We start from the raw sequence: 72,089 nt of genomic DNA, 5'->3' as shown, positions 1-72,089 counted from the left end.
GAATTCTGTTCTTTTTCATGGGAGGGACTTTATCTTTCAGAAACAGATTTCTTGCTTCTCTGAAAGTTCATTGAGATCTTATGATTCTAGAATTTCTATTGACTTTACCTTTTTTTCTTTGATGAAACACTAGTAGTCTAGAGGTCTTGACAAAAGTGTTCTTTCCTTTTGTGGTCAGCCGGGAGGAGCAGTTCACAAAACTCTACTGTCCCTCCTCACCCTTCACAACTACAGAGAGCGGCGTTATCAGAAGCCTGTTGCAGATCAGAATGCCTCGATGCTGAAATTACTTTCTTCCTTTCAAAGATCACCTTCTGTTTCCACCATGGTTGAGAGGGCTAAATAAGATGATTATTCTTTAGATGATTTATTAACCCTTGCTTGTTGGTAAGGTTTTAAAGAAACTAACAAAAATCTCCCAGATGCCAACATCCACCATTCAAAAAGCCACCAATTCACTGTGTCATCTTAGATGCCACTCTCTCTTCCTAGTTTGGATTTCTCTCCTCGGTCCTGATCAAGGTATCAGAACAGAGATTTTTCCATTATAGACAGTGTCCTAAAGGGATTCCAACTCAAATATCGGAATTTTTAAACCTAATGAAAACTCCAAAGGTGATTTCATTGCTGGGCATATTTTAACACACTTAAGGGGAAAGGTAAATCTTTAAACAAAACAGAAACACTAAACTACAGTTTAAAAAGAAAAAAAGAAGGAAAGAAAGTATTTCAGTTTCAAAATTACTTTGCATTTTAATTTAATTTTCCTATCAGCAACTTATTTACAAAAACTGTGTGACAAATGAGGAGAAATCTTCCAAGGAAAGCAACTGTATAATAACTAAAGTGGTTTTACTCATACATTTTAGGATTGGTTAACTTGTATCTTTTCCATAAGTTCTTGGTGATGTTTAATAGGGTTAGTGCGACTGGACTGGCGTATATGTGAGTTTCATTTGGTCCTGTGGTCCTTCATTCAGTAAATATTTTGCTAGTAGTTTTAATGTAGACTTGGATGATTAATTGACCTTTAAGTATCACCCATCGTGATTTCTAAGAGGAGTCCTACTAAAAACTATCTGTCCAAAATTGACCTGTTTTAGAAGCTAGTGGGAAACAGCTTCGGAAACAAGAAATAGTCCATTTTCTCTTGCTTTTTGAAATAGCTATCTTAAGTAAGACTCCAGTATTTCCACTTACTACCAACAGAGGGAGCATTAGTTAATTAACCATGGCCTAGAATTTTGATATTTTGAAAAACAAGTCATTCAACCCATGATGTAAAACAGAAGAAATTGACATTAAAAAAATATCTTTTTAATCTAGAGGAAAATGACATGAAATCACTCAGCATATGTTACAAATGGAAGAAGGCCAAAAGCCACTTTAAAGTATTTTGAATTATTGGACAGTAGCTCGTTTAGAATAGTGGCCTTACACAAACCTTAGCAAAGTAGGCAGATGTTATAGGACCTCCAGAAACGTGATCTTGGGTGGCGGTATGGGCCACATTTAGCTATCTGCTTGTCAAATCTGAGGGACACTCATTTGCCTTCGTGCTGATTTGCCATGTAAAAAACTAAGCAATTGGGTTAAAATTTACCTTTTGTTATAGAACACGTGGGGAAAAAAATACCAGTTGGGTTTAAACCCTAATAGTCATCCTTTCCCTTCAAATGAAGTATCTCTTTTTTGTAAATGTTAGAGGACTCCCAAAGAATTCCTGGTGAGGTGATGTAATCATTATAACAATATGGACTATCTAGGTTTGCATAGCAGTAGACTTTTTCTTACTGTGTGTCTGTTCCTCCCAAACATCTCATAGTCCAAAATAGTTGACAGACTGTTCTCTGGAGAAAGGAAGCAGGTAGATTGGAGTGGAAGATCTAAGCTGGGGAGCAGTGAACTTGCTGTGGGACCTTACTCCATGTTCTGGCCTCTGAAAGGGCTGCTTCCAAACTGACCTACATTTTAGGAAATAAACTAGTCCGTGCCTATTTCAAAAGGATAGAGTTGCTTTTAGTTTGTCAATCCTTCTTTTCAAATTAAATAATCACCAACATCTTAGGAAAGGGGAAACATTTTGCTTCAAGAATAGAAGATGAGCATAGATTCTTTTATTCTTTTAGTTTCAAATCCAACAATCTTCTTACATCTGGAACTTTATGCCAGAATGCTATGAGTGCTTAAAAAAAAAAAAAAAAAAACTTCAGTAGCCAGGAAAAAAAAAAAATAGATGAAATGGAAACAAGTGTTCCAGATTTAAGACCTCTTAGGATGAGTACAGGGAACAAGAACTGGTATGGAAAAGTACTCTTTTTTTTTTTTTTTTTTAGCAATTTATGACTTAAAACTGGATTAGCTGGACAAAGGAAAGGAAAAAGTCAAAGGGGAACGTTTATCTCTAGACAGTTAGATACAGTTTATGAAAAATAAAATTTTCTAGCACTAAAACATCAGTAGCATCTTAGCAGAGTGGGCAAGTTTTCCCCTATTGATATAATAAATGCCAAAATTTGTACCCCCCCCCAAAGCCCCAAATGTGTAAAATAGAGCCCAAAAGAAGGAAGGAATTGAGACATATGGGTCTGATACAAATCTACACATGGGAAAAGATTGAGAAGCCAGGCCAAAAAGACTCTGAAACGAAAGTCTCTATATCAAAATATTTCTTATTATACAGTTTGAGTTGTAAACTTTAGCTTCTAATAACAGTTTTATAGACTTTTTCTTCCCCAAATTCCTAATGCTCTGAATCTGTTTGTGCCATGAGTAAGTGTAGTGAATACTTTCCTGCTGTTGTTCAGGCTGAAGCCCATTCCTTCTTCCTAGGCATCTCGGGGGTCACAGTAGCTCCTGGCCTTAGAAGGAAAGACTTGAATTTGCTGTGTTTAAAAGTCACAGGGATTTTATTTTGTATCAGCTCAACATTCTGTAAGGACCAAGAAAACTTCTTCCAACTCATGAACAGTTAGAATTTGTGCATTGTGATATGAAAAGAGAAAAGGTTTCCTCTGGGTGTGTTAAGTTTCATGTTAGTCCTAAAGCCTTCACCTACCTGTACCCCATCATACAAGCACACCAACAGTATGTGCCCAGCCCAGGCCCCTAATCAGTGTTTTCCCTCAGCACGGAAGTTGAAAGTGAGGTGTGCTTCGTATAAAATCCCTCAGAGCCCCGAGAGAACATAATAAGGGTCACGTCGCATCCTCGGTGTGGCTCCCCAGAATGTTCCCAATACCTGCTGCCCTGAGGACAGGGGGCAGTGAGGTATATCTGGCCAGGATTCCCACTAGCTATGCCCATTTTGGAGCCTTCCTCTATTGTTCTAGAAGATGTCATTTAATCAGTCGGGGCTGGGAGCAGAGTATGTGTGACTGCAGCAAAGGTATCAGATAACCACATCAGGTCTGCATCTGCTACAGCCAGTGCGCTGCCGCAGCAAAAAAGAGGCAAAACGAAGGCGCAAGGGAGGAGTAGGCACCACCTGAGATGCCCCTGGGATTTAGGAGAAGGGAGAGTGCCCTTTCTGTTGTGACCTGACTCTTAAAAGAAATCTTCTGAAAGAATAATATAGTCATGAGTTGAAGTCCAGGGTAGTGGGAGCCCTGGCGAAGGGAACAGGACTGCGAAACGTATTCAGCACCAATAATGCGAAGCCAGAAAGCATCCAATCGCAACACTAGGAGGTTTGGCAAGAGGCATTTGGAGAAAGCTTTGGGTTTTTCCGTGGGTAGGGTGGACAGACTTTTCAGTGATTTCTGGCTCTGAGAAACCTCTTTACTAACTATAAAAGAACTTTATTTAAATGGCCAATTTTGTCCCCCAGAGAAAGAAATTTTATAAAGAGAAAAATAGGACACTAAAGACAGAACCATGGGACTTGGTGTCGAACAAAAGGAAGGGTGCACTAGAATTTCAATCGACTCCCTGATTCCACAGAAGTGCCGGGCAACCCAGTGCCCCATGGTGTGCGGTGTGCGAGGAGGGTGCCTGAGCTGGGCCGGGCTCCCCGAGGCTAGACGCGCCCTCACGGTGGTCCGGCAGCAGCTGCTTTCACTTCTGTGTTCTCGTGAAAAAAGGGGCTGTTCTCTTAGGTGCCCGGGAAATAGATGACATGGGGCAAACTTTCAAAAGCAATCTCTACCCTGGGGCTCAGGCCACATATGGAGACAGAAAAGGGGCACAGAGGGGCTCTTGCTCCAGAGAGAATATTTTCAGATTCGCAACAGCTGTTTGTGTAGGGTTGCCATTTCTCATACTGCTTAAACCTCCCCAAGTAGGAAAGCTGTGGTGACTCAGTGTTCCTGTAAACGCAGAGCCTGGAAATTACTAACCCAAAGCATCATTTCTAACACTAGGTGCTAAGATGATTAGCCTGACCAAAACACCCCAGAGAACTTGGTAAGTCTCTGAATATTTTTTCTCCTGGGACACCAAATCCATGGTGGTCAGTGGTGCGCGTTAACAGATCCCAGAAAATGGCATGGAACACTAGGGTTCCTCTGGATTCTTTTTAGGGTGAAGAGGTAGAAGATGAGGACTGCACAGTGTGCGTTCTTTTTCAGAACTATGTATTTCACTGAACGAAGGGTAGAAATGCCCTGGGTTGAAACAAGAAACATCATTTTCCACACCGCTGACCAAAAATGCTTGGTTTCCGGGGGTTCTTCAGGCCCAGCCCTTTGCTCCAAAAACTGAATAATTTCAGACTAAATCTTATCTGAAGCGACCTCAGTTAAGGTATTTTCACAGGAAGCCACTTATAGTAAAGAGTTACTGCCTTAAGTCAGAAAGCCCAGGGAAGAGAACAGAAGATAGATGGGACGGGTGTGAAGACGTGGACACTTCTTGCTTTTTTATGGTTGCATTATTACAAAAATGAGCCTTATTCATGACTGAAGACTATGGAAACAGTGACTTTAGGGGGAGGCACCAAACTTGTCAGGAACTGGCTGCCCTCAGGAAGTGGCTGCTATTTCCTATCCTATTTCAGTGACATAGGTCTGGGCTGGACGTAAAATAGACATCCTATTAGCTAAAGAGCGAGTCCCATAAGACACGATCACAGGTGCCTAAACTGCTAGGTTGAATCATTTCCTTAACAGGGAGAACAATCTCAACAAAAAGCTTCCTTTTCCTGTACAGTGTGTATCTCTAAACTTTTTTTTTCTCAATTCCAGTGAGCATCTGGGTTATCTGGTGGTTCTTTGTTTAAATGCAAACTCACAACTTTCAAGTCTTCAATGATGGAGCACGATCTGCAGATCATAGGGAAAATCTAGCCGCAGTTATTGGAGTCCTGGCTTTTGAGATACCTAATTAGGGTGTAAAAAGTCCCTAACTAGCCCTCTTTCAAATTCAGAGGTTTCCTTGATTCAAAATGCTTCAATGAGGTTCTAACCCAAGGCAGGAAAAAATAAAAAAAAAAATTAACCCCATAGGAGACATCTGTTTCTACTGCCGTTGCAACAGAAGTTTGTTGTTGCCCAGCAGAATCATTGCAATTTATATGTAGATTCTAGTAATGAAAGGGACTTAACCCATCTAGTATGTCACAGCTGCTGTCCAAAATGTCTGTAAATGAGTATACATTATGCATGTACACACGCAGTGTGAGGTGCTCTCAGTACAAAACTGTTCCACATTCGTATTCCCTAGTGGCAACAAGATAAAGTCTGGAATTTATAGTTAGTCAAAGGTCTCAGATATCTCATGTATCTGCTTCTGCTCTGTTGCCTTAGTTGGGTGCATTAGTGCTGTCCACTATCTGTGATGAGGCTTTAGGGCATTCTGAAGGAGCCCAACCATCAGTAATTTCTATGTACCCCTTTCATGAGAAACTTGAATATGCTTGTGTGGAGTAGAGTGCACTTAACGAACTGCACTTCTATTGGATTTACTGACGTGTGTGTGGACATGCGTGTTTGCATGTGTACTTGCTGTGGTCTGGGAGTATGTGTGCATCTCAAACAAAGCACACACAGGCATAGGTCCTGGTGCGTAGATACTGTTGCCTCTTCCCGCCATTGTGCTCAAGACTGGTGGCTCCCTTCCCAGGAAGCAGTCACCTGCCCACTCTGTTGCTTTTTGTAGCATTTCAGAGTTGGGAGACACAAAGGCAGCTTGTTGGATCCACAGCAAACCCACAGTGACAGGCTGCTTTCCTCCAGAAGAAGGTAAAACAGATGTACTCAACTGGCAAGTAGGTAAGAGGGAGCAGCAATGTGGGGCACCCCCTCTACCCAGGTTTCCTGTGCAGGAGCGGGCGCCGAGGCCTGGCAGGCAAGGCCCATGCAGACTTTTGCCTGAGCCCTTCCATGGCTTAAAAGCCTCCATTCCTTTCCTCTATGCAACCCAGTGTGTGCACACAAACACCCACCCACTTGTAAGTTTGACTCCCAAACTAAAGCTTCCTAATCCTGCCTGCATCTGCAGGGAATCATCATCAATCACAAGCTGTGTCTCCTGAAACCAATGTGGCCTTTGCTGAAGTCTTTCCAGGAGTGGGTTGTTTACCATGTCTAGCAAACCAATAGACTCTCAGAAGAATCGTTTTTGGTAATCTCTAAGAACTGATGGCTCTTGCCCATCTCGAGCATTAAAGTAGAATGCGCTCTAGTGGACTGTTCTGAACAAACGGACCTGGCTCTCATAGCTGACTTTGAAGGGTGGCCTGGAAACAGTCGGATTCAGTTTTCTCACTCCCACGCCCTTCTTTTACTAGACGTTTTCTTATTTTTTATGACATGTGGATTATTTCTGCTCACTTACAGAATTCAGAGGACATTTTCTTTCCTCTTCTATTTTGGTGACTTTTCCCCTCCCCAATTAAGTAAGGCTACTTACAGTTGCAATCTTTTTGTTGTTACTATTGTTTTAAATGTATATTGTCTTTCTATATCCAAAAGAAGTCTGTGACTGTAACCATAGGTATTTCTTTTTACTGGAAAAAAATGAGTTTTTTTTTTTTTTTTTTTAGTTAACAGTACTAGTGACTTTGTGGAAGAATATGAGTTACTATTTAGGTATGCTTACTTAAGTACAGTACACTACATTGCAGTATTTCTGAAAGTTAGAACATACACATTATATATAACAACTCTATATTGAAATATATATTACATTATATTCATTTTAACTTTTGAATCTGCCTATGATCATGAGTTGATTGAAATACTATTTCTTTGCATTTATCACCCATCACCAACCTGCTGCAGTTAATCTGGTGCATTTAATAATAATCATTACTGCTCTAGTTTGCTTTCTATATTATCAGCTTCAGTATTGTCTTTACAGGATTTTAGAATTTTTTTTAAGCTCAGACTTAGCAAATATAGGAAAGTGAAAACTTTTTTTAAGAAAACATTTTATTTTTGGTGTGGCCGACACAAAGAGGTTCATAGTCAAAGTGATCTTGTTTAGCTGACCCTCTCAATATCTGAAGAACAAAAGAAGTGCATATGAATGTATCTGTGATTTTCCCCTCTAGGACTGTCACTGTCTATATTTGCTTTTAAAAATATGACCAAGGGGCCTCTTAACCTCCGTATGATCTGACCAACAATTACAGGCTGCATTTCAAAGGGCTGCTCATCTGAGAAGCAGAAGGCAGTTAAAGGCCTAGTTGTCCCAACTGTATTTTCAAATATTGATTTTTAATACTAGTTCTTTACTGACTACTTTCTGTTTTCAGTATGCTTACAGTTATTTTAACTAGTCTTCAGTGCTTCCCTGGAGGCAGCTTAGCAATATAATGTTCATTTTCCTAGGAGATTCTTTTTAATAAAATCAGAATTTAGGAACTTTTTCATGACAGAGGCTGATAGAACTAGAACTCAGAAAATTATAGTTCATTTTTTAGTCTGCAGAATCCATAAAATAGTGGTTCTTGGGTATCTAGCCCTCAATATCTACATTTGTCTGTTAAGGTGGGAACTTGGTGCCTTTCTTCTCTACCCAGGCCATCACGGAAACGTCAGAAATCAGGCATCCTGTCTTCCTCTCAAGAAATTTTTTCAAATAGTATTTTTAGATAAAGAGCTCCTTCAGCTTCCCTCAGCTACTCAACCCAATGCCTGGAAAACCCCGCTGATGGATAAACTTTACATTCGTCCTGGGTGCCTGGACCAGTTCTACATTCAGGACGGGATGAAAACAGCTGTTCATCATACTCAGCGTGAGAACCCTTCCCACACTGAACCGCCATTAAGGCTTCTCAGTGTGAATAACACCAATTCCTTCCTTTCATCTTTTCCAGTCGATTTTTGTTTTCAAATCCCACGCCATTCTGCTGTGCCCCTCCAACAAGCCCTCCCCCCTCCCTTTATCCAACTCCCCTCATCCAACTCCCCTCCTTGCCCTCTACTTGCGGTACTCATTAAGGAACTACCTGCTCTAATCTGCATGGAAGGGGCTAGTATTGAGTCTAAAAGCAAAAATATCCATCTGTTTCTCCAAAGTTTTCAACTAAATATATTTCTACTAGACCAACACCATAGTGAATTGAGGGTGAGGTGAGCTGTTCCTTTTCCAGTGATCACTTAATACCCAAATTGTATCAACTTCACTATTTTCCTCTTTCCTTCTCCTCATCCATTCTCTATTTCTTGTTTCTCTCTAAGACTTTAAATTACCTCTTCCTCTCCTCACTGCCTTAAGAACTCTAATCAGCATGGCACCTGAGGGCTCATTTCCCTCTCTTCCCCCCAACCCCGTTGTGAATGTCCTTCTTTGAGCTTATGTGTTGAAAGAGCACTGACATGAGTGAGTTCATCAGCATGAGACCCGTAGGCAGAGTGAAGCATGTCTTCACTGTACCTTCAGGTTTTAAAAGTTATCAATATTCTTTTGAGAGTGGGAGGACCTGAGTCACAGTTTTAAATGTCAGCCGTACTAGCTGAGGTCACAAATTCTTTTCACCTTCACATTTGGCCAAAGACAAAGGGAAAAATATTTTCTGTTTTTTTTTTTCTCTCTTTTTTTAAATACCACAGTGTTCAAATTCCTGATATGAGTAGACTATTTCTGAGGGAGAAAAAAAATCATCAGTGATGACTCAACTCCTACTAATGTTTAGCCAAATGACATACAGGTACTTGACTTAGAGAAATTTAATGAAAGGAGTAACATTTCAGAATAATTTTGATACCTGCTCAAGCCCTAGTGAGCTCTTCTGAAACAGGTAAATCCACTTCTACTCAAAGGCATCACAGGAGATAATTAGGAAGAATTTTTTTCACGTCATGTTTTTGAAAAACAAGTAATTGTTGATTGGTTTAGAACTTTAAGCAGTAATTTACTAACGGATGAAAAGATCCATAAAGTTTCTAAAGTGTCTATTTTGCAACCACATATTTTTAAACATAAACTTAATATGTGCTTAAATAAAATAATAATAGGGCAGAACAGATATTTGAAGAGCCCAGTAAGTAAGCATTCACCATGTAATTTGGTCATCATGCTAGATCTCAGTTCAGTGAGTTACAACTGTCTGGTTGCCAGAGCATTGTCCAAAAGACTCATACATTTCTGGGTCTCCCCCTTTACAGGATGCTTATGACGCAATCTGAACAACTCTGTAACACAGTCTTTCCTGACTCCCAGTCCAGCACTCTTACTGTGATACTGCTTTGGCTCTCGGCTCTTGGGTGGACCATTCTGTGGCATCTAGAGCACTACCTGATTTTGAGCACACAGGGGTATGCTTTCATTTCTTGCTTTACCCATTGACAAACAGAAGGAACATTAATGTCAGAAATGTAGTCTTAATTTGATTTGAGGCTTGACGCAGGTTTTACCGTAATCAAACCAATTTTTAACATCTGACGCCATAGAGAGCAATGAAATAAAGAAGAGGTTCAGAAACCTCCCTGAGTCCCACATCTAGTAGGAAACCAACACTTCTTAAAGTCAGTGTGTATGTTGCTTAGGACTGTCATCTTCACTTAGCATGTTCTCCCCATCATTCTTATCTCCTTCTCTTTCTTTGTCCATTCTGACTCCCTCTATCTTTTTTTTTTTTTAAAGTACTCTTCATCTAAAGTATTCCTCTCCTCAGGCATTGCCTTCTGAAAGAACAAAAGACTCTCTTTTAAATCCTAAATGCCATCATTTAAAGTATAATGTGGAGGAGGAGTGGATCTGGTTCTGGAAGGTCCCATTTGGTCCAGTTTATCACAAAGATTCCTCCAGGATGCCTTCTTGACCTCGTTCCTTCTAGTGCTCCAAGAAGAGCTCCAACCCTGAGACCCCAGATTTCTCACCACAGCCTCTGCATTAGTCTAGATTAATGTTGAAATCCTGTTTAATATTCTGGAGAGTCCGGGATGTGAATTTCTTGTTACTTTCGAGCCCCCTGCTTTTCTAAGCTAACATCGGTAGCCCTAACGGTAAGTAATGCAGCAATATAACGGTCAGAAACATCACAGTATACATTTGGGAGGACAGGAAGGGATTTCTTTCTTTGCCTCCATAAAAAGCTTGCTTCCTACCCCGGCCCCACCCCCACAATGCATTTCAGAAGCTCTGCATCTCATTTTACAGATATATAGTTTTAGGATTTGCAGATAGAGCTTAGGAAATATTCTGAGATTGAGGCTGGTAGCAAACCAGGTTATTTTCTGCACTGGACTTTAGGACAAGTGTGCACGGATACAATTCCTTCAAAGAAAGTGAAACTAACATAGTAAAGCAAAGGGATAATACTTTTACACATTAAAACAGTTGTTTGCTATCTGTAAACCTTGATTTAAGCATAATTATTACTTTTTAGAAACCTGAAGCTGGAGGAATGTGTATTTTAGTGAAGTTTGTTTGTTGGTTTGTTTGTTTCCCTTTATCTCTTTCTTCTCAAGGCAGTAAAAAATTTTGATTCTTTAATTTGATACTGTCCATGGCCATAGGCGTCAGTCAAATCACTGCCCACCCTTACCTTACTCCTTTCCCTCTTGGAATGAAAAGCCTTCCATTCTATCTATCTTATCTATCTTATCTATCTTATCTTATCTATCTTATCTTATCTATCTATCTTATCTATCTTATCTTCCTTTTCGAGTAGAATGTGAGAGCTTTGAGGAGAAAGAGTCTCTCTGCACTTTGAGGGTAGAGTAGTTAAAATAAAAGCTATTCCTTGAAAAAGAAACCCCATTTACCTAAACTTTACAGGTATGAGGCCTAAGGATGGGAATTGACTGCAGATGAAGTTCATGAAATTTCACAGTACAAATCCTTATTGTCTCCTCAAATTTTTGAAATAAGGCTGAGGATAGACTAATGTAATGAAAATCCTCTTTGGATGTTTCTTATTGATATAGGACAGAATCACCAGAAAAGAAAAAGAAAGGATACTACTAAAATGCCAGAATCAGTTGATCTGTGGATTGCTATAATTGTTCAGACTTCTGTTCTCTTCATTTCAAAACTGCATGTGTTCATGAGGTCTTAAATGGTGAAACACCGCTCCTCCCTTGCCTGTCATCTCCCCAACCTGGCACTGGAGGTGACAGTCACAGAGGGAGATTGGCATTGCCAGTACTTCACCCATCCGTACTCTCACCACCACAAAAGAAAGAAAAACCAAATTAGAAACTTTTAAAAAAAGAGGAAATTGTAGTGCTTCATTTGAAAGCATACTGTTTTCAACTCAATTCAATTTACAGATAGCCTGACAACCTTTTTATAACCTGTTTTTTATGCTATAATTTGCATTCTTAGCTGAATCTTTAAAATAACTGTAATTTCAATTAAGTGAACAGAGGAAAAGCAAAGAGGGGAAACAGGACAATGTGATGGGACTAAATTTGATACAGTTCTGGATTCCTAAAGCCAGTTCTCAGGGTTAGCAGGAAAAGTCAGCACCACTCGCCCTTTGCCATTTTTGCCCATTCTCACTATTATAGGCCTAAGAATTAGTAAAATAACCTCACTTCTTTGTGATTTAAGACTTCTCTTTTTTTTATTTATTTATTTTTTGGCTGTGTTGGGTCTTCGTTTCTGTGCGAGGGCTTTCTCTAGTTGTGGCAAGCGGGGGCCACTCTTCATCACGGTGCGCGGGCCTCTCACTATCGTGGCCTCTCTTGTTGCGGAGCACAGGCTCCAGACGCGCAGGCTCAGTAGTTGTGGCTCACGGGCCTAGTTGCTCCGCGGCGTGTGGGATCTTCCCAGACCAGGGCTCGAACCTGTGTCCCCTGCATTGGCAGGCAGACCCTCAACCACTGCGCCACCAGGGAAGCCCAAGACTTCTCTTAATGCTATCAAAACCATATAGAGAAATTATAGAAACCCTTGACTGCTCCCATTACTAACCTGCTCTCCGGGGCCTATGCAGAGAGATAACGGACAATAAAATAATGGTTCAAATATAATACAAGCTTTAGACATAGACTAAAGTGATTAGTGTATGTTCACTTCCAGAGGGTTCTTTGAAAAATAAGGTGAGTTACTCTGCTTCTGCTCTCCTGGGCACAGACTTTGATTTGGAACCATCTATATGTAGATTTGTAAGAGAGGATTATCAAAAGCATTGTCAGCAATTAAACTCCTTCTTTGGTCCCAGTGATTACGTTTTCCCGAGGGGCCTACTGAGATATAAAGTAAGGGTAACTTTCATATATCTAAATTTGGTTGTTTGCACTATCGTTAAAAGAACTGTGGTTTTCAGAGTAAATGAAAGCAGAGTCTCTTGGTAATCTTCATCGTGGCAAACAAAGGCAAGAAGTTGATAGAATCGAGAAACTCTGTGATGACGTAGTGTTCCAAAGGAATTTGAGTGTGCTGACCCCACGAATGTTTCTGTAATCTATTCTAAACTACATATTGATCCTCCTGAGACTTCCAGCATGCATGTGGTATGTGCATACAAGCAGATTTACACTTGGAGGGTGGGGACCCGGGCAAACTGGAGAGAATGATTCTGGAGGATGATCAAATGCAAGGCATCTCTCCAAAATCACTCAGTACTGCCGTATCCCAAACTAAGTCCAGATTAATCTTAAGCAAAAAGTAAGCTCCATGAGACATCCTGCTATGAATGTTTTTTCTTACAGAATAATACAAGAAGAGGTACAATGCAGACCCTTAATTTTGGTGTAATAATTCACTTTTATATTTAATAATTGTACTTTGTGTGTGTGTGTCATTGAGCTATTTGTACCAATTTTCAATCTATCATCCTGAGAGGGGCCTTGAGAATTTCTGTGTATGTGTATGTGGATCTGTATTTATGTGTAGTCAGAAAAAATGGATAGGAGAGGAATGAGGCAAGAGAGAAGGTCAGTGTGAAAAAGGGAGTGCTCTTAGTGTCCCTATTTATGTTAGGTAAGGTGGCTGCTGCCCAAAGCCCTCGAGGAATAGCTGATTGCACTATTCAAAACTAAGAACCCAGCACTGTTAAATTTAGGACCGTGTTCTGGGAAACAGGAAAGCTTTATCTTTTTCTGTACCCATTCCCTTTAGCATCGGAGCCATTTGACATGATGAAAAGCATTCAGTAAAAACCACTACTGATCTTTGCATTAAATAGCTATTTTCCTCTTCTAAATACTACCCTTGGTTTCAAGTCAACTCCTTCCCTTTATTTTCTGCCTATTGGCTTAACATTCTACAGAATAATGCCTAGGCGTATGCTAGCTGTTTCCTTCCTTTGAGCTGAACCAAACAGGGACAACGAAAGAGATGACTCACAGAAGTGTGAGGTAAGGACTGAATTTCCCACTTTTGTGGCACTGGTAACTTTTAGTAAGAGCTGTTTAGGGTTGAGCTTGGGGCTGTAATAGGGCTTTTTTTTTTTTTTTTTTTTTTTTTTTTTGCACTAAATAAATATGACTGCACTGCATTGCACTACTGAAATGTATTTACTTGTGCCGGGAGAGAGTGTGTGAGGTATGGGAAAGAAAGAGGCAAGTTTTGAAACTAGAAGCACCACAAAAATGGAGGGTTATTTCCGTCATGCTTGGTCTTAGCAGAGTTGGTAAAAAATCTGTGGAATCTTCCAACTCTTGATCAGGCCTAGAAACTGCCATGCTGATAGGATCTGTTTTCTTATTATAAAGAAGCTGAGTTAGTACTGTAAATTGAAGACGTTTAAGGAGAAGTTTGCCCAATGTTGTCTCCAACTAAGCTTTCAGTAAGAGTTGCGATGGTGAGGAAGCCAACCGAGGTGACCGGAAAGTCTTCGCCTTGGCCCGAGCTAGGGCCTCCTTTCAGAAAAACCTCACCTTGTCCGTATTGGAGGTATCCTTTCAGCCTGAGCATGCTTTTTCATCGCTGGGTGAAACCTAGATCAGGCTAACCAAAGAGGAAGGCCATGCATGTGGTAAAATCCTTTAAGATGACAGTAAGGGAACAGTGCAATAAACATTGAAAACCAGTGAGGTGAAAGGTTTATCTGAAACAAGCTAGGCCAACTTTGAAATTGGAGGAAGTGTCGGAGGATTAATCAGAACCTACTTACTAGCTGCTCCATCAGAGACTATCCTTTATAAAGCAGAAGACCTTAACAGTGCCTAAAAGCCTAGTTTTGAAGTTGTTGCTTTTTCTTTCAATTTTTCTTTATTGGATTTATTTTTATTGCCTTTTTAAATCTTAGAAGTAATTAGAATTTGACAGCTCTTTAGTGAGTATTAATAAAAGAATCTGTCACCACAGGAAAAGCAATAGATCGTGTAGGGAATAATAACAGGAGAGTGAATATGCCGAAGGACTCGTCCAGAATCCAAGGTGACAGCTTTGAAGATTCTGGTTCAGTAAGAAAGGGTCACAACCCATATCAATGGGTAATGTGGAATTTCTCTGATCACTATCACATGTTGGGGCATCAATTTGGAGAACTCTCGGTTGCGGCCTTTCTTAAGATTACATTGATACCTATCTCTTTCTCTCTCCTTAGCATCCATCCAAGTCTACTTTTCCAAGTTAAAAAATGTGTAAGGAAGCTGTCAGCCTTGCTAGGCAGAAAAACTCCATTTAGAGCTTTCAGAACTAATGTAAGCAGTCCCTCAAGCACTCAAAGTATTATCTCCCTTTCAAATAAGAAACTCTAAATTCAGAGCTCTTTACAGGTACTTAGAGATGTGTATTGGGTAAGCACTGAGAAGATACCGACTGCACCAAACCAAAGTTACAGAAAGAAATAATTGACCTTTTAAAATATCTTCACATTAACTGCCCTAGGATACTTCTCTTGAGGCTTTTGGAAAATAACTTCTTCCTTGAAACTTGCATACCCACTCCAGTTCTGTCACCAAAGATTTTCCTTTCCAGAGCCCCACCTCTTCTCTTGCAGACAAAAGTAATACAACAGGCTCAAGGGATATGCTTTGGTGGTCAAGGGATGATACTTTGGCTTTCATTCTGTTCACAGTGATATTTACAGGAGACTTCTTGTTAAAGGAGCTACTGAATTGTCTTTATGACTTAGGGTTTGGTTAGAGGTTTAAAAAACTAGGAAAAAATAGATAAGCGCTAGTACTTGACACTGTAAACTGTCTTTATAATAGAGTCATGACCTGGAGACTGATGGAGAGAAAGAAACTTCCATGGAAGAGAGTGAGCTAAATCATTTAGAACCAAACAAGGATCACTGGTGAAATGTGGGGCAGCATGGACACAGAGCCGGTCAGTGCTCTCTGCACGGCCGGAGCCAACGGCAATGGCCAGTGGGAGAGTCAGATAACTGGCCAGTGAGTTCAAGTACTGGAAAAGCCACAGTCTGGGTTTCATTGTAGTTGCTGGAGTGGTTAAAACATCCATGCCCACAGCAAGGAAGATGCTGAGGCTGATCTCTTGTGATAGTGCCTTTCTTGTTGTAGCGAGTACTAGGTTAATAATCTGTTCAGTTAATGCTTTTCTGGATCATTGCCCCCAGTCTTCTGAGGAGGTCTGAAGGGATAGTATTCACCTAGGATGAAGGGATAGTGTATTGCTCCTGGAATGCTGTGATGTGATGATATTTGCACTAGATTCTAAACTTTAAACTGGAGCAACTGAATGAGAGAAAAACCAAGGATAGTTCAAAGAAACCAAAAGCAGTATTTCCTGACTGATGTCATTTCTTTGTCTTCTTCGTCTTTTTTTTTTTTTTTCTTTCCTGAAAGAAAACTTCACACTTGTTGATTACCAAGCTCAACTTTGACCAATTCTTTTCCTTCTTATTTTTTTTCCCACACTGGACCATCGGTGTGAATTAACCATCAGGCAGGAATGGTTAATGGAAAGGGCCTCTGTCATTACAACTTCACACCCCTTCTCTGCTTCATCAAGGGCATGGGGTGGGGGGTGGGGGGGCAGGAAGCCTCCAGAGCCATCGAGCCCTTAGGAAAGCCAGTAAGCATAGACGTCATGTCAAGAACTGTGTTGACACATATTTGCTCAGAGGACATTGGGGCCCAGAGCGAATCCTAAAGGATGCTCAGAAAGAAGGAAACCAATGTGCTGAAGAAAACAAAGGGAGGTGGTGCCCAAAGTTTGCCTATTTCTCCTCTCTCTTCTCTTTCCCACCTCACTCTCATATCCCCTCTATCGGAATTATATTTCATCTCATATATTATATGGTACCAGAAGAATTATTTGGTTCCTTGGTTTCTCTCTTTATCAGTGGGCTGGAAACTCCTCCAATATTAAAAACAAATACCATCAGTGGCTCCCCTGTGGCCTCCCAGTTTCTCAAATGCTGTCCAGCTGGTCTTGACCAGTCAACTAAGATAACTTGGAAGCTCTGGCTGGCTCAACCACCTGTCCACTTTATTTTCATTTTGTTTCCATTTCCATTTGAATTTTGAGTGATCCTATGGAAAGGTGGAAATCACAGGAAAGGTTTGGAGGCTGTAATTCTAGGGCATAGCTTGTCAGGAGTTTGTATTACCCAAAATATATCTTTTTCCACCTGTTTTCAGTTGAATCTGTTAACCCTGATTATAATTTCTATCGTATTTGTGGTTATTTTTATAAGAATAGAGTCCATTTGCAATGTCTCTTTGAGTGCTTTTTTTCTATTTTCCCCACATAGATGCAGTACCAACCTGTTAATGAAATACCTTTTTATTATATTATTAATATGTAATTCTACTGTAGACCAAAAATATAAAAAAATTTTGTTCATTTTAAAGATATAAAGAACTAGTGAGTGAAAGATTAAGAGTTGAAGGAAAAGACAGAAGAGCAGTGGTTAACTATGTTGAGTTAGAAATCTAAGAGTAGCCTTACCTATTTTTTAACCAGTGCTTGCCAATCATACCATAGTTGGGATTATAGTCTTGGCTCCTTCATGCTTATGTTTTATAAGTCTTGTTTGTCTGTTTGTTTTTCTTTGATGTAATTGAGGTTGCACATCACGCTATTTTTGGCAATGCCTGATTTTATTATATTGTACTTTTGTGGGTCATTTCCTTTAGAAGGATGGGGGAAAAGTTTTATTTCTTCTTTTAATTTAAAATTTGTTTAATGCACTGGAAATAAAATTGGACATATTTCACTGTTTAAAAAATCAGAAACAAAACAGAACAAAAACCACAAAGAAAAAACCAGCAACCAAATAAGCAACAGGGAAAAAAAACTTGGGGAAAAAACAAAATCTGTTTGTACTGGATACACATACATACTACATCCCACTCAAAAGAGGAATACCATCAAATAAGAAAAATATATGTTTCAGCTGCAATACTGAAATGGAGAAGATACCTGGGTTCAATGAGGATGGGGAAAACAGGACATTGCTTTGAGATTTGAGATCTCGTTATTGTTCCAATTAGTGCCCAAACTGGTTAAATGTGGGCGTGGTGACTACAGAGGAAATAGCCCCAGCCTTCCGCATACCACTGGAGCTCTCCGTTACCGTTGATCCGACGCTTGAGCTCCACTGTAAGGGGGAAGAAAAATGTGCTATGATGGAGAAACTGGCTTGTATAGAGGTATTTGTACAGTACACACGTGGACACAGTTTAGTCCTCTGCTCATCCTCATGTTTCTTTTCTCCCTGAGGATTTGCAGCAGATAAACCCACAACATGGGAGACTGTAAATGACTCCTCAGAACATCAGCTAATGCTAAAGTACCTCTTGACTCCAAACTGATCTCCCTTCTTGAGCATTCCCAGATACCAACAGAGCCAGTAACCCATACAAAGGCACAGTGGAAGGAAAGAGAGAGATTTTTTCTAGTCAACCAGCTGTATCTTTTGTTTAATGTTTGCTGGGTTTTTCTGGTTTTGTTTTGTTTTAGAGTTGGGGTGGGAGTGGACATAACTTCACAAACCTAATACAGTAATTGTTTTGCATCTTCCATGTTTTATGCAAAAGCAGACATTTAAATCAATAAATAATCGTGCCCTAGACTGAAAGTTAATGTTTAGGAGAGGAAAAAAATTGTTGGAATTTTTTCTACATTTTTTTGTGAAGAATCTTTTTTGGAAAGGAAGGATACATATTTTTGTTGTGTAATATTTTCTATTTTTGAATGCATTTTATTGGTACAAGACTGTTTTTTTGGTGAAGACATTATTTAAAAAAAAAAAAAGAAAAAAACTAATCGAAAAGTTTGCCCTTAAGGATATGCTGCAGTTTTGAGGTTAAAAAAAAAATAACTGATTCAAGATGCGTGTTAAAAGTTGGGATTATATTGTTGTTTTTTGTAATTGTTACAAGAAGAAGTTTGTACCCACTGCTGTTTATTTTGTTTCAGATGAGTAAGTAAAGGGATTGTTCTTGTTTTATTCTTTTTTTAGAGAAAAAAAAAAGCTATTTATGAAATGTCAAAAACACTGGACTGTGAGCTTAAGTGTGGAAGCATTTTACCACCCTGTGTCTTCGACCAATTATGGGAAACCCCTTTTCTCTTCCCCCCACCCCCTGCCTTAGCCTTGCCAAATGAGAAAAAATGTAACAGCTGTCAGATGATCGAAGCCACTGAAGACCTGCTTTAATTTTTACGGTTTGAAAAAGTTGGAAAACCAAAGTTAAATTTCTTTCTGAAATCCCACTGTCCGTAGCCCTTTTTTTTTGTATGACACAGCCGGTTGACTCTGCCTCTCTGTCTTGGATCACTGCCTTCTTAAGGACTGGGGGCCAGCTCTGATGCAACAGAGGCATAAAGGTGGTGAGCCTGAGAGTTGAGGTCTCATGAAGTCCATGTGAGCGGGGCTTCAACTTCTCAGCGGGCAGCCACGCTTCCCATCCTGAGGGGAGGCTGCCGAGAGAGCAGTGCTGACCTGCTTGAGCAGAGATGCCCCCTCATCACCTCCATCCTCGGCTTCTAAGACCTCCCTGTTACCATCGCTCTCTAGACTGGCTTTGCTTCTCTCGGCAGCCCACCTTCCGTGGATGGGGTGGGGGGAGGAAGGATCCAATTGAAAGAAACGGCTGTGGGTGCTGTGAAGGCACCCCCAGCCCTGGGGAAGGTGGGGCAAGGGACCCTCTAGCACAAGGGAGCTTGCCTGCCTCATCTCTGGCTGTGTGGATTATCCATCCATCTACTCACTGTGAAGATGGAGAGGCAGAGTGCCCTAAGGCTGTTCAATAGCTTTTCCATATTTTTTCAAGATTGAAAAAATAATTTTTAAAACTGTGATTTAAAAAAAAAAATCATTTGGCTGGAGGGAAGGGAAAAGGGAAACACCAAAAGCTGTAACATGATTAACTGGAGATATTTAACTGGGAGCACTTTCTAGACCAAGACAAATGAATTCCGTTCTGGACCCTAAAGCAGCCAAATCTTGAGACTGTCTATGACAGAAAGCTGAAGAGAGGCCTCAGTTTCTTCCTCTCTCCTTTCTTCTCTCTGTCTCGAAATTCTCTCTTGTTCTCCGTTTCCAGCTTCCCTTGGACGACTGCCCCAATGGCCCTTGGTCTCCCATCTCACTTGTGTGTGCACATACACACACACACACACACACGCACACACTTGCACAACACCATTTTTCTTAAGGATTGTGGGACCGAATAAAATCTTGTGCCTTCATTTTTTTCCTTTTATAGTTAGATGAACCTCTTCCTTTTTTACAATGTTTAAAAAATAGGGGAGGTTGAAGTGTTAGTAGAGGACTTGGGTGTCGTTTAGGAAGTAATTTTTGTTTAGCACGTTCCCCCAAACATTAACACAAATACTTCCACCCCTTCATCATACTCTTTGGACATTTAGAGCAACAAGTAACCGGGTACATGACAGCCAAAACCCATTTAATTTTAGAGCAATTCCTGAAAATTTTATTTCGTACACTTCTTTGATCTTTATCAAAAATGAGGTGAGAAATGGCACGCAGCCTTGTTCTCCCACTTTGGTGCTTTTGCGTGTGGCATGGGGTGGGCGTGGGAGTGGGGAGAGTGGGTGTGTTTTGACAGAGGGTGCATCCCTAAAGATCTCTGGTGCTGAAGGGCCTCCAGTTCCTTTCAGAGACTGCATATGACACACTTTACACACGAATGGTATCACATGCAATATTTTAATGGAGCAATGGGAGAGGCTCTTTGAAACGGGGTTTTGCATCTTTTTGTAACATTTTGATTTCTCTGGTGCCTTATTCCTACTGGACGCTGGCACTCACATCCCCACGGGGAGCTGACCCAGAAGTCAGCCTCGGGAGCGGGGACGCCTGGGCGATGCTGGAGCGTGCAGGGCGTGAGGCGGCTGGTGTCGGTTGGTGGGGAGGGGACTAGATGGCATCTCTGAGCCGAAGCCAAGCAGGAACTGCACAAATCCACACGAAGTTAACGCTTCCGACTCGGAACACACCGCAAACTCATCCTTCCTCATCTGAGCTTTCCTTCCTCCTTCCTCTTCTGTCTCTGCCTTCTCATAAGGCGCTGCTGCTGCTGAGGTGCCCAGAGTCCAGAACGCTCAGTAATCACTCAGGCACAAGCCTGGCACTGCCACGTCAGCCCCTGGCACGACGAGACCCGGGCTTCTCTTGCTGGGGGCTGCGAACCGTCAGATTTTTTCTCATCAAAAATGTTTTCCAAGGAATCAGTGGAGTACAGTTATTCTGCATTAGAAGTGCACTTTAAAAATAAATAAATAAAAGCTCCAGACTGTTTAAAATGTACAGAGGGGGCAGGGGACAGATAAACATGTGCTAGTGTCTGAACCCAGTTCAGTTTATCTCCAGTTGAAACGATATACACTATATTATGTATAAATGTATACACACTTCCTATATATATCCCTATATATATATAGTGTATATATTATACATGTATAGGTGTGTATATGTGCATATATACACACATGCACATAACAAATCCAGATGCTTTCATTACAAAACCAGATGCTACACAAACAGCAGCAGAGGAAACAAGGTTGGACTCTTGCAACAGATCACAAAAAATAAAAACAGCCACTTGCAGTGACTTTGGTCATTTCTGTATGTTCACAAGGAATGGATTGTAACAAAGAAAAAAAGGAACAGTATTAGTGAAAGAGGAAAAATGGGCGAAACCATCTTGATCCAATGGGAATGCAGTAATGTTCTATACCATTTCACCTGTTTCTTTTAGTCATGTTGATTTGATTTCAGTTTTTGGCTATTAAATTTTTTAAAACTCAAGTGACCCACAACAAACTGAACAAAACAACTATAGCGAAAGCCCTTTTCAGTGGAAGATGTCAGAAATCTCAAAACCCTTGGCCTGACTCAGATCTACCATGTGCAAATCAGTACTCTCTTAATGTTTGAAATAAAAGTGAAAAAAAAAAAAAACTTTTTTGAAGCACCTTAATGTGGCCATCCATTCAAGGAATGGGTGCCACTCTTTTCTTTGAGCACCTTATTGACGTGTTTTGCTATCTGCTGTCTTTCTGTTATCTGTTGGCTGAATGGCTAGCTGTTAACACACATGCGCACAGACCAGAGAGCTGGGCATGCGTGTTCTCAATGAAGTTTACTGTGGTGACTGCTGAAAGGTGAACCCGTTTCCTGATCTTCCCGCCACAGTGTTGTGATAAGATTCGAAGAAGCCCTATTCCCTGCACAGAAATGTTTCTTATCACATTGTATCTTAGTATGGAAAGGAATATGGTCCCTTTTTTGCAATTGCTACTGTACACACACACACACACACACACACACACACACACACACACACACACCACATGCACAAACATATTCATTCGTCCAAGTGGTATTTTCAGTGTCTGTGTGGGTGTCACTGTTTACGCAGTTTCTATTTCCCAGTGAATTTTAAGTGGAGGGCAACTTTTCTAACCAGATTGTCTTTTCAGACTGAAGACCTGGGTATTGGGGAAGAGTTTGGACAGAGGGAGAGGCAAGGAAAAAGATAGCTTTAAATTGAAAGAATAATTTCCCATGAGGAATCTGAGCTCGATGACTGCAGAGACTGTAAACTCCAACCTTTGCAGGTGGGCAAGGGACACTGCTTGTATCAGTCTGTGTACCGTACAAACCCATGGAGACATGAACACACACCCATCCACCATCAATATATACACGTGGTTTGGGATGAGCAGGTCAATAGTTTTGAGAGGGAGTTTGTTCCTTTTTTTTTCTCATTATACTCTTAAATTGTTGTCAGTTATCAAACAAACAAACAAAAAATTTGTTTTGAAAAACCTTGCATACGCCTTTTCTATCAAGTGCTTTAAAATATAGACTAAATACACACATCCTGCCAGTTTTTTCTTACAGTGACAGTATCCTTACCTGCCATTTAATATTAGCCTCGTATTTTTCTCACGTATATTTACCTGTGACTTGTATTTGTTATTTAAACAGGAAAAAAACATTCAAAAAAAGAAAAATTAACTGTAGCGCTTCATTATACTATATTATTATTATTATTATTGTGACATTTTGGAATACTGTGAAGTTTTATCTCTTGCATATACTTTATACGGAAGTATTACGCCTTAAAAATACGAAAATAAATTTTACAAGGTTTCTGTTTTGTGTGGAAGAGTAATTGATGTTGCTAAGAATGATGTTTGTTTTTTTGGGGTTTTTGTTGTTTTTTTTTAAATGTTACCAGCACTTTTTTTGTAAGTTTCACTTTCCGAGGTATTGTACAAGTTCACACTGTTTGTGAAGTTTGAATATGAAGGAATAATTAAAAAAAAAAACAAAACTCTTCTCTTGGTTTCCTGTTGTGTCTTCTTTACATTGTGGCAATGTTTCTACACATTCATACATTGTGGCCTAGGCCTAGTCTGAGGTTATCCAAATTGAGAATTATAGCTAAAAGGCCAGGAAAATTCTCAACATGTCAATCCTCACGCTACAAGAAGTGAGAATTCCAGGATGGGTGATACTGAAATCACTTTGGGGAAATTTAAGGCCAGTTGGGGCATTTTCCTTCTCCTGTCCACACCTCATAAATGGCACATGGCTCATTTACTGTTATCTGAATTGGTTCACCTTTTTTCCCCTTTCTCCATGTGCAAATCATTATCTCTCTGCCTACTGTGGAAATAACCAATCCCATATGACACTATGCCCATCTATCCCCGTATCTTTGTATCCAAAGAAAGCTCGTGGTTCAAAATACGTCCCCATCTGATGACTGTCGGCACTCCTGAGGGACTCCTGTTTGCTCCATAGGCCCTTTCTCATACGCGACCCTACACATAAGGGATCTCTAACCTCATCATTCTCACAGAAATTGCTGGTGTGATGGAGAAAATGTACATCTTGTTTGTCCCGGGTGACGTCAATCCAACTGAATTAGATTTGCTCTCTTCAGTAAGCATCTACATTTCACTCAAAACTGAGCAGTGTGGGCTTCCCCGGTGGCGCAGTGGTTGGGAGTCCGCCTGCCAATGCAGGGGACACGGGTTCGTGCCCCGGTCCGGGAGGATCCCACATGCCGCGGAGCGGCTGGGCCCGTGAGCCGTGGTCGCTGGGCCTGCGCGTCCGGAGTCTGTGCTCCGCGACGGGAGAGGCCACAGCAGTGAGAGGCTTGCGTACCGCAAAAAAAAACAAAAAAAACAAAAAAAAACTGAGCAGTGTATGCAAGAAATGGAGGAAGTTATTTCAGCTCTTGGTGAGCTTTCAAATCTAACAACTAGAAATATATATAAATAAAGATTCACATACATCAAGAGTTAGATTGTACCATTCAGATTCTCAGTACCGTGGGAGTTTATAAACTAACCAAAGGAGACATGGGCAGGTCCATCAAGGAAGTGTCCAAGGAATAAACAGTCTCATCTGGGGACTCCCAAGAACATGCAGGCTTTGGGTTGGAGGAGGTGAGTGTGGATGGACATTCCCACCAGTGTGAGGAACACAAAGCTACCCAGGCATGGGCTTGGGATGGGGAGAACCTGGGCTGAAAGGTGACCTCTATGAATTTAGATACTGACTTCTTGCAACTCAATCACTGAGCCCCTAAGTTCACCTGATATTCTAGGAAGTACAAAATAAAAGGAAGGAAACATTTTCCTGATGCATGATCTTCCCCTTTTGATTTCTGTGACTCTTAGCAACATCGTAATGATGCCAGCCAGCTTCACCCAGAGCCCTTGATCTCTCTGTGCGTCATCATCTCTCCTGAAGCCTCTTTCCTGCCTGTTGAAAATGTGGTGGTGTGGTTTATACATGGACTATAGCAATAGTAAATGGCACACGGACTACTCATACAGCACTTAACAGTTTATAAAGTTTCTCCTTCACACACTTTATCCATCCCTACAATTACCTTGTGAAACATTATTACACTAACTTACAGAAACAGAAGTTCAGAAATATGTCTTCCCCAATATAAAACAATTAATAAACTAGTGCCTAAAGTCAAATTTTTGAAATCCAATGATATATATACCACACCAGTGTTTCTCAAACTTGAGTAGTGTGTATATACTTACAAAGGAAGAAAGTACTTCTCACAGACCCCTCCCCACGGGAAGACTCTGTGATTATTTTTATTATAATTCCTATTAATACATTAATTAATAATTAATAGAATGTATTTTTATTAAACCGTTTCTGAAATATGCTCAAACATAAAACCAGGTAAACCTATTATGCTTATACCTCTTACAGAATTATAAAACTAAAGTATGAACTTATTTACAAAACATAGACCCACAGACATAAAAAACAAAGTTATGGTTATCAAAGGGGAAGTGGGGGAGGGATAAATTAGGAGTTTGGGATTAACATATACACACTACTATATATAAAATAGATAACCAACAAGGACCTACTGTATTGCACAGGGGACTATACTCAATATTTCGTAATAACCTATAAGGGAAAGGAATCTGAAAAAGAGTGTATATATATATATATATATACACACACACACACATATATATGTATATGTTGTATAACTGAATCAGTTTGCTGTATACCTGAAACTAACACAACATTGTAAATCAACTATACTTCAGTTTTTTAAAAAAACTAAAATAAAAATAAGTACAGGTAAACGACACAAGTTTAATATATTGGATGAGGCTTTGCTGACTTGAAGTCACTGCTCACAAAGGGAGGTGCACTGCCTGCCCCGGGTCCTGATGCCGTGGCCCTACATGACAGGGTACAAAGTAAGAACAACTCTCCCATCACTTTCCTAGTATTTCAACTACTGCAAACTCTTCCACCTCTCCACCTTCCTGGAGCAAATGAATCTTTTATGAATTAAGCTTCCCTGTCTTGAAATCAACTTAATTAGAAACACAGATATGAAGACTGAAGACAATGACAAAGAAGGTCATCAATATCCAAGACACGTTTGATTTTTCTAAAGACTATCATCACACTTAACACAGAGAAGTTTTAAATACTTACCGAGAGCTTGCAGACCTCAAGGATATATCTGCAACGTCTTAGCATTCCTTAAATCCCAACAAGATTTGATGCCCCCCAGGGACCTCTGTGGCACCATAAGCAGTGCTAGGCACAATAATAACGTTAATTCAGCATTTTACAGCTTGCAAACACTCAACCACATTACCTTACTTCATCTCCCCAAGAACCTTATAAAGTAGATATTATTATTACCATTTTACAAATAAGGAAACATTTGTAATGACGATCAAGAGGTTAAGTGGCTCATCCAATGTCATGAGGCTAACTAGCAGCGCTCAGCACTTGGACAAGTATTCTGACTCCCAATCCACGACACCACAGCTACTGCTCTTTTGACCGCTGTAAAATCAACTAGACTTTTAGTGGCAGAGGCGATGTTCTTAACAACCTTCTGACATGAAGTCAGGATGACTGTTGGCCAAGGCAAGTCTTGTGATGCAAGTCTATTCCTGCATAACACCTGTGAGTTGCAAACTTCTTGTCAGTTCTTGCCCTGTTTATATGAACCACTTAGCTACCACAGATACCTTTGGGGAAGAGTCTGAAATAAGTAAATGCACAGCTTGCTTTTGGTGTCATGCTTGTCTCGATCAAAGGAGGACAGAAGAGAACAGAAGAACACCTCCATGTTTCTTCCTGGTGGTAGCCCTTTCAAAGGCATAACATCTGCAGATCCATCCAATGGCTTATAGACACTCATCTCTGTGTTTGTTCCACATGCAAGGCGGTTACCAGAATCGTGATATCTAATATACTAGCCACCAGTCACATGTTGCTATTTACATTACTTTTAAGTTAATCAAAATTAAATAAAATTTAAAGTTCCTTAGTCACATTAGCCACATTTCAAGTGCCAATAGTCACGTGTGGCTAGGGGCTGCCATGTTGGAGAGCACAGGTATAGAGGATTTCCATCATCAGAGAAAGTTCTATCGGATAGTATTGTCCTAGACTCTAACTTATGCAACAACAACAACAACAACAAAATTCTCTCAAGCATCAAAGTATATAATTCTGACTTTCAGAAAACTCAGGCTCTTACACGCATAAGGCTCTCCTGGGCCTCTGGGCAGGTGTGCTTGGAGTGGATGTGGGAGATTACTGCAGTTTTACAGGACTAGAAAGAACCAGAAGATGGAACAAAACACTCACACTTCACAGCTGGCAGCTACAGCCATGCTGCCGACTCCCTCCTTTGGTGGGGTTTGGTGAGCCCACCAGAACGCTGCCATTCATGTGCAGCACACACAGCCACCCTGCCTGTCCAGCCCAGCACTGATGGAATCTGTATAAACCCGAGTCCTTGATGGTTCATTTCCAGGGGCCCGCAGGCTGAGAAGGAGCAAGTCATGAAATAAAATTGCATGGGAAGGTTCTAGCCACTCATGAAGATCATCTACCTCAAAGCTCCATGACTCATAATCTCTCTTATTTGTTCAGTATAATTCTTTGTGTTACAGATCAGACTCTATATGCCCAGGCTTAGAATGTGGAGTAATAAGGGGTAGGGAGTCAGTAAATGTATTTTTCTTCGAACTCACATTTATTGATTCATTTATTCTCCCTTCCCCCTATCATGGAATCTAAGAGGGGATCCAGGAGAGTTTAGGAGCTCTTCCTGTCTACACTTGGTGGTCTCCCACCTCAATCTCTCCTGTGATCCTTCCTTATACTTCTCAAAAGACATAATAAGAGGGAAAAGACTCCTCAAGCCCTGTGTTGAATGAGAGACAGACAGAGCCCACCAGTCAGTGATAGACACCCTCCCCCAGTACCACCTTGGCTGGGTTTAGAGTCTACAGCTGCGTGGTCTAACACAAATACAATGGGAGCCACATAGGCGATTTTAGATTTTCCAGTAGCCACATTAAGAAAGTAAAAAGAAACAGGTGAAATTAATTTTAATAATATATTTTATTTAACACAAATATACAAAATATAATTTCAACATGTAATCAATATTTTTTTCAATTACTGATGTGACAGTTTACATTCTTATTATTCACACTAAGTCTTCAAAATCTGGCATGTATTTTCTACTTCTAGCACAGCTCATCTCAATAGGACTAACCACATCCCACGTGAGAGCCACATGTGGAAAGTGGCTGCCGTACTGGACAGGCATGTCTCCAGGAATCTGGCTTTTAGGGGATTGTCTTCTCAGGTCTCCGAGGAAAATCTGGTTCAATGAATTTCACTTTCAAATTTATTTTCCATCTAATTCAATCTCATTTTAGTAACCTGTCCCATTTACAACATCTATGGGCTCCTTTGTATTTTTAGCACCATCCAAACGGCATCTGTAAATGTTTCCCTGTTACCATAATCATGTTAAATAACACCCAACTGTCAGTCCAGCCTCAGCCCAATGTCCTTTTCCAAATCAAACCACCACTCCCTTTCTGTCATTATATGTTAGCTCATTTGTGAACTGTGAATTGTCTTCTACTCCCAACCAATCTGCACTAGTTTTGCAATAAAAATGCTGTGAACTGCCATGGCAAATAACAGCATTTTTACAGGTATCTATCTTTCTTCCAAAGGACTTGGCACTCTGGACAGATTTCAGCTCATGGCTCCTGACTACAGACTTGTTGGTAGAGAACTGAGAAAAACCAAAATCAAAATGCAAGGAGGAGTAGCAGTTGAATTGTCTCCTCACTCAACCAGCCTAATTCTCAGGAAGCAGGGCAATGTTCCATTTTAACCATTGGTAAAGGACAGTCTTGCTTCACATTTTCTCTCAGTTCCTGTGCCCATGAAAGAAAATCAGTCTCCTATAAACCCAACCTCCCTCATTCTTCTAAGAGAGGTGGTGGGAGGATAAAGCCTGAATGCCCGCTAAACAGAAATGAGCAGCTCAGATGCCACTCTAACCCCAGCACAAAGAGCTCAGGGTGTGAATTTAAGGGTTCCAGGCAGCTAGTTTGAGGTGCTCATTTTTTTAAAACTTCCATCACCCTCCTTTGTTTTCCTGTGAAGAGTCCCTATTTTAAAATCCAGATTTTCCTTTCGGTGGGAAACAGATTCTTTCTTCAAAGGCTCAATGGCAGATTGATAGAGAAGAGGTGGATCTTGGCCCAAGGGCTGAACTACAGCTCCTGCAGTAGACACACACCATTTCTGTGGGTTTCCCCAACGCACGTGACTGGAAGAGCCTACAATCCTCTATATCAGGTCATCACTAGCGTCTGCGTACATCAAGCAAAAGGAGATTTGAAAGTCTGCCCAGAGAATAGAATCTGAAGTCTTGCTGGCTCCCTTGATGCCAGGGTCTTCCATGTGGGACTTTCAGCTCCCAACTTTAGAATCTATGAATTCCCTGGACAAAAATCCTGCTCTCCCAGCCCAGCCTCACTGTTCCCTACATGCTCTCAGGCCACTTCCCCACAGATGAGCTCATCCCGACCATCTCACCCTCACCTGACATGTCTTCCCAAAGGCCTGTGTCTTGAACCCTTATCTCCTCACTACTTTTTAATGTAAATGTTGTCTCCCCACTGAACTGTAAGTTCTCAAAGGGCTGGGACCCGAGTCAATGGTTTAGTCATCCTCCAATCTCCGCATACAAGCTGGTAGCATGCCTTAGTCCTAAAACGCCTTGGGTGTGTGAACGTTGACGCAGACGACAGGGGCAAATGAGACGAGGTGCCTCTGCAGTCACCCCATCCCCGAAATCCACCACAGAATCCTGTAGCCCTGAACCCTGCCCAATGCTTTTAGGGGGAATGCAGATCTCAGCCACAGGATCTGTTCCAACTGTCAGATTCGAAACCAGGTCAAGTGTTTGTTTGGTTTTCTAACTTTGCATTGGTAATCAAGATACAGGCTCCTCCCCGGGATCTGCCAAGATGGAACAGAAGGGAAGGGTACAGGGAATGCAGACACGGAGGAGGATGACATACATTCACTCAACCGAACACACCCGCACACACGCGTGTGCAGACGTCCACATGCATACACACGCATACACACACACACACACACACACCCGTGACGGGCAGACGCCAATACGTCCATCTGTGATGGCACAGGCAGGACTGTGTCTCCCAGAGGATGCCCCCGGGAGCTAGCCCTCCTCGGCGGGGACGCTGAAGCTCGCGAGGCTTCTGTAACTCAAAACGTTGAAGTAGTCGTGCGGCTCGGGCTCTGCGCGGTCCTCTCCCGGCTGCTCCCTGCAGAGGCCGGCGTCCGCTCGCACACAGCTGCCCGCGGAGGACAGGACGCCGGGCCTCCACTCCTCCTGTTCAGACAGCCTCCTCCCGAGGCCACCTTCCGCAGAACGGATTCTGAGAGATTTCTTCCAAAAACAAAAAAACTACAAAGTGAGTATGTGGGGATGTCATTTAAAAGTTACTCCCCAAAATGATCCATAGTTATAATGATCTCTTCCTTTCTTACACACACACACACACACACACACAGTTGTGTTCTTATCCACAGCAGTTCCTTAACCCTTAATTTCTCAGCCTCGTCACCGTAGACTTCAGCACTAACCGCGCCCGGAAAGGCTCCGGGCTACACGCGCACGGCGGCCCACGCGCTCCTGCCTGTTCGCTGAGCCTGGGCAGGCGGCTTCCAGTCCCAGCTCTCTCTTACTCCTTCTCGCTGCCTCTGACGCCGCTGACCGCTTCGTCTTTGAGATGTTCTCCTTCCCTGGGCCCCATGGCATCACTCTCTCCGCTTCTCCTCCGCGGCCAGGCCTGCTCTTCTTGCCGCCGACACTTCAGCTCCCCAGGTAAAGAAGTTCCTCGGGGTTTCGGTCTCTGCTTTCTCGCGCCCGGTACTCTCTCTTCCTCTGTGCAGCACACTCGACACTTCATCCTTATGTACATCTGCAACCACCCTCTGTCCTCTAGGGATCCCCAGATCCCTATCCAAACCAGCCCAGGCTTCCGCCCTGAGCTCCAGACCCGCCCTGTGACTCCACCCACAGCAAGCCCATACGCCACATGTAGTTTCGCTTTACGCCCCACAGCAGACTGTGTGTGATGCCCCCCCAAAATGCCTTTTGCGATTTGGCCACACTCACTTTTCCAGCTTCATTTGCTGCAGTGCTTCCCCAACCAACAGCCCAACTCCCGGTATAGGGCCTGGATGCCAGAGAGGCACCGTTGACTGAGAATCTGCTATGAGCACCAAGCGGGCTAGCTTCTTTATGGCATCTCAGCACAACCCTATCGACGTTTCTACTTGTGAGTGAGCCGATAGGTTCAGACAGGTGAAGTCCCAGTTCTGACTTGGGTTTGTGGGATTCCAGACGATGCTCTTCTCAGCCAAGCTGCCTCTCATCTTGCCGTGTCTCGAATGCCATGCACTGTTTCCTGCCTCTCATCCCACTGCCCATTCACCACAGTTCCCTGCAAAGCTGTCTGCTCACTCCTCCAGACCCGGTTCTACAGCACGTTGTCCAAGAAGACGCCTCTGATCTTCCGGGAGAGTAACATCCTTCCTGTGTGTTCCACTACGGTCCCGGGGGGTTCTCTGTTGTAACATTCATTGCTGCCTGGAATTTGTTTACCCTTCTGTCTCTTCAGGCCCCAAACTGTGAGCTCCCCTGAGGGGAGGATCTGTGCTGTATTCCTCTTGGTAACCTCGGAGTTCATAACAGATGCTCAGTATAGGTCTTAGGACTGAAATGCACACAAACACACACAAACTCACTCTCTCTCTCTCTCTCTCTCTTTCCTTGCTCGCTCCCCCCGCACCTGGCCCCAAATCTAAATAAACGAGATTTTCCAAATCAAAATATGGACTCATGGTCGGACAAGTACATTTACACTTATGAGACAAGAGGATAGACCGTGAAACCTGTCTGGGAGAATCAAGGATGTGAAATCAGCCATCACGTCCATATGACAGCATCATAGGTGAGGGCTGTGCTTTACAGGCAAGAAAATCAGAGCAGCAGGCACAGGCGGGATGGCAGGAGACATGCCTGATGGCGTGCAATGCAAAGGTGACATCCTCTCGGCCTTCGTGGATACTGCTCTAAAGCCGGTCACCTAGCCCCACTGGAGATCCAAATGACAGACTCACAAAGAGCCACCACACACAGGCTTGGAAAATAACAACAAACACAAACCAGATTGCATTCTGCCCACCCTACTGCTTCCAGGATAGGAAACAGCACCATCCTCATTGGCATTGGCTAGTGTCAAGCTCTGCAGGACATAAATAGACGCAGAGAGGCTGAGCAGGAGGGTGGGCAGCATGGATGGGCGCCTTGAACACATATCGGAAGTTACAGGTGCGGCCTCACAGCGGGCCCTGAGGAGCTGGGGCCCACGGACTGTTTCATTCATTGCTTTTCAGTAGAAGTGGCTGCGCCTTACTGTAGGTGTGAAGGAAAGGGTTGTTATCGTAGGTCAAGCTGATTCTTGGCTTCAAGGAAGCCCTACATCCCTTGATGCAACCCTATCCATTTAAAAAATACAGATACCCGATTCTTTCTCAGAGAGCTGATTGTGGCTTTTTGTGTTGGTGTGTTCTCATTCCCATTCTTAGACTGCCTACCCTTGCCTTTGAATCTTAGGACTATTTTGTCTTCCAAACATCCTCTGGGAAATGTAAATATGCCTGAGCTGGGTCTCTCAGCTGTTCTGTTTTCATTCCATCCTGCATAGGGAACCCTGTCATTGTAATCAGTGTAAAAAACAAGTCTGGAATTAAGGCATTGATGTTGTTCTAAAAGACCAAACAAAGCTATGACGATAGCAACTGTGGAGATTTGCAGGACAAATGTTACCCTCTTGGAGAACGTGAGCACAGACAGTTGGCAGTCACTGTCCTGCAGCTGGACACACCCATCTCTCCTTGCCCTCATAGAAGTTCCCCTGGGTGCACTTTTCCCAATTGTAGCTTAGCAAATAACATTCATTCATTTAGTCAAATCAATCTATGCAATATAACTAATTTATTGAGCACCAGGTATCATGAGGTGCTACAGTAAATAAATTTTATAATAATTATAAGAACTTAAGAAATAATGGTTATTCATACATGCCAGGAAAAATGCCAGGGGCCTTATGTGAATTATACGACTCGAGTTTTTCTACAACCCTAACAGGGCAATACCATAATTGTTCCCATTTTACAGATGAAGAAGGTGAGGGTCAGCAAAGTTAGGTGGCCCAGCTACTCAAGTGGTAGAGCCAGGATCCAAACCCTAGGTCTGTCTGATTCCAAACGCCAAACTCCTAAATAATTCAACCTACTGGCTCTCAGGGTCTGTAGGGAATACTGTTGGTGCCCTGCTCAGATCGCCTCACCACCTGACCAGTGCCTCCCTTCCCCAGACACTGGGAATCTAGGCTATGAGTGGCTCACAGCTGCCCCTTCTCTGGAGAATTGCTCTTGGACCTTTCATGGTGAGCAGCCAACAGTCAACAACTGGCTGAGGTGGGTTTTCAAAAGGCTGGCCCCCTCCTCAAGGTGTGACCAAATCTGCTTCAACCACATCTCCCCCCGAAACCACATCCCTTAGCCCTACCTTGCTTCCTTCACCACTCTTCATCTGAGAGCCCAGCCCAATAAGTCACTCTCACCGGAATTCCCATGCCAGGCTCCATGTCTGGGAACAAATCTAAAGAAGGCAGACTCTAGGATGGGATTGTGGAGGGGAATCCCTCACCAGCTGGATGGGAATACAGACCCCACCACTGGTGGTGAAATGGGAAGAGACACAAAGGGAAGGGGGTTATGAACTGGTGCAACAGCTCTGACATTTGAGAAGTATAGAGCAGATAGTGCTGGTTAGGACTGTGGCATTGGGTGGCTTTTACTAAATTCTGCTGTTGGACTGAGACGAGAACATGACAGATCTACCAGCAACTGAAAGCAAAGTGTGAGAATCAAAGCTCCTCTTCCTTGGCAACATTTAAAGAAACGCTCACCTCCAACACTGAAGAGCAGGCAGAGAACCTACCTATAAGGGCGACAGAACTTCAAAGATGGCTGAATTCTAAGCCTGGGCAAGACTCCGCCAAAATCAGGGTCTGGGCGGGAATGGAGGCATTTCTGTGCATTGGGAGGAGGATCTCTTGGTAGATGCACTTGGGAGCCTTGAATCACCAGCTTCTCTTACATCATCTGGAGCTGCAGAGGTGACCCCCAGATGGGTCCTGTCAGGACCTGCCTCCCCTCCCCTATTGGTCATTGGCCCATAATTAGCAAAAATCTCAACCTACACTAACTGAGGGAATCCTGGGCATGCTGAGGGAGGAGAGAGGTTGTAACAAAAGGAGCTAACACATACTGGTGGAACTGGGAGAGTATGTTTGGGAGTGAATCCTGAGGGGAGTGGATCAGGGCTGGGTGAGTAGAACTTAAGACTGGATGAGGGACACATCATTTGTCAATATTAGGACACATCCCATGGCTCAAGATCTAACACCCTCACAAGGCCCCGGGACACAGCTGTCAACAGAGATGCCAACGGTGCTTTGGAAAACTAGGGAAGAAAGAAACAAAATGCTCAGAGAATTGGAGATGTTATCATAGACCCATGTGAAATAGTAAGAAGCATATATTTGTCTCTACCCCCAGTTCCTGCTAATATTTGGTCTCTATTAACCCCAGTTCCTGACACAGAGCTCCCTAAACTCCTAAAATATCCTGAGTGATAGGAATGTCATACACAGGGCTCTTAAATCCCTTGGAATATCCTGGGTGAAGGGGTGTCTTTTGTTCCAATGAGGCAACTTTTGCTGGGCTCCAGAATGGAGGCTGGTTACCAGAATGACCAAGCCATGATGAGAAGCTTGGAACCTCCAGCCCTACTCCCTATTCTCCAGAGAGTGGAGGGGGCTGGAAAATGAGTTAATAACCAATCATGCCTGAGTGATGAAGTCTCCATAACAATCCCAGGAGTATGAGATTTGGAGTTGATGAATATATCTACACGCTGGGAGGGCGGCACACCCAGCACCTGGGGGAGAGAAGCACCTGTGCTCAGGACCCTTCGAGACCTCACCCTATGTATTTCCTTCATCTGGGTATTCATCTGTATCCTTTATCAAATTCTTTATTCTATAATAAGCAGGTACATGTAAGTAAGTGTTCCCCTGAGTTCTGAGAGTTGTCTTAGCAAATTATCGAATCCGAGGAGAGGATTATAGGAACCTCAATATACAGCCCGTCAGTCAAAGGTACAGTGACAACCTGGGACTTGCAATTGGCATCTGAAGGAGGGCAGTCTTGGAGGACTGAGCCCCTAACCTGATGTTAACTCCAAGCAGATAGTGTCAGAACTGGACTGACTGTAGGACACTCAGGGGGTATAGGAGGATTGGTCAGTGTGGCCATAAACCCACACACCTGGTGTCAGAAGTGTTCTGTGTAGTGCTAAGAGTAGAGAAGAGGAAAAGACAGACAAACAGTTTTTCCCAATACAGTCCACTAAATCAGGGATTGGGAAACTAAGGCCCATGGGTCAAATCTGGGGTACCACAGACTTTTGTACTGCTCACGAGCTAAAAGTGGATTTTATATTTTTAAGTGATTGAAAAAAAATTCAAGAGAACAGTATTTTATTAAACATGAAAATTATATGAAATTCAAATTTCAGTGTTTATAAATAAAGACTTATTGAAACACAGCCACACTCACTCATTTACATATTGTCTGTGATGCTTTCACAGTGCAATGGCAGAGCTGAATTTTTGCAACAGAGACCGTAAGGCCCACAAAAGCTAAAAGATCCTGGCCCTTTACAAAGAAACTTCGCCAATTCCTGTACTAAGTAATTTTTTAAATCCAACAGCTGATTATGTTTCTTGGGAAGATCCAGAAGACACCCTTTTGCTGAGGTGGAAAGGAATGTGCTAGTTAGGGGAGCACCAGCGTCATTGAGGGGCTCAGAGATGTCTCTCCTCTATAGGCTGGAGCTGAAGTAGGCATTGCTTTTATAGAACTGGATCCCCAGTAGAAAGAGGGATGAGGAGATGCCAAAATAATATAGGGACAGATGGCAGCACTTAAGAAACAAGGTGGATGTAACTACTGCAATGGCAGCCAAGGAAGCCTGGCCCACAGGGATAGTAAGATGGCTAATAAAGCCCAGTGTGTTCCTAGGAGAAATATAGACGGACAGCCAACAAGGGTGTTGCTTAAATGTATAATCAAAAGATCAAGGATACATGAGAGTAGACGGAAGCATGGAAAGTCAAGATTTCTTGCCCATTTCCAGGTCTATAATAGTACTGGCTTGGATACTGTCTGTTCACCCCTCAACGTCACTCTCCAACCTTCTGCACCCTCTTCTGTGCCCAGAGAAGACTGAACTATGCGTACTGAATCAGTGAGTTCCCTTGTCCTCTGGCTTGAGTTTGGGTTCAACCAATGCAAAGCAACAATAGGAGAATGGAGGGAAAGAGTGCGAGGTGAGGGTATATATTCTCCTGGCATTCTCTCTGCAGGGTGGACTTGGACTGGCTGTGGCCTTCAATCAAAGATTACAGTACTTCTCAAAGTGGTCCCTCCACACAACTGTCTCTTTTCAGGTCCTATTCATCATCCTCCCTCCCAGGTTCCAGTAATCATCCTCTCTCCTTTCCCCTAAAGAACTAGGTTTGGTAACAACACACTCCTACACTCCCGCTTATGGTTTCCTTATATGCTTCCCAGTCCTTTGTAAATCTCCTTATTAAACTATCCTCAAACTACTCATGCTGAGAATACTATGTGTTCCCTGATGGACCTTGAATAATACAGGTATAAAATGCATTTAAGCAAAGAGAGAGAGAAGACTGGAAACTATAGCCAAAGTACATGAAAAAACAGAGAGAAACTAGTTTAGACAGGAAGCAATGGACATGTCAAAGAGGGGGCTGATGAATAAAACATTTTAGAAGGGGAACCACAGAACTTAATAGCTACTGGACTCTCTCTTTTCACCTTTTCCCCTTTCCCTTATACAAAGATGACCAAAGTTGGTCTGGGATACTGGCCTGGAAATGAACCAGTCTTAATCCTTAACAGGAAAATGTGTTCTGCTGCTTCTAAAGAGCTTTCCATATGTCCATGCCAGAGCTGCAGAGCTCTGGTGACAGCAGAGGACATTTGTTCACCAACCACCATAACAGCTCCCTGCCCAGCTCAGAGATCAATCATCATTCTCTTCACCTCTCCCCTCTAGTCAATCACTTCTCTTTCCCTCATCTTCCCCTAGAGGTTTCATTTACTAAACCTGTCTACTGTGATAGCCAAGACATAAATGAAAATACTATAAGTCATTGACTTCCTCGATAGCACTAGCCACATCTCAGCCACTGCTGGATCCCCAGTACTCTGTTCCATGATGTCTGTTGAATGACAAGGAATAAATGGCCACATCTCTATGAACCAGGTAGGTCAGCAATCTCAGTGTTTGTTTCATAAACCTGGAAGTGAGGGTTTGAACCATAGGACAATAGATTTTTGTAGGCAAGTTGGTGGACCAGGCAGTCATCTTCTGGTATTAGATTTTATGTAACTTTCACCTATCACATGAGCTTTCCTACCATTTGGAGAATCTCTTTCACTTCCTCTAGACCAAATTAACAAGGTCCAACAGGTGCCTGGAGCACTGTTAGACCAGTGACTGGGGGAGACCTGGCCAATTTGTAACTCAGAGGGGAACAAGACTTTAGTTTTGCTACCAAAATACCTTTTCCCATCCTCACTCCAATCTGTTCTCAGTAAAATAAGGTTAGAGTGAGTGTTCCTGGGCTCTCTTCATTTGTAGATCTGACTGAAGACAGAACATGTGTCAAATGGAACGTGTTATTTTTACATCAGTACCCTAGTTATTGATGGTAGGTTACAGAAAGCAAACTGAGTTTATCTACACAGAAAACTAAGAGAATTTAAGATGTAAGATATTAGACTAAGTGTTCAAGATGAGTCACTGGTAATAGACATGAGTGTGCACAGAAGTGTAACTCCGTAAGCAGAATTAACACTAGGAAAATATATACAATTTTTTATCCTAGGCAGGGATATAGAATTAAGGCTGTTTAAAACGCAAAATACCATGAGGTCTAAGTGGAGGAACATTACAATAGCACTTTCTTATTAAGCAATTCTAGTTTGTGTAATTCATCTCAACTCTGAGGCCTGGAGAGGGAAGTAGCTCTCGGTCTTCAGAGGAGTGACAAGACTAAAATAGTAAAATAGATGTTAAGTAAGAAAAAAGAGAAAGTCAAAGCATGGTCCATTTCTGAGAGAGGGAGAAAAGGAAAAAGAGGACAAGAGCTCACAATAAGCAAGCAAGATGGAACCAGAGCCTAAGAACACACATCTGTCCACATCCCTCCCTCTCTGGGACTGGCAGTGACCTGGCCACATTCAGGCTAAACGGCTGTTCAGGAATCAGGTACAGAGGGGCTAGAACTCGAGTTGGGGGTCTTGACCCAATATAGCCAAAGGTAGAGAGTGGGTGGACTGGGTAAATATGTTCTGCTTGTAAAAGTCAGCCTTTGAGTGCAGATATGAAATACAACATAAGAAATAGGAGTTCTGCTTCTGGTAGAACAATGATTGCCTATGTTGCTTTGAGCCAACCTTTCCAGGGAGAATAGCTAGAAAAACTGAACAAAATATTATAAACATCTATCTGTATTAATCAGAAATCTATCCAATCAGTGAGAAATTTGTGGTCTGGGGAGCAAGATCCAGGAGTAGGAAGCCCAGAGAGATGAGATGAGCATTGTGGGGTTGGGAAGGGTATGGATTTTCTCCTAGAGAAATTGCCTGAAAGTCATGGCTGAGAGGCAAATTAGCTACACAGAATTTCTAGCTGGAGGGACAAAATTTAGAGTTCAGAGGCCACCGAGGAAGGGAGACTCTGGCAAACACTACAGGCTTTGAGTTGGGACCCCAAAGGACTGCACTCTACAAGTAAGGAAGTAGCAGAAATTAAATCCAGCTTTAAATCCTCTCACTACTGATTTAATTAAGGTGATGGGAATGCTACTGCCTGAAGATTAGTTACCTGATGGAAGCAAAAAGGAATCTTCTTTAGAGGAAGATGATATTATCTACAGCCTCAAATTATGGTCACAGGTTTTCATGTAGAAATACAGCATTCAATGAAAAGTAAATAGTCGGAAAGATAAGATAGGTCCAAAAAACAAGCAAAAAGAGAGAATATTAAAAGACCCATAGAGAACCCAATTAATAGGAGTATCAGGCACAGATTTCAGAATAACTATGATTAACATTTTCAAAGAATTAAAAACAAGATTGGGAATTTTGGCAGACTTTAAACTATCCAAACAAAGAACAAAATAGAAATCCTGGATCTGAAAAATATGATAATGGAAATTAAGAACTTAAGGGATGAGTTTAACAGAAGAGTAGATCCATCAAAGAAGAGACTTAGTAAACTGGAAGGCATGTCCAAAGAAAACATTTGATGAGACAAGTAGATGGAAAATACAGAAAAGAGGGTAAGAGATGTCGGAAAAAGTGAAAATGTTGAAAATACCACATGATTAGAATTCCATAAGGAGAGGAAAACAAGGACAACGAAGTAATACATGAAGAAATAATAGCCAAGAATGATATAAAACTGACAAAAGATATCAAGCTACAAATTCAAAAAGCACTCCAAACCCCAAAGAGAATAAATACAAAGATGACTATATCCAATTATATCACCATATAATTGCTGAAAACCAAAGAGAAAGAAAATTTCTAAAGAACCAGAAAAAAAAAAAAACATTATCTTCCAAGGAGCAAAAATAAGATTCTCATGTAATTTCTGAACAGAAATATGAGAATCCAGAGACAATGGGGCAATACTTTCCGCATGTTGAAAGAAAACAGCTGCCAACATAGAATTCTATACCCAGCAAAACAAATATATCACTTTTAAATTAAGGAAAAATTAAGATATTTTCAGATGAACAAAAAGCAAGATAATTCATCACTAGCATGCCTGCCCACAAGGAAATGCTAAGGATATCCTTTGAGCAGAAGGAAAACTATCCTAGTTATAAGACAGAACATCCAGGAAGAAGTGAAGAGCAACAGAAAGGGTAAATCTAAATGAATATTGGCTCATAAGACAATAAATCATTTCCTTGGGGTTTAAAATAGAGAACTAAAATCCATGACAATAATAGCAGTAAGTTGGGGAAGTAGGTAAAGAGTTAATGTGTTCTAAGGTTCTTGCAAAATCCAAGAAATGATGAAAGTACTAATACAAATTAGACTTTAATAAATCAGGGATCTATTTTGTAATCTCTAGTGTAACCACTAAAAGAAAAGATTTTTAATAATAAAAAGTACTTAATTCAAAAGGCAGCAAGAAAGATTGGGGAAAAAAAACAGGCAAAACAAATATGAAGAAAATAAAGTGGTAACTGTAAACCCACAGGTATCAGGAATAACAGCACCAGGTACCAGTCCAGAGAGAGCAAAGCAAGGCTGCAGAGTTGAGTTGTTAACGGAGGGGAACCAGAGTTGGAGAGAAAGTGAGTCAGGCACTAGGGAAGAGGATCTGAAACAAGGTGGAAAACAGTGCTGGGAATCACAGGCCTGTGTTCCCCGAAGTGTTTGTTTAGTAACTTAAGGCAACCTGGGATGGCTTAAAAGACCCAACAGGGCAGACAAAACAGGAGTGGGAATTCTTGCCTTTTCTAATCACTAACTACCAGTTACGACACAAGGGTGTGGATATATTTCTTCATTGTTTACAAAGCTTTCACGTGCAATATGCCACCTGTTCATCACAACCCTGTGATACAGAGCGAGCAGAATCATAATCCCCATTTTATATATGAAGAAACAGAGACTTGGAAGATGAAACAGCATCCCTATCATCACACACTCAGTGCTGAGATTAGAAACTTCCAGTTCCCCGTCCAATACTCTTTCAGCCACGTGACCCCTTAAGCAAGAGTAACAGAGGATTTACAACCTACTCATCTTGCCATGTACCTTTTACCCCTAAATTTTTGGAGTGTTGATTTCTCATTCTGCGGAAGTGCTAGATAGCCCAGCACTACTGAAGGGTTGTTAAAATTAAAGGAGCTAATGTTCAAAAACCTCTGGCACAGAGTAGATGCCCAAGACGCATCAACATCACAGTGGCTAAATCAAACTCTCAGAGGAGTGGCTTCAGGGACAAGCAGGAGCCAGGAATTGTAGGCCACAGCAAGATGGGGAGGATACGGATCCAACCTTTCAGGAGCTCCCAGACAAGGGAAGGGACAGCAAAAGAGCATAAACAATGCCACTGAAAGGCAGAGCAAGGACTGTGAAGAAGGCACAATGAACAGTGGGAGAGATCACTTCTAGACAGGCGACAGGAAAGGACCAGGATGGCAGAGACGGGATGCCCAGGACTGAGATATGCAGCCAGAGTCATTACCTTTCTGGCCAGTGTGAGCACCACAATGACTGCTGTGCCGATGACTGCCAGCACTGTGGCCATGGCTCCAAGCAATGGGATCTGGAACCCAGCGCTGTGCTCAGCCACTAGAAGAGGACAAAACAAAGGTGAGTGGGCAGAGGCCGGAAGCAAAGGGCAACCATTACAAGGGAAGCCTCAGCGTCAGGGCACGGGCATGGGAATTGGCCAGGCCTTTCTCTAACCACAGGACTGGCGTCTTCAAGTCCATCTCTTTGGACAGCAGAGCATCTGCCAGGCCCGTCATGAAATCAATGCCTGATCTCTCAAGGGGTGTACCCCACACACTTGACACCAGCGCAGACCACTTTAACACCCCTTTCTCTTTTTGACAAAATCAATTTCAGTCATAATCTTGAAGTGAAACAAATAACATCCAGAAAAAAACCAGAAGGTGATTATTTTCTTTATTAAACTTCATATTTATAATCATACTAGTATAAAAAAAGTTTAATTAAAAATTAAAACAACAGGGACTTCCCTGGTGGTCCAGTGGGTAAGACTCTGCGCTCCTAACGCAGAGGTCCTGGGTTTGACCCCTGGTCGGGAAACTAGATCCCACATGCATGCCACAACTAAGAGTCTGCATGCTGCAACTAAGAAGCCCACGTGCCGCAACTAAGACCAGGCACAGCCAAAATAAATAAATAAATACATATGAAAAAAAAATTGAAAGAACGTTAAAGTACAAAGAAGTAAAAAAGCATATAACCTTTCACCTTAAGCCCATAACACTTACTCCAACTCGGCTGTGAGACCCTGGAGGGAGTAAGGTTCCGGAGCTTTATCCTTTGCTGTTTTGCCAGCACCTGGCACCTAACAGGTGCTTAATAAATACTCATGACATGAATTAAAGCATGAATAAGTGAAGTTCTATGAAGATGTAAAATGTAAATGCAAGGAGGAAAAGCTAAGAAGAGAGCTTTGAAAAGATGAGTGATGCTTGACCCAAGGAGAGTGTGAGGGAAACAGGACTATTGTCAGGATGTGTGCTGGACTATAAGTGGAAGGGTTTCCAGGCTGCCTCATCCCATCCCCACCTCCTTCCCAGGAACTTGGGCAGAACCCGGGTGTCCAGGGCATTCTTGAAAGGAGAAGGGTGTAGCAGAGGCCGGGCCGCTCTTCCTTCTAACAAAGGGCTTAGATTGCCAGGAGGATGGCTAAAGCATGTAATCACTTAGGGCAAGGGCGGCACGCCCAGTACCCACGAGGTACCAGCAGCTGGGGGGGAGCCCAAATTCCCCCGAAGGTATTCTTCCTGCTCTGAGGACTCAGTCTCCTGCCTTGGCCACAGGTAGGGAAAGAGGACTGATGGAGACCGAAGTTGGAGAGGGTCAGAGGGGCTGCAGAGGGCTCTCCACAGAACCAGAAAAGGATGGGGGCTCTTCCCCACGTGCTGCATTGGCCTATGCCAGGGGCCCTCAAGAAGTAGCACTTGAGAAGAAACTTTAAAATAACCTTTCATCTTCGCAGTTTACACATATTTTGCTAACTCAAACAATCTCCAACACCACTGATGTCAGCAAATGGCAGTTCCGAGAGTGTAGTTGAGTGGAACCAGAACACCTGTGTTGAAATCGGCTGTACCGCTCTGAGCAACAAACAGCCAACCCTCAGCCTCCACCTCCACCCAACAGGCAGATGGGGATCGGGGGGTCGTGTTCATACTGATGTTCATGCTTACTTACATACTTAATTCATGCTTGTCATGTTCCAGGGACTGTTCTAAGGGCATTTTTTTTTTAGTAAGTAATTCAATCCTACGTTAGCTCCTCAGGAGGTCTTACATCTTCTCCTCATTTCACAGACGGGAAAAACAAGGCACAGAGAAGACCAATAATCTTGTCTGAGGTCAACAGCAACACCGGGATTTGGACCCAGGCTGCCTGAGCCCATCATGACTCTGCTATCCTGTCCCTCAGCCATGATAACAACCCTTTCCCACCCTCCAGAGAACTGGTTTAAGTGTCCAGGTGGATAATGAAAGTGAAAGCGTTTTGGAAACTATGAAGTACCACAGAAATGTAAATTATTGTACATTTACACTTAGCACTGAGCTCTAATCCTTTATAAACCTAGTGGCTAATTCTAATCTGCACGATCGATGCTAAACTAGTTAATGAGATCCTTTCTCACAAGACCTGAACAACTGGTCTTCCTAACAAATATACGTAAGAGGTGCCATTACCCGAACAGTGGTTCTCAATCCTGGCTGCCCATTCAAATCATCGGGGTGCTTTTAGAACCTAGCACAACCTGCTCCGCCCCTCTGACTGAACTGGTCCGGGATGGGGTACCAGCATCAGTACCATTCAAAAGCTCCCAGGTGATCTGAACGTGAACCAGGGTTGGAAGGCCCCGCTCTGCAGTATTGGGCAGGAATGCGTTTTCTGCCCTAGAGGATGACGGTCACCAGCCACCCTGCTCCAGAGAGCATACCTGAGCTTTGTAGGACTTCCAGAAAGACTGTCCCTTTGTAAATGCCATCAGGGTAGGTGTGATAGATGCAGATGTACTCTCCTGTGTCGTTCCTGGTCAGGGACTGGAGGGTGAGGCCCAGGTTGGGGCCTGGGACCATTCGCTCCGTGAAGGCTGGGTCGATGTACCACCCCAGGCTGGCATGATGAATGGCCAGAACGTGGTCCTGCTGTTTCCAGTTGACCTGGGTCACTTTGGCAGTAGTGGAGGAGAGGTGACATTGTAAGGTGACAGAGCCACCTTCCTCTGCAGAAATGTTCCCCGTTGTTACTATTCTGCCTGTCACAGCTCCTAGGGAAGGGGAAAAAAAAGCATGCACTTTTAGCAGCTGGCCTTGAACCTTCCCGTAGAAACTCCGAGGCGGCTTTAGGCCAGAATTGATTTTTGCAATGACAGTCTCTCCAGTCTGCCCTGTCATTCCCCCATACAGACTGTAATTACTACACAACATAGCACTTCACCCTCTTAGGATATTCTGTAGGAATATACCTTCCTGATGAACTCATTGATTATTTCCACACACTTATCTTGTCTCCCTACCTAGAATATAAGCCCTTGTCAGCCATCGCTTCTGCTTGATTGTATCTTCCAGCAGCCAGTTCTGTGCTGGACACATTATCCTTTGAAACAAAACCTGGCTCTTTTGGTTGACAACCATTTGGGGTGCCCGGAAAATTTTTCAGGAAAGCCACGACATCCAAAGGAAAGGAGGCTTGGGGAGCAGCTCTGCTTCTCCAGGCAAAGCCACCATCCTCGACACTGACCTCCACCCCGGCTCCAGACGGTTCAGAAAGCAACAGGGAAACAAAACTATACTACGGTTTTTAAATATTTCTGCCCCCTTCAGAAATATTTGCTTATGTTATTTAATATAGAAGGAAATAGATTTAACATAAATTAAATCTCTAATAGTAGGATCTCTGGAATCTGTGACGAAGACATTTTTTAATCCACAGGAAACATGTTGGGTTGGCCAAAAAGTTCGTGCGGGTTTTTCCATTACGGAAATACAATGTTTTTCTAGAAGTTTCCGCAAGGACAGAAGAAAGGAGGATGGCGCAGGAGTGAACTTCTCTCAGCAAACTCATCATCCCTCCTCCTTAGTCCCTTTCTGTCCTCCTGCTTCCTTCCTTGGTTCAACCATTCTGGCACCCCCCATCCCCAAGTCCTTCAACTGCCGCCTAGTACAGAACTGTATCTCCTTCTCAGAGAGACAGCCGTTTCTCAACGAGGGGACACAGGGCTCTGAAAGCTGTGTTTCCTTCCCTCAGATGGATAAGACAATGGCTCCAGCCTCCCCCTTCCTCCGCCCGCTCTCCCTCCCCTTCCAGTCCCAGGCTAGACTTCAGTACCTGAGGCAGGGAGGCGAGCCTGCCTCAGCCCCTGGGTCCAGAGCAGTAGGAGACACCACTGCATGCTTCTGCCCAGGGGGCCGACAGGAAGGAGCTGCGGCCTCTTCTGCCAGCGAAACTGGCCGACTGCTGATGGCAGGGTGAAACTGAGCCTCTGAGGAAGAGAAGGTCTCGGAAAAACCAACTTCAGCAAAAACAACGTCGAAGGTAAAACTCACGACAAGTGCACGAACTGCACAGGGTGAGCCACAAGAAAGACCATGAAGGAAACACATTTAAAAATAAACAAAAATGTGGTTAGAGGTACACTGGTCTTTGGATTATTATTAGTCAACCTATTGTTTTTAAGTTCTGTCTCAATGCACTTTTGGTTTAAATTAGCCTTTATCTAACGAGCTCAAGCACATCTGTGTAATGCCCAAGATTCTGGAGAACCTGTTCCTGACAGGGTTCACTGGGCTGCCCCGACTGTGCAATGACAAGAGAAACTTAAGTTTGTGCACTTAAAGGCCAGGAACTGCACTTGAAGTCTAATGATCGAGGGAACAAAAGACATTTATTCAGAAACAAGACATGAGTGGGACAAAAGTCTTGGTCAAACAGAGCAACGTTCCCCTGAATGAGGGAAAGAACTAAGATTCTGTCTCCTCGAATCTAATTTCTTCTGTCTTGTTTATTTGGACTGAGACACTGTCGAATTCGGGCTCAGTCTCTCTGACCCAGTAGAGTCAGAGGAGACGAGAAGAGTGAGTTTTCTCTTTCTCACTCAGGGGTACTGTGAACCCCTGACAATCCAGGATGCAAAGAAGGGCGAGCCCCAGTTGCCTGACCCTGGATCGGGATTGGCTGACACTTTTCTGGACCTTCCAGCTCATCATCAAGTCCTACTGTTGACCCACCCTTCCTTCCTGCTTCTCACCTTCCCTCTCTCAGTTCATGCCTTTGAAAGTCCCTGAGTGCCTGAGAAGCACTGGACTCGAGACTAGGCTCTGGAGATACGAGGGTAGATAATCACCACCCCTGCTGTCAAAGTCAATGCTTGCTCTGGTGAAGCGACACCCTGGGGAGAGGAGGTGGAGGGTACACATTCACCTGCCTTGGGCATGGCCCGTGGTGTTATGTCCTGAAAGTCTGCTGCTCCAACGGGGGAACATCTGAAGCCTGGTCCTCTGCCTCTCATTCCAGCCCACCACCCTGCGCATTCCACACTTTCCGGGCTCCTGTCCTCCTCCTCTTCTGCAGGACGCTCCATCTCAAACCAGTTTCCTCCCCTCCCTGGGTACTACCTATTCCCAACTCTACGCTACGACCTATGTACACCCCTACACCCCACCCCCAGCCCCTTAGACAACTTATGCCTCACCAACTTCTTTCTGCCCACCCCAATTCGACCTGTCCTTCAAGGCTCACATCAAGACATGTCTCCTCTACCGTCTCTCCACAGTCACAGAGCCTGCAGCTGAAGAAGCTATGAGACCTAACGCGTGGCCACCTAATGTGGCCGCAGAGGTTGAACCAGAGGGGTGTTTTCAAAACTGGTTGCCAAGGCAGAGGGGCGAGGGGTGGGAGAGCCGAGAGCAGCTCTGGGGAATAGAGCGCAAAGGCGGACTCTGGCGTTCGGACTATAAAAAACTCAGAGACTGTGTTTCTATAGTGGGGGTTGGCAGAAGCCACAGAGGCAGGACCAGCTGGCCTTCTGTACCCATGGGTTCTGCATCTGTGGATTCAACCAACCACAGATTGAAAATATTTTTTAAAAAAATTCCAGAAAGTTCCAAAAAGCAAAACTTGAACTTGCCATGCACTGGCAACTATTTACATAGATTTACATTGTATTTATAACTATTCACATAGCATTTACATGCTATTAAGTATTATAAGTAAACTAGAAATGATGTCAATTGTATGGGAGGATTTGCCTAGGTTGTATGAAGATACTATGCCATTTTATGTAAGGGACTTGAACGTCTACAGGGTTCTCAGTACCAATCCCCCACAGATACTGAAGGATGACTATAATTAGAAATCCAAAGAAACTTAGAGTGGGTTAAAGAATTGTTCTATTTGTTTCTAAGCAGTCAGTCCAAAGAAGAGCACGGTCAAGTCCATTTTGATCCGTGGTGCTCTCCAGAGACGTGTGAAGGTGGTGACTAACACCCTATGGAAGGAAAAAGACCTGGGTCCAAATTCATCCTGGTTTGATGACCTCGGGAAACTACTCAACCTCCTTAAGCCTCGGTTTCCTCATCTGTAAATAAAAACAATAGTACCCACTCCTCACTCCCCTCATAGGGTCCTTGTGAGGATTCAGTGAACTAATGTCTGGTAATGTGTTTAGCACAGTGCCTGGAACACAGGAAGGGTTCAATACATCAATGCTAGTATTGATAATAACATTAACTAAGGAAGTGAAAGGAAAATCAGAGGAGAATATCCCTGTCTGTGTAATGTATTTTGCCAGGAGTAAACCCCTGGTCTCTGGACTCCAAGGCCAGAGTTCTACAAACCTCTTCATTCTGGCTTAGGCATCTGATATCAAAAATGAGAATAAAATATTACTGTGGAAAAGTAGGCACTGTACCAGTCAAACCCTGAGGACGGAGGAAGGTGAATGACAGAAGAGTCTCCCCAGGGAACCTCCCAAATCCCTCTGGGAGCCTCCTATTGGGACTCCTCCTGGAACAGTCGCTGGCAGCAGCCAGAGCAAAGCAGCACAACTGTGAGAAGCAGGTCTGGAGCAAGAGCTCCCCGGGCCACCCTGAGCCTTTGGGGCCTCCCTTGGCAGCCCCTGCAGCAAAGCGTGAACCCCTGTGGTTAGCTGGGTGCCAACTCACGTTTCCATTTAAAGTTCTAAAAGGAACCACCATATGTTTCTCCCCTGACTTCTGGGGCTGTGGGCTGCACAGGGATGGTTAGCCTTGAGGCGGTGGGGTGGGCGTAGGTGTTGGGGAAGGGACTCTATTTGCACGTAGAATGTAAACACTCACCAGGCCCCTCAAGTCCTTTCACAGCCCAGCCTTCCCCTCTCCCTGTAAGCCCCCCTTGAGCCCACAGCTGGCTCCCCAGCTCCAGTTGGAAGCCCATGGCTCGGCGGGGGCGGGTCACAAGCACTGGGCCCGGGGGTAGGGGTGTGTGTGTGGCTGAGGGTGGTCACACTTTCCACAAGGCCCATGACTCATATACTCGAAATACAACCTAGTGTTCTCTCAGGGCACAGACCACTCTCTCAGCAGTGTCTTTGGACTTCAGAGTCTCCAGAGCTTTCCCTCTGGCTCATAAGGGGTGCAGGAGCCTAAGGGATATCACAACTGTCTTCTCCGCCCTCTTCCCAACTGCAACACCAACAGCCGCATGGGCGGTGACCTTCCCCGCCAAGCGCTCCCTCTCTCTGCCCCGCAGACCAGCGCCTCCTGGTGTGAGCTGTATTGTGGCCCGAGGGGTCCGAAGAGGTCTGTGGGAGCAGGGAGACCGGAAACCGGGGAGAGAAGGGGACACGGCCAGCCGCCCAGAGTACCCGGAAGAGCCTGCCCTGCGTCTCCCTCAGCCCCATCCACCCTTTGCCATAGCAAAGTCACTTCACAGCAGAGCCATCCAGGCAGTGGGTGGTGGTCCCAAAGCCCCTTGTGGAGAGAGGAAATCAAAGACTCAACATGAAAGGAGTATCTCTGACCTGAGGCTCTTTTATAAGTCTGTGAGCCAGGCGGTTTGTTGGCTGCAACTGGCTCAGAGCGAATGCCAATGGGGAGAATTTGGGGGTGGGATTGCCATTGTTTGTTCAAGCTCCCTTGGGTGAGGTGACCCTGAGGAACCCACCCCCGCCCCCCAATAAACGCTGCCAAGGAGTTTTGAGAATTATGGTAAATTTCCTTTGCCTTCTCAGCTGTAAAAATAGGACAGAGACTCCCAGGAGAGGTGGGAATGCAATCAGAAGAAAAGTCTTTGGGAGGAAGCAGCTCATCTTCTGTCTTCAGCTGAGGCCTTTTCTGCAGCCTCTCTTCACAGCCCTCCCACCCACCAACGTCGCTTCCCTTACACCCCCATCCTAGATGTGATTATACTATCAGTCACCCCCTAGCTCCATCTGCCATGGGAAAAATGTCCTCTACCCCTGGAAACTTACTTCCTGCTTCCTACTGCCTGCATCCCTCAACATCCAGGACAACTAGAACTGGGATAGAGATACATGCGAACATATCATTCAAAGAGTGTCTCAATCATCAAGCATCCTCCTTCCACCAACAAAAAGAATGCCAGACCAAGATGGTTTCACAGGGGCATATAACAGACCTGTAAAGAGCAGATGATTTCAATGTCACTTAAAATATACAGACAGAGAACATAAAGGAACACTTCCAAATTTGTTTTATGAAGTGAATTTCAAACTGTTGTAAAAATTATTAAGATTTCACACAATAAAAAAAAATCAGATCCTAATCTCTTACAAATACTGAGGGGAAAATTCTAAATAAAATATCGTCACACAGATGCCAACAGCAAATTAAGCAAAATACATAACGACCAGGTAGAGTTTATTCCAGGATTACAAGGATGATTCAATATTAGGAAATCCTTTAATATTAAATACAAGATCTATATAGAAAAATTATACGGTCATTTCCTGATACTGAAAAGAAAATTCAATCCCTATGACCGACAGAAAAAAGAAAAAACCACTCAGTAAAATAAAAATTAACTCTTTCTTAACATAATTACACACACACACACACACACACACCAGCCCCGAAGCCAACATCCCTTTTGATGGGAAAACACTAGAGGTGTTCCCACTAGGGTCGGGAATAAGACAAGAATGATGGGGGCTTCCCTGATGGAGCAGTGGTTAAGAATCCTCCTGTCAATACAGGAGACACGGGTTCGAGCCCTGGTCCAGGAAGATCCCACATGCTGCGGAGCAACTAAGCCCATGAGCCACAACTACTGAGCCCACGTGCCACGACTACTGAAGCCCGCGTGCCTAGAGCCCGTGCTCCACAACAAGGGAAGCCACCGCATCTGTGCACTGCAATGAAGAGTAGCCCATGCTCGTCTCAACTACAGAAAGCCTGCACAGCAACGAAGACCCAACGCAGCCAAAAATAAATAAATAAATAAATGTATTAAAAAAAAAAAAGAAGAAGGATCACTATTGCCACAACTAGTTAACAACTTATCAGAAGTATTAGCCAATTCATTTAAGAAGCAGTTAGAGGAGTAAAAATTAGAAATAAGGTTATAAAACTATCTCTAATTATCATGCTTATATACATAGGAAACACAACAGAATCAATGGGAAAGATATCATAAACAATAGAATTCTGTAAAATTGGCAGGATATAAAATTAATATAAATAAACAGTCTTCCTTCATACAATCATTAACCAGTTAGAAAATATTTTGGAAGAGAACTCCCATTTACAACAACAGCAAAAAATAAAATAAAATAAAATATTTAGAAATAAATTTAACAAGAAATGTGCAAAAGCCATATTAAGAAAACTTTACTCCAATGAATCAGCTATCCAAATATACTTTTAAATGAAACCTACAAATACTGAAAGAAAACATGGGTGAATTCCTTTAAGCCCTGAGAGCTGAGAAAACCTTTTAAACTGTGACTCAAAATCTGGAATCAATAAATACAATTGGTGAGGAATTTGACTACATAAAGTTTTTTTTTTGGTTAAAAAAAGGCTTTTGCATTTCAAAAATCATAAAGGTCAAAAGATAAATGACAAACTAGGAAAGAATATTGGAACTTACTTCACAACCAAATGATTCACTTCCTTAACATAAAGCATTTCTAGAAATCAATATGGAAAAGACCAAAATTCATGAACTGAAAGTTCATAGAAAAAGAAATACAAATGTCCCTTAAACATTTGAAAAGTTCACTCCAGTCATAAAGAGAGAGAGGGATACATTAAGACTATACTGTGATACAATCTCTCCCCCACCAAATTGGCAAAAATCAAAATTTTAACAATATATTCTAATGGTAAGGCTGTGGGGAAACAAGTGTCATATATTGTTGTTAGGAATAAAACATGATACAACTCCTTTGCAGGAAAATTGGTCAATATCTATCACAATCACAGCTGTGTTTACCCTTTGGCCCAGGAATCCCACTTCTAGAAATATATTCTAAGGACACAACTGTACAAATAGAAAATGGTATGTGCACAAAGTTATTCATTGAGACATCAGTCACTAGCAAAAACAAAAACAAAAACAAAAAACCAGGAAACAATCCAAATGTCTATCAATAGGTTCCTGGCTGTATAAACTATGATACCCAGACCCTTACTGAATAAACTATGGTACCTCCATATAATGGAGAACTGGGCAACCATAAAAAGGATGAGAACAATTCCAGTGTATTGATATGGAGTGATCTCCAGGAGACATTGTTAATGAAAAATCATGGAGCCAAACAGTGTATACAAGTATGCAACCTTTGCAGAAAGGGACAAAAGGGAGTAAGAATATGAGTACAAATTTGTCCATATTTGTAATAAGAAACACTGTAAGGGGGCTTCCCTGGTGGCACAGTGGTTGAGAGTCCACCTGCCGACGCAGGGGACACAGGTTCGTGCTCCGGTCCGGGAAGATCCCACATGCCGCGGAGTGGCTGGGCACGTGAGCCATGGCTGCTGAGCCTGCGTGTCCGGAGCCTGTGCTCCGCAACGGGAGAGGCCACAGCAGTGAGAGGCCCACGTACCGCAAAAAAAAAAAGAAAGAAAGAAACACTGTAAGAATTGATCAGAATTAATTTTAAAATTTGGTTACTGTTAGGTGGTAGGAGAAGTGGGGGGGAATTGGGATGGAAGAGGAACTTTTTGGAATATAGCTTTTAACTTCTAAGGTACGTGACTGTTTTACATATTCAAATGACATGTATTATATAAAAGTGGTAAAGAAAAACCACCCTTAAAAATCAAAGGCAAAAAGAAAAATTAATCCAATCACCTTTAAAGTTAATAACACAATCACACAGAGAAAATAATCAACTGAGTTTAAAACTTAGCACTTTGTACTTACTTAGTGGGATATGTTCTAGGATAAAAAACATATATTTCAGTCATTCCATTGTATTATAATTCTGAAATAATGATACAGAAACAAAGTTGTTACATTAATGATGTTAGAAAACATCCCTTATCCAATATGATTGTTGTTTTTATAAAAAGAGGAAATTTGGACAGAGAGACAGAGATACAAACAGAGAGACAACCAAGTGAGGGCACAGTGAGACGGTGGCCATCTGCAGGCCAAGGAGAGAGGCTTCAGAAGAAATCAAACCTGCTGACAGAGGCTTCAGAAGAAATCAAACCTGCTGACAGAGGCCCCAGAAGAAATCAAACCTGCTGACACCTTAATTTTGGACTTCCAGCCCCCAGAGCTGTGAGAAAATAAATTTCTGTTGTTTTAGACACCCAGTCTGTGGTATTTTGTAACAGTAATCCTGATAAACTAACACAGTATAACAATGACATTGTGGTTATGTAGGAAAATTTTTTTAGAGATTTCTGCTGAAATTTTTAAGCATGAAATGTATTAATGTCTGTAACTTTTAAATCCTTAAATAATGAAGAAAGGGTGGCAAAATGTTGATTGTCAAATTTAGGCAATGGGAATTAATTTTTATCTTTCTACTTCTCCGTAAATTAAAAATTCATAGCAAAAAGTCAAAATTAAATGCAAGGAAATGTTCAAGTGTAGCTGGGAGAAACAGGGCACGAGGCAGGATATGCAGGCAGTTTGGGGGAACATGAGGATGAAAAGCCCAGGGGCAAGACCCCTTTACAAGGAGACCCCTGCCTGTTATGGGAGTGAACTCAGGGCCTCTGTGTTTTAATCCATCTGCCCATGAGATAGGGGGGTTAGAATTCAAGTGAATATTGCATCAGAGAAATGGTCAATAGTAAGGCTGTGAGAAAAGAACAATTAAAAATGAATGTGGTTTAGCTGTAAAACATTACTAATTTCAGTCGCTTACGTGAACTACCAAACATTTAAGTATAAATACTGTTCAGCATAATAATAATTATGCGTACAACTGAAAAAATACAGTTGGAAATATATAATTATTTTTAAGTGGCATAATAATTAAAGGAGCTTTTCAGAATTTAGCCAAATTCCTCATATTGGATAGGCAGCTCCTGGTCTGAGCTGAGGCTGCTCGATTCTCTGTCACAACAAACCTAACAGCCCCGACACATTTCTTCATGTCAATCAATCAACAGATATTGAGCACTTACTTTGCAAAACTGCTGTGCTAGACATTATGGTTGATAGGAAGAAGAAAAAGTTTACTCAAGGAGTTTACAACCCAGTAACGAAGTTTTATACCCAAACAAAAATAATTTAAAATATAAGGTAGGTAATAGGTGCAAATGACTCATACACAGGAACAAAGGTGGGTTTATAGAATAGTTATTTGTATCAGGTAAAAGGTGAAAGCGGTAGCTGTGTGGATGAAGCAAGGATGTCTCATCTCAGAGCAAGGGGATATATCGAAATAATATAAAAGTAGATGTAGAAGCAGTAACAAGCATTGGCATGCAGCCAATGCCTGGACAGAGTTGCAATGACACTGTTAATCCATGTACCCAGATTCGTGTGCTCCTAGGCAACACCTCAGAGATGTGGTGGGACACCGTGCATGCTTACAAACATATGTTATGAAAAACAAAACGTTACGGAGGTGGATGTTGTCATGGCTCAAGGGAAGGTATGATAGAAATCTCAGGAAAAGAGGGAACTATTGATTCCTAAGTCCCTGTCTGGTCTCACCGGGTCGATGCCCCTAGCCTGCTCCCTTGGTCCAACAGGTCAAGTGTAAACACAAATACCTGATGCTCCTATAACAGTGGTGAGGGGAAGCGTGACTCCAGTGGGGCCAGAGGGCGAGTGGGAGGGTCAGACTGTGGCCCCATAATCATCCTCACTCAAAAGAGACATACGTTCTCTTTGCCTTTTGGAATGGAGGTTATCCTTCCAGAGTGTCCAAGAAAAAACTTCAGAAAAAGAGGTGAGACATGATCCAAGGAACAAATAACCAAGAGCATGTAGAATTCTGCCTGGAGGACAAAGAAGGGTCAAAAGTGAGGTGTGCCCTTCCTAGCTCTATCTGGCTCTCAGTAAGACCTCACCCCACCTTCCAACAAGCCAAGCCACCTCCCCTTCACCATTACAATCTGCCCCAAAGACCACTGCCAACGAGGAGGTTCTCTGTAGGGCTAAGCCCAGCATGACTTGTAATCGTGCTTGTGTTAACCAGTATCAGAAGTCCAAGCCTCCTAGGTCAATGCTCATCACCTGAATTCTCTTCCTTTAAGGCTCTAATCTGACCTGATTTCCCACCCTTCTGGCCTCACCCACCCCAAAGTCTCCCATTCTGTTCTCTGGGTCTCACGGACTGTCATCAGCGTACCCCCTTCATCCTTAAACTCTTCTTTAAATCACTGGTTTCCAAAGTGTGAGTCTGGCCAAGCAGTGTCACATCACTTAAAAACTTGGAAGAATGAAAATCCCCAGGTTCCATCCCAAACCTACTGAATTCCAATCCCAGGGGTGGGGGTTTGGGGGTAGCTGTCTCTGCTGTAACAAGCCTCCAGGTGACTCAGCATTTGTGACGTCTACTTGCAAGTACTCTCCTTCTAGATCTTGGAGGAAAAACCCGTCTCACCACTTTGATCACTGCACAGACCAACCTTCCTTCTTGCATATTAATTCAATACCTCACCCTAAAACAGCAATGAGGCCACCCTTTCCACCTTTTATTTTCACCCCTAACTTCTAACACCACCCCTCCCAACACACACACAAACACTGCTCCTGAATCACCATGTCTGAATTTCTTAGAACTAATTCCCTTTTCTTTTACCCTAAAACCATGGTCTCCACGTTTTCCTTTTTTATTCTGCACACCATCAGTTTTTTTTCATTTAAGGAGTGACCTCCCAAATGTGTATATTCACATAAAGTATGTACACATATGGCTGTAGTAATATATTTTATATGTTATACAACAAAACTTCAGAATAGAAAAAAAAGTAGCTATGCAGTAAAAATATTTAAATAACGAATTTGAGACCTTCTTTATGCACTCCAGTGATTCATGTTGTGCAAATTACTTTGGAGACATCAGTTTTGAAGGAATCAAGACTGAGCTTCCACTACAAGTTTCTAGGCCCAGAGGCACACAGGCCTCTGACTGGGAGCACAAGTTAGATTTCTGCAGTTGCATGACAGCAAATGATTAACAACAGATTGCCAATAAAAAAGTCCCAGGTCTGTAGCCTCAATGTCAGTGGCGTAAATACTCCCACTGTGGTGATTTCAAGCTACTGAGAACATGTGGCAGAATGTGAAGTCTGGATAAACAAAATTGATAAACCCTTAGCCAGACTCATCAAGATAAAAAGGGAGAGGATGCAGATGAATAAAATTAGAAATAAAGAAGGAGAAATCACAATTGACACTACAAAAATACAAAGGATTATAAGAGACTACTACAAATAACTATACGCCAATAAAATGGACAACCATGAAGAAATGGACAAATTCTTGGAAAGGTACAATTTTCCAAGACTGAACCAGGAAGAATTAGAAAATATAAACAGACCTATCACAAGTAATGAAATTGAAACCATAATTAAAAATCTTCCCTCAAACAAAAGTCCAGGACTAGATGGCTTCACAGGCGAATTCTATCAAACATTTAGAGAAGAGTAACACCGATCTTTCTCAAATTCTTCCAAAAAATTGCAGAGGGAAAAACAATTCCAAATTCATTCTATGAAGCCACCATCACCCTGATACCAAAACCAGAAAAAGACATCACAAAAAAAGAAAATTACAGGCCAATATCACTTATGAACATAGGCGCAAAAATCCTGAACAAAATACTAGCAAACAGAATCCAACAACACATTAAAAGGATCATACACCATGATCAAACGGGATTTATCCCAGGGATGTAAGGATTCTTCAATAGACACAAATCAATCAATGTGATACACCACATTAACAAATTAAGGAATAAAAACCATATGATCATCTCAATAGATGCAGAAAAAGCTTTTGACAAAATTCAACACTTATTTATGATAAAAACTCTCCAGAAAGTGGGCACAGAAGGAAACTACCTCAACATAATAAAGGCCATATATGACAAACCCACATCAAACATCATTCTCAATGGTGAAAAACTGAAAGCATTTCCTCTAAGATCAGGAACAACATAAGGACGTCCACTCTCACCACTACTATTCAACATAGTTTTGGAAGTCCTAGCCACGGCAATCAGAGAAGAAAACGAAATAAAAGGAATCCAAATTGGAAAAGAAGAAGTAAAACTGTCCCTGTTTGCAGATGACATGATACTATACATAGAGAATCCTAAAAATGCCACCAGAAAACTACTAGAGCTAATCAATTAATTTGGTAAAGTTGCAGGATACAAAATTAATGCACAGAAATCTCTTGCATTCCTATACACTAACAATGAAATATCAGAAGGAGAAATTAGGGAAACAATCCCATTCACCACTGCAATAAAAAGAATAAAATACCTAGGAATAAACCTACCTAAGGAGGTAAAAGACCTGTACACAGAAAACTATAAGACACTGATGAAAGAAATCAAACATGACACAAACGAATGGAGAGATATACCATGTTCTTGCATTGGAAGAATCAATACTGTGAAAATATCTATACTACCCAAAGCAATCTACAGATTCAATGCAATCCCTATCAAATTACCAGTGGCATTTTTTACAGAACTAGAAAAAAAATCTTAAAATTTGTATGGAGACCCTGAATAGCCAAGCAGTCTTGAGGGAAAAAAATGGAGCTGGAGGAATAAGACTCCCTGACATCAGACTATACTACAAAGCTACAGTAATCAAGACAATATGGTACTGGCACAAAAACAGAAATATAGATCAATGGAACAGGATAGAAAGCCCAGAGATAAACCCACGCACCTATGGTCAATTAGCCTATGACAAAGGAGGCAAGGATATACAATGGAGAAAAGACAGTCTCTTCAATAAGTGGTGCTGGGAAAACTGGACAGCTACATGTAAAAGAATGAAATTAGAACACTCCCTAACACCATAGACAAAAATAAACTCAAAGTGAATTAGAGACCTAAATGTAAGACCAGACACTATAAAACTGTTGGAGGAAAACATAAGAAGAACATCCTTTGACATAAATCACAGCAAGATCTTTTTTGATCCACCTCCTAGAGTAACGGAAATAAAAACAAAAATAAACAAAAGGGACCTAATGAAACTTAAAAGCTTTTGCAAAGGAAACTACAAACAAGACAAAAAGACAACCCTCAAAATGGGAGAAAATATTTGCAAATGAATCAACAGACAAAGGATTAATCTCCAAAATATACAAACAGCTCATGCAGCTCAATATCAAAAAAACAAACAACCCAATCAAAAAATGGGTGGAAGACCTAAATAGACATTTCTCCAAAGAAGATGTACAGGTGGCCGAGAGGCACATGAAAGGATTCTCAACGTCACTAATTATTAGAAAAACGCAAATCAAAACTACAATGCGGTATCACCTCACGCTGGTCAGAACGGCCATTATCAAAAAATCTAGAAACAATAAATGTTGGCAAGGGTGTGGTGAAAAGGGAACCCTCCTGCACTGTTGGTGGGAATGTAAATTGATACAGCCACTATGGAAAACAGTATGGAGTTTCCTTAAAATACTAAAAATAGAGCTACCATATAACACAGCAATCCCACTACTGGACATATACCCTGAGAAAATCATAATTCAAAAAGAGTCATGTACCACAATATTCATTGCAGCTCTGTTTACAATAGCCAGGACATGGAAGCAACCTAAGTGTCCATCAACAGATGAATGGGTAAAGAAGAGGTGGCACATATATACAATGGAATATTACTCAGCCATAAAAAGAAATGAAATTGAGTTATTTGTAGTGAGGTGGATGGACCTAGAGTCTGTCATACAGAGTGAAGTAAGTCAGAAAGAGAAAAACAAATACCATATGCTAATGCATATATATGGAATCTAAAAAAAAATGGTACTGATGAACCTAGTTGCAGGGCAGGAATAAAGACACAGACATAGAGAATGGACTTGAAGACACGGGGTGGGAGGGGGAAGCTGGGGTGAAGTGAGAGTAGCATCAACATATATACACTACTGAATGTAAAATAGCTAGTGGGAAGCAGCTGCATAGCACAGGGAGACCAACTCGATGCCTTGTGCTGACTTAGAGGGGTGGGATAGGGAGGATGGGAGAGAGGCTCAAGAAGGACGGGATATGGGGACATATGTATGCATATGGCTGATTCACTTTGGTGTACAACAGAAATTAACACAGTATTGTGAAGGAATTATACTCCAATAAAGATCTAGCTTAAAGAAAAAAAAAAAAAAGGTTTGGGAAGTGCCCAATCGCTCAAACAAGCCAACTCCAGCACTGGAGTTTTGTGCCCAAAGCTTCTTGATTAAGGTCTATTTTTCATTTAATTCCCTTTCTTCTAGAGAACTGGTTTCCTAATTAAGCATTTTCTTGCTCCCTCTTAATTTCTCAAAGCCCCTGCCATGGCTGAGGAAGACCTTTAGTCCTTCTGTCTTTGGTGGTGGCCTCCAGTATAGTACAGAAGGCTGATGGTCCCCTGGGATTTGTCCACTTGACAGTGAGAGTAGGGGGGAGAGAGAAGCAGGGACAGCCCTGCCTTAGCAATCCTTGCCCCAGGGCCCTATGTCACAGATAGGGGTGTATGCAAACTCACCGCACCTCCACAAATGGAAGCTGGGTTTCAGATCTCTCCAGAACCCATGCCCCTTAACTCCAATAGCTTCTGCTCCCTGTTCCTCTCCCCACACGCAAACCCCAAACCTGACAGTAGTGAGTAGGAGGGAGCTCTTGAACTTTTAGGGCCAAATGAAAGGGGAAAAAGAAAGTTTATTAATGTAAATATCTACAGTGTGAATGGAGCATTTACTAGGTGACAGGCACAGTCCCTACTGCTTTATAAAGTAGTTACTATTAGTATTGCCACTTTGCAGATGAAGAAACAGGTTTGGAGAGGTTAGACAATTTGCCCAAGGTCACGTGGCTAATAAGAAGTAAAATTTGGATTTGAACCCAACCAGGTGGACCCCAGAGCCCATGCTTACAGTGACACATGTTCTACCACCTAGCCCTGCTATCTGATATGTTTTGGGACACTGAAGAGGGCTCTGCCTGGTGTAGAAAAATCCAGAGATGTGCACCCCTGTCCTCAAGATGTTTTCCTAAAACTTACAGGCTCCTTGGGAAAGCAAGACTAACGTAAGTGAAGTAATTAGAAAATCTTAGCAGACAGCCTGTAATTAGCTGTAATGTGATATCTCCCGTGGCTAAGAAAAGTGCTTCCTGGTAGAGGCCATGAGACCTCACCCCTGCCTCCAGAGCTATAATCACTCTTTTAAAAAATCAGAATGTAGGTCAGATGGGGCCCTCAGCTTGCAATCTGGTACTGTAATTCTCTCTCCCAAGGAATCCCACCTGACCAAATGACATACCCCTAACATGCCTATATAAAGCTGCACTGTATGCACAGGTTTTTGGGGTTTTTTTTAACACTTTTCTCAGACTAATGAGAAAATATTTTTAAACCTCTGTTTAAAAGTTTCTGGTTTTCAAGTGCCACCAAATCCTGGGGTCTGGGCTCTGGCCTTTACTCCATCCTCTCCCTCTCTCTGGTGGTATCAGTTCTTCAAGTCTGCCCACCGCGGTCTGCCCTAAATTGACAATGTGACTAGAAAACGAGATATCCTTAGAAGAAGAGTCACTTTAGAAGTCCAACCTTGTCCCCATTCCTATTGCTGTGGAACAAACTACGCCAAAACTTAGTGACTCAAAACAGTGCCATGTTGTTATCTTTCACAGTTTCTGTGACAAATTCTTAGTTGGGTGAATCTATTAGTTTGCAAGGCCAGAGATTAATTTTCGCACGGTTCTGGAGGCTAGAAGTCCAAGACCAAGGTGTTGATTTCTTCTGAGGCTTATCAAAGTGACCAGATTAGGTCCAAGATGGAATCACTGATGCTAAGCCCCACGTTTGCAAACCAAAATTTAACTACATCTCTACCCTCAGCTCTCCCAGAAAAAGAAGAGCAAGGTCAGCTGATGAGGGCTTGCCTGGGCAGCACAAGTTACCTGACCCAGCTCCAGGACTTCCCTTCACTCCATGTAAGGAAGGTAACCCTGCTTTAACCAATCAGCAAACACCCAGTGTAACTGCCTAATTCCTGCTCACTTGGGTCTTTAAAATCCCTCTTGCTTTGTACAACTCTTTGGAGCTCCTTTCTATCTGCTAGATTGGATGCTGCCAAATGAAGCCTACTAGATCAGTAAGTTGTCTGTGGAGAATTTTCTTGTTTTTTTTTCTCTAGCCCTACCACGCAGCATGCGGGATCTTAATTCCCCTACCAGGGATTGAACCTGTGCCCCCTGCTTTGGAAGCATGGAGTCTTAACCACTGGACCACCAGGGAAGTCCCGGAATTTTCTTTTAACAGACCTCTCTCCTTGGCTTGTAGATGGCTACCTTATCCATACGTCTTCACACGGTCTTTTCTTCTGTGTGTGTCTGTGTCCTAACTTCTTCTTATAAGAGCACCAGTCATGTTGGATTACAGCCTGCTCACACGACCTCAGTTTTACCTCAGTCACCTCTCTAAAGGCCTTGTGTCCAAATACAGTCACATTCTGAGGCAGTAGGTTGGGGGTAGGATTTCAAAATAAGAGCTTTGAGGGGAGTACAATTCAGGCCATACGGTGGGGTTTTTTTGCTCCTTGTGCATTCACTGATGTCACTCAGTCGGACTTAGTTATCAGATGGGATGGTCTGGAGGATCCATCATGGCCTCAATCACCTGTCTGGTGCCTAGGTGTGGATGGCTGGAAGGCTGAGCTCAGCTGTGCCCACTGACTGGAGAGCCTTCACATGGCATCTCCATCCTGGCCACCTTGGAGCAGTCAGACATTTTACATGGAGGCCGGTGCCTGCCTCCAGAGAACCAGGCATGACCTTTTATGACCTAGCCTCAAAAGTCACATAGCACACCTCCGCCATGTTGTATCTGTCAAAACAGTCACAAACCCACCCAGATTCAAGAGAAGGGGACATGGACACTATCTCTCAGGGAAAGGAGTCTCACAGAATTTGGGACCTTTTTTTAAAACTGCTGCAGGCTGTTTACAGTTCAGCCGTATCACCCACAATGGTTCCTACCACTCAGTCATCCTGACCAGGTGAAAAGAGCTTGATTAACCCTACAGTTATTCTCAGCTCTCTGGGTTTCTCTCTGCTTCTTGAGCGCTCTTGGAGGTAGTAGTGCAGGTTTATAAGGATCCAATGGTCCCTTTCAGCCCATCCGACCTCATCAATCCTTCAGATCCTTTCCTAGGGGTTCAAACACGCCAACTCTGTCCTTGTGGGTCCTTCTTCACTGACTCGGCTGCTGTGCTTTGGTCATAGGAAGTCCAGACTTGCCCTAGTCTCTATCCCCACCCTATCTCTTCATCCCGTTTGGAAGACGTTTTGGGATACCCTCTGTTTTCCTTTTTGAGCTATTTTACTCAAAATGTGGGGGACCCCTCAGTCCCCCATCTCAGAGCTACCATTTTGTATCTTGCATGCTACTTGCCTTGCTCCTATCTCGGCCCCTTTTTATCATAAAGATTGGAATTTGCATATGTCTGACCCAGATGGGGCAGGCCTGTCAGGAACCTATTTGCTGGAGAGACTGACTGGAAAGCACAGGAGACAGAAGACAGTGTGAGGCACTGACGGTCTGACTTAGGAAGAATCCTCAGCTCTCAGAATTGCTGTGATTGTCAGATCCTGAATGGCATGTGTCACTTGGACCTATCCTAGCTCCCAACCCTTCGACACAGTTTGGATCCTGGATTGAGACACAAGCCTTTAAAAGAAAAACTGAAAGAGCTGTTCCTGTCCCTACTTTAAGGCCTCCTTGTAACTGAGTTTATCACTAAGGAAGGGGGGTGTTCTTCCGCTTTTCCATGGAGGGAGATTCCCAGCATATCCTGTGACGATGCCTGTTTTCACTGGTGTAGAGTCCACGTGAATCCCCTCCCCAGGAAGGGGCTTCCGAGAAATCATTAGGGAAGAAAGTTCCAGGGGCGGGAAGCCTATACCAAAAGGAAAAAGGGAATGAGACTTGAATTATTAAGTTAATCAGCCCCATTCCTGTTTACAGAGGAGGCCTGGGAAACTCAGGTAAAAAGAGAAAGATCACTGCTTTGTTCCTTCCCCTTGCTTTGCTCTCCGTTTCCACACCCTGGGTGGGCAAGGCCACTTCTGGCTCAGTGGTATTTCCTTGCATGCTACCAGCAAGCCATTTCCACGATTCTTAGTCAAGGAAGTGTAAGTTCTTGCCCAGACCCTGTCACTCTTAAGTCTTGTAACCTCATGCACTAGGAACTGGCTGAACTAAGTTTCTTCATCCACAAATTGTGAGTTATACCACTCATTAACCACAAAGGGCTGTTTTAAGAACCAAAAAGTATAAATGATTTAAAATGAAGAGAATCACTACATAAATAGAAGTATTCTAACAATTCTAAACAATGCCTTTGAATATCTCCTTTGTGACTTCCAAGGGCATGGAACGATTTTAACAGCATCTTCTAGACTTCACTTCCACCTGTGTACATCTCTCTCTCGCACCACACTGTAGACCTTTTGAATGTAGGGACAGTGTCTTCTGCATCCTCATATTCTCTAACGCACCAACCGCAGAGCTTAGCAAATTACAGGAGCCTAATAAATCATTAGTGACCAACTTAATTTTAAAACCTCCCCACCCTATTCTCCCTCATCATGAGACATCTCTTAAATTCGTAACCAACCACCTTATCTCTTTTCGGGACTACGTCATAGCATTAATGAGTAATTAATTAAATTTTAGCATCACCTCTGTGGGACTATGGGGCCTGAGGTTGTGTCCTTTTCCAGGGACTGCCTTTATTATCCAGGGTTGTGGTTATGAATCATACCTTCCCTGCTCCTGTACACAAAGGAGTTTCTGCAAGATTTGGTAGCCGAACTCCTGAGTTCTTAGTTTGATGTCTGCTGATCTGTGAGTCCGGATGCTGCTGGCTGTCTCTGCCGAGGAGCCTGGTGATCCGAGCTGATTCAAGATTCTCTGAGTCATCAGAGAATAACACATCGTCAAGGCTGTTTCTGGCCACCATCCCATCTCCCGTAGGCAAAAGTTCCCTTCTTCCCTCAACTCAACTAAAAGTAAAACTAGTGTCCTTTCCAGCTCTCATGTAAGATGTCTCCAGTTGCAGCAGTGATTCATTCATTCCCTCTCCCACCAGATATCAGGGGGAAATTTGCGGGGAAGTAGGGTTGCTCCCATTTTGATCATCTTAAAAATTCTTACCTCTGTTCAAAGGGCGCAACTTAAGACAGGAGCACCCTGAGAGTTTAATCTAATTAAACGTACTACATAAATACTGGCTGCCCAGGTCCTTAAAAAAAAAAAATTAGATGTGTAGCACCATGGAAAGGCCCTGGTTGAACAAAATAACTCTGAGCTTCAGGGGAAAATTATGGGTGAGCATATGACCATATGCCCCAGACTCATCTGCATAGGACTCGGAGCCCCAGGGTGTCAGTGACATGTTAACTGGGTTCTAATCTACTTCTTACCCCAGACAGCTCCCTTCAGACCTGGGCGGTGATGATGTGGGCAGACTTCTCTATCTGGGTGACGCACAGGCACCTCAAACTCACCATGTTCAAAGGTGAACTCAACATTTCCTCCTCCAAACAAGCTCATTCCCGGTGCTCTCTATCTCAGTCGATGACATGCCATCTACACAGTCACCCAGTTAGAAACCTAGAAGTCATTCTTGACACTTAGGTTTTCTTTCACCGTTACCCTCAACATCCAGTTACCAAGTGCTTAAACTTTTGGAATCTTTCTCTACCTCCACATCTCCAATGCCCCTGCCCAAGTGGAAGCCTTCCTCATCTCTCACTTGGAGTTAGCCATTGGAGCGATCCACCTAAAACTCAAATCTAAACTTATTTCCTTAAATCATGTCTGTAGTGCCTCTAAATCTACAAGATAAAGTCCAAAGACTTTTAACAAAGATGCTTCATCTGGCACTCAGGGTCCTCCACATGTACGCCCTGCTTACATTTTCAGTCTTATCTCTCTTCGTTCACACTTTTTTTATATATATAGGTAGATTTTTTTTTTATCGGCATATAATTGCTCCACAATGTTGTGTTAGTTTCTGCGGTACAATGAAGTGAATCAGTGAATCAGTATACCTATATCCCCTTCCTCTTAGACCTCCCTCCCAACCCACCCTCAATCCCACCCATCTAGGTCGTCTCAGAGCACCGAGCTGAGCTTCCTGTGCTTTATAGCATGTTCCCACTAGCTATCTATTTTATGCATGGTAGTGTATATATGTCCATCCTAATCTCCCAATTCGTGCCACCCTCCCCTTCCCCCCTGTGTCCACTTGAACTTTATATATCTGTAACCACAAATTGATTATTGGTTTTCCAACGTATTGGCTTTTTGACTGGAGTGAACCAGGTATTATCAAAAAGACTTTCTGTTCTACTAGGCTGCTCTTTTCCTGGTCTTTTGACTAGAGATAGAAGAATCGTGGGGCTTTTTTTTGTCTTTGCCTGTTAGGGGTTCCAGGTTGAAGGTTTCTCCAACACCCTGCAGTTTGAGATATACTGGAGGAAAGCCCAGGGAATTCACCACATGTCTATCCTCAAGTCCTGAGATTCGAAGCAGTATACCTTTTTCCTTCCACCTTTCAGAGTCTCCCTGTGTTTGTTGTATTATATCTGGGTTTTCTTTAGTTGTAAGAGGGAGGACTAGAAATGGAGCTTTTCTATCTTGGCCAGAACCAGAGTCCTTCAATTAAGCTTTAATGAATAAATCAAAGAAGCTAATTGAGAAATACTTACGGACCAGACGAGTTGGGTACGTTAAAGCAGTGGTCCCCAACCTTTTTGGCACCAGGGACCGGTTTCACGGAAAACAATTTTTCCAGGGACCGGCGAGGAGGGGGGCATGGGTCAGCTGGTAGCGCGAGCGATGGGGAGGGCAGATGAAGCTCCGCTGGCTTGCCAGCTGCTCACCTCCTGCTGTGCGGCCCCGTTCTTAACAGCCGCACAGCAGCCGGGGGCGTTGGGGACCCCTGCTTTAAGGGATGTATACTCCTCTATTATGGAGAATGTTGAAGAGAGGGCTCCCCAGGGAAGACCTGCTCTGGAGTTCTGGGATGTACTCAGAGCGTCAGGATGATGAAGCGCTATTCTCTATCAACTCCTAGGGAGGAATTTCAAACTGTAGACACAATAAAAATCGATAAAACTGAGCACTGTCTTATGAAGAGTGTGGAGCGAGAGACTGAGCTGGGATAAATGAAACTGTTTTGTATAAGGCTAGTTCCAGAGAGCAGCACCGCAGCAATCAGTCCTACATCCACCAAAGAGCAAAAAAGTCCTAGCACATCCCCAGGTGAGCTCCGTTACCCCGCTTATGGAAGGGCAACAGAAAAATTTTTTCAGAGGGACAGTTGAAATTCTCAAATAGTAACAGCCACACCTGACCAGCCACTAATTGAAAAGATTTCAATTGGCAGCTTTGGCAAGAGTATGCAACAGCCTCAAACTGGACCAGAAAACAAGAAGAAGCTATGAGCAAGGGCTAGCATAGCCCAGAATGGGAAGGCATGGTTTGGGGATCCCCTACTAGACTTTAGCATGCATTATATTCAGGGTCCCTCCTTCCTCATCTTAGCCCACATCCTGTGGCTGGGAGTGTCTTGCTGGGAAAAATGGGAATGGGAGGAGTTAGATAAAGATTTCTTAGGGATAGCACGATCATCCATCCAGATGCTTAGAGACTGCCAAGACTGGACCAGATATTTTTTGGCAAAGGACTTTGAGAGTTTTGACGTGGGGAATCCTGAGATATATTGAATTAAAATGGAACATAGTGGTCCATCTGATCTTTGCCTTTTATATCCCAAATTGGAGTTATAATTGTAATTATGGTTCTATGAATTCACGAATTCTGCTTCTGACACTTTCTTTTTAATATTCCCTTTCTAGCCTGAGATTTATTCACTTTTTCACATTTGGACCTATAGGACCCATGTCCTACAGTCTCACTGCAGACTAGTTGAGATAGCCTAAAAGCGCTGAGGGGAAAAATTAACAGATCAGAATAATCTGATCTAATCCCACCTTTTCGGTGAAGAAACTGACAAACCTGGGTCTCCCCACGGTGAGTTGTTAAATCCGCCTAGACTGAGAAGCAATGAAGCTTTCTCTGTTTCCTATTTCTGAATCTTTTTAGTGGGATGTCACAGAGTGAGACTTTGACATCTTATAACAACCTCTGAAGGATTCGCTGTTGGCCTGGTAATGGGAAACATGCCAATAAACAAATAAATATTTACTTACTTATTTAGATGAAAAACTGAGGAGTCAGGCAACCTGTCGGCAAATGACAGACGAGTAGAACAGACCAGAAGCACATGGGAAACCTCCAGTCAGAAAGAATATCTTCTGAGGAAAACAGAAACTCATTCTTCCCTACAGCAACCACCATGGGGAAGGACTTCAGAATCCACTGGGCATCTGAGAGGCAGGTGTTGAGCTCCTCAAGCAGCTCCAGTGCCCAGAAGCAACTCCTACAAGCAGAAAGGGAAGAGGAGCAGGTCCTCGACTGTCAGGAGGCGCTTTGCTTCTGCCTGGGAAGTGGACCGGCTCCCTCGCGAGGCAGAAACAGAGCTGAGCCACGTGAAGGGAAGTTTGCTCCCAAGACGGAAAACCAATGGAGACGCTTTACTGGCTTTGATGTTTGGGGTTTTTGGTTGGTTGTTTGAAGCAGCAAACCGTGCTGAAAGACGAGTGATGATGTGAGATAAAGAATAAAAGACTAGGGAAATACAAAGAGAGTGTATTCTTAACATGGAGAATTAAGGAGAATCCTCATTTTGGGATAAAAGGACATTTTCGTTGGGCCTGGGACATTTAGAGAGAGAATGAAAACCTTCCAGGCAGGAGCAAGGCACAGGCAGAAGTGAAGGAAGACACATGTGAGTCCGGAAAGGATGAGTATTTCAAGAGGCCTGTTCCACAGGAGGAAGAAAGAAATTGAGTTAATAAATTTCTAGACTCTGGCAGACCACCAGAAGTACCTAAGGAGATTTAGCTGTTTCTTTGTTTCCTTTGCTTTTTTTTTGCGGTACGCGGGCCTCTCACTGCTGTGGCCTCTCCCGTTGCGGAGCACAGGCTCCGGACGCGCAGGCTCAGCGGCCATGGCTCACGGACCCAGCCGCTCCGCGGCACATGGGACCTTCCCGGACCGGGGCACGAACCCGCGTCCCCTGCATCGGCAGGCGGACTCTCAACCACTGTGCCACCAGGGAAGACCTCCTTTGCTTTAAATACTGTCTTGGGCTTCCATTGGTCTTCCCTCCTCCAGGAGCTGGGATGGGGGAAGGGAGCAATCAAAAGACCACCAGCACTTAAAGCTGCTTTAACTCACCTCTAAAAACATTTCAAGACCTTTCCTTTCTATTGGACTTGCTTTATATTTTTTCTTCTGCAGGCACAAAGTGTGTCAGCGTCGAAATATATTACCCATGTCGCTCTCTTTAAAAGTCACTATTTTAATTTGCATTTTCCTGCCTGAAGGTCAGGTGACCCTGTTGCTAAGAGCCCAGGGCCAATCAGCTTTCTCGTTTCTCTTTCGCTATCTCCTTACTGAAGCATTTAAAGGGCCAGCTTCACAGGCCTGCTATGGTGGGAGGAATGGGTCTTGGCTGCGTTCAAGATATCTGTGGGATGTGACTGAGGGCAGGACTGGTGGCCGCACAGGCCAAAGGGGAGTATCTCAGCAGGGCTGGGTGCCACCTCGTTCTCTTCCGTTTCCCAGACCTGCTCCTGACCCGTCTGCTCCCTTCCTCTCTACCAGCACCCAGTGACGGGAGAGGAGGGCTCAGCTCTGCAGCTCAGCTCTGGATGTGCTCACACTGGAAGGTCCTCTTCCTCCCGCTCCTCTGTGCTTTACACAGAGTCTGGTAGACAGATCTGACATGGTGAGGGAGCTCTCTCTGACCTGAACGTTTGTAGAGGACAAATTTGCAGAGACTCTAGGCCTGTCAGCACAGAGAGACCCATGGAGGACCTAGCGCCAAGTGGGAAAGAAGTCCAAGGGCACCCCACCATGCTCAGGACTTCCCAGGTAGAAATGACCTGCTTCAGCTCTTCTCAGTGACAGAACTGGGATCCTTTGCTGCTATAGCTAGACTCAGGGACCAGAAGACGAAGTGATGAGAGTATTCTCTTTCTGCTAACTGGCAATAGAACAGATCTAGAAAGTAAAGTGCACACTTTTCTAGAATATATGAAACACAGAGCTCTCCAGTGGAACGTTAACCATATTGAAACATCTCCTAAAAGAACTGGAAATTGGGATTGGCATATATACACTAATATGTATAAAATAGATAACTAATAATATAACATGCTGTATTAAAAAATAAATAAAATTAAATTTAAAAAAAATAAAATAAATTTTTTAAAAAAAAGGACTTGGAGACCACTGAGAAGTAGAGGTAATGGAGCAGCCATCATTCAAGGAGCTAAATTCCTGTCTGATCCTGTATCTTGGAGGCATAATGATCTTCACCTCTCTTCGGGCTTCTGGAAGAAGATCCCCGCAAGGCTTGTGGAAACACAGCCTGAATTACACCGTGGATGTCCTATGCAAGGTATTGCTTAAAACCGAACTCCCTAACCTTTAGAAAAGTTAAAAATAAAAGGGGTAATATATGAATATCAGTATCATATACTGTTTATGAATAAATACATGTCTTCATATATATACATAAATACAAATGTAGCAAAAGGACAAAACACTTAAGAAATAACAAATGATAAATATCAAGTTCACTGCTAGTAAACAAACTAGTTACTTCCAGAGGTGGTGTTAGGTTAATTGAATCAAGAAAAAATACACGAGGTTTCCATTACATCTGTAGGATTTTCTTTTTTAAGCTGCATGTTAAGTATATGAGTGGTCATTGTATTATTATCTATATGCCTGAAATGAAATAGTCTTTGAACACTTGAATATGGTTCTCTTTTTTTCAAAAAAAGTCTTATTGAGATACAGTTCACATACATAAAATTCACCCATTTAAAGTATACAATTCAATGGTTTTTAGTATATTCACAGAGTTGTCCAACTATCACAATATAATTGTAGAACATATTTCTCACCCCAAAAAGGAACCCCATACCCCTTAGCAGTCAACCCTCAGCCCTTCCTCCCACCCCCCAGCTCTTCTTTCTGTCTCTGTAGATTTACCTTTTCTGGACAGCTCATATATTGTAGATGGAATCATACAATATGTGTTCTTTTGTGTCTGAATTCTTTCACATAGCATAATGTTTTCAAAGTTTATTGATGTTGTAGCATCTATCAGTACTTCACTCTTTGTGACTGAATAATATTCCACTGTACGGATAAATCACATTTTGCTTGTCCATTCATCAGTTGATGGACATTTGGGTTGTTTCCACTTTTTTTCTTTTGTAAATCATGCTGCTATGAACACTTATGTACAGGTTTTTGTGTGGACATATTTTTTCATTTCTCTTGGGTACATACCTAGGAGTAAAATTTCTGGGTCCTGTGGTAACTCTATGTTTAAATTTTTGAGGAACTACAAGACTGCTTTCCAAAATGGCTGCACGATTTTACATTCCCACCAGCAATGTATGAGGTTTCCAATTTCTCCACATCTTCACCAATACTTATTCTTGTGTTCTTAATTTTAGTCATCCTGGTAGGTATCAAGTGGTTTTCTCATCATGGTTTTTTTTTTTTTTTTTTTTTTTTGTGGTACGCGGGCCTCTCACTGTTGTGGCCTCTCCTGTTGCGGAGCACAGGCTCCGGACGCGCAGGCTCAGTGGCCATGGCTCACAGGCCCAGCCGCTCCGCGGCATGTGGGATCTTCCCGGACCAGGGCACGAACCCGTGTCCCCTGCATCGGCAGGCGGACTCTCAACCACTGCGCCACCAGGGAAGCCCCTCATTGTGGTTTTGATTTTCACTTCCCTAATGGCTAAAGATGTTAGTGTATCTTCTCATGTACTATTCACCATTTATTTATCCTTTATGGAGAACTAGCTGTTCAAACCCTTTGCCTGTTTTAATTAAGCTTTTTGTCTTTCAATTATTTAGTTGTAAGAGTTATTTATATATTCTGGATACAAATCCCTCATCAAATATGCAATTCACAAATATTTTCTCCTAGTCTGTGGGTTGTCTTTTTACTTTATCAGTGGTGTCCTTTGAAGCAGAAAGGTTTTTAATTTTGATGAAGCTCGATTTATTTCTTCTTTTGTTACTCATGTTTTCAGTGCCATGTCTAAGAAACCATTTCCTAACCCAAGATCACAGAAATTTACTCCTATGTTTTCTTCTAAGAGTTTTATAGTTTTAGTTCTTATATTTGAGTCTATGACCCATTTTGAGTTAATTTTTGTGTATAGTGTGAGGTAAGGATCCAAGTTGTTCTTTCTTTCTCATGGGAATCCAGTTGTCCTAGCACCATTTGTTGAAAACACTCTTCATTCCCAAGATAATCACTCTTTTCTAAAAAAGAAGCTTTCTTTTTTTTCTGAAACTATAAAAGAAGAAACATAATCATATTAAACTAGGGCTCACCCTAATGACCTCATCTTAACTTGATAATCTGCAAAGATCCTATTTCCAAATAAAGTCACATTCATAGGTACTGGGAGTTAGAACTTCAACATCTTTTGGGGCGACGCAATTCAACCCATAGCAGTAAGTATCGATACGCTACCTTGTAGAAACATTGCTCTATTGTGTTTTAAAGGGACAGACTATTGGAGACACAAGGTAAGGCCAATACTGTGTGAGTGGGGGTGGAGTCTCCACTAAAGGAAGTAGATGCTACACCAATCAGTCATCCTTAAAGGTAAAAGATGGGAATAAAAAATAGGGAAGGCAGGCCTGAAATGGGGTTGAAAAGGAAATTTCTTCCTCTCTCTGAACCTTGACTTGGGCCTAGACTCTGGGGAATGGAGGCATGTTTGAGGTGTTTCTGGGTAGTAGAGGAAACCTGGCCTCTTCCTTAAGTGGGAGAATGGGTTTTGTACAGAAAAGCAGTCCTACAGAGGCCCCAGGAGGACAGACTGGGAACCAGGTGGTCTAAGAACAGCCATGGCAAGAGGTCGGTTGTAAGTTATTCTCTGTGTGGAAGTCCCTCTTCAATCCTCAGTCATCAACCAAGTCTTAATAAACTCATAGCCTGGTCTAATATTAGAGGAAAAGTCTATGCTCATACTTGGGCTGCAATGCTAAAGGGAGGCAGAGGAGTGGTGGTGGACACTCAACCCATGGCTACGTCCAAGAACTGAAAATCACAGGTGGCAGTCTACACTCACAAGAGTGAAGTCACCTGCAACAGCCCAGGCTGAGACATGAGCCTTCATGAGAAGTCCTCCTGAGAACTCCCAGATGGCACTCTAAATATGGTATAGGTATTGATGCCACCTCATGTATACCAACTTCCTGCTGAGATAGTCAGGTTATTTAAAAGCACTACTAACAAATACTGTATGCTAACACATATATATGGAATCTTAAAAAAAAAAGAAATGGCTATGAAGAACTTAGGGGCAGGACAGGAATAAAGACACAGACGTAGAGAATGGACTTGAGGACACGGGGAGGGGGAAGGGTAAGCTGGGATGAAGTGAGAGAGTGGCATGGACATATATATACTACCAAATGTAAAATTGATGGCTAGTGGGAAGCAGCCACATAGCACAGGGAGATCAGCTCGATGCTTTGTGACCACCTAGAGGGGTGGGATAGGGAGGGTGGGAGGGAGACGCAAGAGGGAGGAGATATGGGGATGTACGTATATGTGTAGCTGATTCACTTTGTTATAAAGCAGAAACTAACACACCATTGTAAAGCAATTA

General features: G+C 42.7%; 2 protein-coding genes across 21 annotated transcripts in view; one reads left to right on the top strand and one right to left on the bottom strand.

Moving 5' to 3' along the window:
* The window catches only part of ZBTB20 (zinc finger and BTB domain containing 20), a 799,009-nt gene extending 796,567 nt beyond the window's left edge, over positions 1–2,442 (top strand). For all 20 annotated transcript variants that reach the window (XM_082839976.1, XM_082839970.1, XM_082839961.1 and 17 more), the window contains one exon: positions 1–2,442. This exon is cut by the window's left edge and continues 1,909 nt beyond it. The gene's annotated coding sequence lies outside the window, so the exon portion shown is untranslated.
* A 27,380-nt stretch (positions 2,443–29,822) lies between these two features.
* On the bottom strand, positions 29,823–45,044 carry TIGIT (T cell immunoreceptor with Ig and ITIM domains; the record flags this gene model as incomplete). Its single annotated transcript, XM_082839086.1, has 4 exons — positions 29,823–30,053; positions 41,112–41,218; positions 43,590–43,919; positions 44,981–45,044. 4 exons carry the CDS (start codon positions 45,042–45,044, stop codon positions 29,823–29,825), a joined length of 732 nt encoding a protein of 243 aa, XP_082695212.1.
* Between the last annotated feature and the right edge of the window lie 27,045 nt (positions 45,045–72,089).

This window comes from Leucopleurus acutus (assembly GCF_964270905.1).
Source record: "Leucopleurus acutus genome assembly, chromosome: 5".
NCBI lineage: Eukaryota > Metazoa > Chordata > Mammalia > Artiodactyla > Delphinidae > Leucopleurus > Leucopleurus acutus.
Note: the sequence above shows the minus strand (reverse complement) of the source record. Positions and strands in the feature narration are given on the sequence as shown.